General features: G+C 36.9%; 2 protein-coding genes across 2 annotated transcripts; both read right to left on the bottom strand.

Annotated features, from left to right (window-relative positions):
• Positions 1-12,499: 12,499 nt before the first annotated feature.
• Positions 12,500-42,983, bottom strand: LOC128943787 (uncharacterized). The gene is made up of 11 exons (XM_054286699.1): positions 40,942-42,983; positions 38,380-38,562; positions 35,006-35,173; positions 33,411-33,512; positions 30,514-30,624; positions 28,747-28,925; positions 20,487-20,644; positions 19,488-19,530; positions 15,723-15,909; positions 13,473-13,608; positions 12,500-12,714 (listed from the first exon to the last, which is right to left on the bottom strand). The coding sequence occupies exons 1-11, from the start codon at positions 42,821-42,823 to the stop codon at positions 12,615-12,617; spliced, it is 3,249 nt and encodes a 1,082-aa protein (XP_054142674.1). The 5' UTR covers positions 42,824-42,983; the 3' UTR covers positions 12,500-12,614.
• A 10,957-nt stretch (positions 42,984-53,940) lies between these two features.
• On the bottom strand, positions 53,941-64,585 carry NUDT12 (nudix hydrolase 12). The gene is made up of 7 exons (XM_054284857.1): positions 64,521-64,585; positions 63,815-64,028; positions 60,700-61,292; positions 59,571-59,738; positions 58,440-58,553; positions 56,855-57,054; positions 53,941-55,258 (listed from the first exon to the last, which is right to left on the bottom strand). Exons 2-7 carry the CDS (start codon positions 64,018-64,020, stop codon positions 55,148-55,150), a joined length of 1,392 nt encoding a protein of 463 aa, XP_054140832.1. The 5' UTR covers positions 64,021-64,028; positions 64,521-64,585; the 3' UTR covers positions 53,941-55,147.
• Between the last annotated feature and the right edge of the window lie 7,504 nt (positions 64,586-72,089).

The following is a 72,089-nucleotide window of genomic DNA, read 5'->3' as shown; positions in this document are numbered from 1 at the left end:
ATGTGAAGATCTTTTTTGAAGTTTAGTAATTTCCTGTTTCAGTTTTGTTTTTGTATATGCTGTTTGCCTTACACATTAAAAAAAATGTTAAGAAAACTTATTTAAATTATGTGTAAATGGGTAGTAAAGCAAGGTTGTAAAGGAAATACTGCCTGAAAGTTTTAATCAGGATGTATTGAAAGTATGTCAGTTTAAGTATACATTGTGTCTGATTTGAAAACCAAAAAGTCTATTATATATTTCTGGGCTATGTATACAAGATATACTGCCTTATCTTACCCCTTGCTTCAGTGAAAAGGAAATTTTAGATTTGCTATCACAATATTGATATTGGAAAACCTCTGGTGTCTTGTATCTCTACAAATGGCTACAAAACCAAATCTAAGTTGAAACACCAGAACTCATTACATTTGCAGGTAAAGAGGGTGACTTTGTAAAGGACATGTAACAGAGGCCTGATTTCAGTATACTGCGGAAGAGGCTCACTGTTTGGGTTATGATTACAGAGATTTTTTTCTTATCTGTGTTTCCAATAATTATGTATATAGTTTCCAGAATTGTAAGTGAAATCTGCACTCAAACTTTACTATGGGAAGTGTACAGGAATATCGTAGCTCTATAGTATGAGGTCAGAGGCATGGATCATGAATCTTAAGAAATATTCAGTAGCTAGAGAATGCTGGTGTGCATTGTGAACTACACACAAAGGATAGGTGCTTTTGGCCTGGTTTCACTTACACCTTCTTGTGACACTGACATTTCTCCTACATGACACCAACTCTGTGCTTTGACATTTGGGATTTTAGATCTGATTTATTTTGCAGAAGGCCAACTAGGGAGTGTTCCCTGATTGCAGTCTAGTTTTTCTGGTTGCAAGATGGAAAGTAACATGTTGCCTATCACCAAAGTGATGGCTTTTGTGAGGTTCACTAACTTGGTTTTGTCTTCAAGGTGAAGTTCAGATCTACTGTTTTCTGCCACTTTTAAGAAAATGTATCCATCTACAAAAATACCTATAAAGGTATATAAATAGCTGAATAGCTGCAGCAACTGCATTTGCTCTTTGGTGAAATGCAATTGGTATAAAATTTTAGAGAGGGCAAGAAAAACTTTCTGGTCACATGACAGATGTAGAAACCATTTTCAATTCTCTTTCTGTTTACTTCTATAAAGGAAGTTATTCTTGTGTTTAACCTTTAAAGAGAGAGAGACAGACAAACAAAACCACAAAAGACAGACCACAAAAAACACAATACAGTTTGTTATGAGAGAGACCTCAGACCATTGAGGTAGCACTACAGATAATCTGTCGATCTGAGGTATCACAGTTAAGAATTTGTTGATGATTGCTGTGGGTAAATTGAGTACACACAGACATGATTTAAAGATAAGAATGACTGGGAATAATACTTCTCTGCAGAGCAGGCCAGATGCTTTTACCAGGCTTGTTGACAATAGCTTTATGCAACAAAAGGCTTGTTCTGTAACATGCAACCTGCTGTCATCTTCATAAATTCACAATGTCACTCCAAGGGCATATGGAAGATGAAAGAAGAACTGAGATATTTGTTGACTGAGGTACTATTTAAGTAAGCTAACCTCTTTAGGTTAAACAGGTTAGAGTTTTAATGGCTATTTTTCCAGACTTGCTTTACGGAGGAAGGTTTGAAGAGACTTTCTATGTTACCAATTTTTCAGGTTTTAATGAGACTCACTATTAGACAAACATGACAGTTGGCTCAAGCAAGGACAATCTGTCAAAACTCAATGTTCCTCTGCTCTGTCACTGCTGAAACTTTTAAAGATGTCTGTGCTGTGCATACACTTATAATAAGTTGTAAAGTTATTTGTTTACTTCGCATTTCTGCCAGCCTTGCTCCCTCAGTCCTATGAAGTAGCGACTTCGTTGAGAGACATTAGAGACTGTAGTTTAGCTACACCACCAATTGGCATCATACTTCACTGTCTTGCTGTGCTAAAAAAAAATCCCCATTATTTACTACTGTTTTCGTTCTCTTCCCTGGTTTGTTTCTGCTTGTCATGCTCCTTCCTTTTTATACCCTTTCTTTGTCTCTCTGCAGTCTCTGGCTGGTGCTTTTTCTTGTGCAGTTCCTTTGGCCTGGACAGCTGCCTGTATCTGTCAAATCTTTCAAATCATCACTGAAACCCTTAAAATTAATTTTCTTCAAGGAACTATTTTGGTTTATTTGCTTTCCCTGTAATCTCTGTTCTTAGTCTGTTTGGGTTTCCTCCCTCTCCCTTTTCTATTGTGTATGTGCAGGGGCAACAGGAGGCACAGAAAATACCTTAATCTGGGCTTGTGAATCTGTTGTGGATTACTGAAGGCAGTGTCTAGTGCCTTTTCTACTTTTGGTATACCAAAGATAAAAAGCTGTTAAAACTCCAGTTCTTATTTCATGCTTTTGGTTCTGGCAGTTCCATCAGCTGGACAGCAAAGCAGCTGCACAACATGTATTTGCAGCCCTCCCTTCAATGTCACCACTGTCTGTTTGTTTAGAAGGAGATCAGGGAGGAAGGTACTGTTTTAAGCCTGGCTCCAATGAAGTTGATACTGAAGTCCTCGTCACTCTTTCTTGCTTGCTCTTACTGCTCACAGGGAGATGCTGCTGGGGTCAGAAGACTGAAAAGTTGAAGCTGACTTGCTGAAAGACATCTTACTGCATCTGAAAGATACCTTTGCTTCTTTGCATAACTGCTAGGAAATCCATTGTTTTCTTTGAAGCTGACAGACTGTTGTTTGCTTTAATACATAAGCTTTTTCTATGCTTGCTCTCTGGCATACATTGTATAGGCACCATAATTGATTTAAAAGGTTTTTCATCTCTGAGGTGAATCCTTTTCCTGAATGCTTAAGAGAAGAATGTTAGAGGCTGCTGGTTAGAATTTCTGGGGGGAAAAAAGTCCCATAGATGTGTTGTATTTGTTTAGGAATAAATGATTTTACAGCATGATTTAGTGCTTAATGCATTCTAGTTTTCCCTCGCAGGAGAAACAGTGATAAGAAGAAAGGTTATGTGGAGGGAAAAGCAAAAGTAGTGTGTTTCTTTGCACAGTTAAAACAACAACAATAACAACAAACTATCTCAGAGGGTAGAGCAGCAAAAATGTGTGATTTTAATGAATATCATGGGGTCAGAAACTGTATTTCTCTTTGTGTGATCTTGATTAATTGCAGTGCATCCCTTGTCACCATTGAATACTCCTTCAGTGACCAACCCCAGTGCCTCCCTTATTTTACCTCCTACCATGCAAGAACTTTCCTTTTCATCACAGTGCCACTTGAGATGTTAAAGTCAAGCAGCTACACACTGTGGATATGTATAGATATTTCTGCTGAGTTGTTGTTCTTCCACTGATCCAGAAACTAGACTGAAGCTGCAAAGGAACAAGAGAAGAAAAACTTCCCAAAAGCACTTCCATCTACCGATTTTCCCCTCTCTGAACCAAAATTTCTAGGGTTCAATGCTTTTGTAAGAATGCCAGTTTGGCACTCTAAGCAAATAAATGAGGGGAGAAAAACTTGAAACCAAAAAAATGTCATGCTTTTAATTAGGAGAGGCCTGGCTTTGTAATCGAAATTTTTATCCTCAGCAGTATGGATATCTTAAAACTGTTCCCTTAAGGGTTTCTTGGTAGAGACTTTCCAAAAGGCTCTTGCTAGTCAGTAGTCTCCAGAGAAAGTCATGCCTAGCTTCTAGACAGTAAACAACAGTTCAGTCCCACAGGGTCTAGGGTGATCTGGATAAAGTTAAAATAAAAGCAGTAACAGGAAGGACAATCCTTCCAGAGTGTCTGTGTACATGTTCATGTATAATGGTGGCTACGAATACTTTATTTAACCTTAGTGCAACCTCAAGCAAAACAATTTATGGGATAAATTGGGCTACAGATGCATCAGACTATGTCTTTATCAGTCCTTCCAAGATTTTAAATAATTTACTCTTTTATCCTGTTCTCTCTTTGTCTTTTAGTGCTCCATATGTTGTCACAGTGATAAGATAACTTTGTTTATCCAGAAATAAATTTTAAATGTATTTATAATTGTATTGCTCTTCATCTCTTCTTCTTCCTGAGGATCCAAACAATAGGACAGTAATGCACATCCTGTACATACCCTAATGCATGTCGACTGCTGAAGAAATTGTTTTTGCTAACAAGTTTTCTTTTTACTTTCTGTTGGCACTGCAATTCTCCAGTAGCAGGTTTACTAACTGTGCTGTGCTCAATTTTTCTTCTGAAAGAATTTTCGTTTTTACTCTCTTTTATTATTTCTAGATGCAGAAACTCAAACTTTTAAGGGAAACCACCATTCTTTCTGTTAATTGGCAGTATATTTTGCACATATAGTGGCTATAAGTCACAGGGGAGCTAGCAAACTTTCATTTTATATCAACAGAGGCTTAGATGTCCCAGACTGTTAAGCCTCAGCCAACTTAGTGAAAAGCCTGCATGTGCAACACACCACAACTGCGACATACCTGAATGAACTTGTCACCTCATAGCCCAACCACAGCACTGCACACCCCAGTGAAGCTGCCCTGGGGCTTAGCCAGCTTGTCTAGAGCAGCCTGAGGGTCAGGAAGCATGCTCTGTGTCCACACATGGCAGTGTGGACCCATAGGCTCATTTGCATATTTAGCAGTTTTTGTATATTTATTTTTACCTCTAACATTGAGAAATCACTACTTCTTTGGAGCTGTTACTTGGCTATTCTTAATGGATCACAGTTTATCTCTTTAGAGGTAGCTCTGAGTAGTAGTTACAGGCTATTATACTGCTGGGTAAGAACTTACATTTTGTGATTACTAGTACAATACACATAACAATATATAAGAAAAAAACTTCACAGCTCAAGACTGTGGCAGATGAAAATAGAAAAATATTTTATGTCATTGTTACCCGGACCTGAAAATAGTATTGTTCTGTAACAGAAGTCTTACAATACAATATCTGCTTCATTCTAACAACTAAAACTCAAGAAATTAGGAGAAAAGCTAATGACATGGAAACATGACTTTTTAAATTCTGTTCTTTATCCTTTGCCTGTGATCTGAAGTCTCTGAAGCTGGAGCTGGGCTCCTGAGATATCTCAGTAGCTGATAACAAATATTGAAATTTCATCTCCAAACCTGATGTCAAATAAATTCCCTATAAAAGCTGCATAGCACCCTGGAACAAAGGATATATAGCTGCTATTAATCTAGACACTGCTCTAATCTGAATGATGGAATATGCTTTTAAAAGTCTTCAAGAGTAGCCTTTTCTTCTCATTCACTTTAGCAACCAATTGTTATTTCAGCAAATCAGCACTTAGAGCTCTCTGTAAGAGTTCTTCATACACTACCTCTTCTGTCATTCCTGCATATTTGTTTGTGTGTCTGTGAGGATGAGGGGGTCTTGCTGATCCCACTCTGTCCACTTGTTGAAAATTCTTGATTAAAATTGAGATCCTTGATCCATCTTCCTGCTTGATAGAGGGAAATGACTGTTCTTACTCTTTTTTCAGCATTGAATATGTGGTGTGGGATTACCTTGTTTTCACTGCCATGATGTGGGTGGAACTCCTTCAAATCCACACTTGCAATCAGCTCAAAGCAACAGTCCTGTCCTATTTGCAGCCTACATTTCTTCCCACAGATTGTCCTTGAAATGATTTTTAAAAGCATCTGGCCATATTCTCTTCTCTGTTGTTACAACTTGTTGATAATGTTGGGATTATGCTGTAGTTGTTTTGCAATCATAATGGAATTGGCAATGACCTAGTGATGGAACAGAGTAACGGCAGATGAAAAGCTTTGCAGCAGTGAACATACCCTGAATGCATGGCATAGAATGACTGTTGCAGACATAGGTAAACTTTGTTTTGTGCTACCTTGCCAGCACAGGTATTTACCATCATGAAGGAATTGCAGACTCAAACTCAATTTCATTGGGATTATGTGTATTTCTTCTTATTTCCAATCAGCGCCAGCTTGTATTGTGTCTAAGATACAAAGCTAGGATTAGATTTCCGTGCCCCTACTATATCTACCATGATTTACTCTGAGAATCCCCTTTTCCCATGGAATTGTCAGTCACTGTGTATACTGCTGCTCTTCATTTAGTTACTGGTGACCATTTATGTTAATTTTTTTCGTCTACCTTTGCACAATAGCTGTTACTAATATTATTTTAGCTTTCATGTTGTCTCCTTGACAGTGGATTATAATGAGTGTATTGTTGTCTAGGGCTGCATCTTGAGTTCTTGCAGATTGAGGTTGAAAATTTACTTCCTGGTGGTTCTCACTACTTCAATCCTTCATGAGATTACTTTGCTAATTATGTAGAGAGAAGTCTATTTCATTGGTAAATTTTCACACTTGTCTGTGAATCATAACTTGAAGTCTCTCTATCTCACATAGGAACACAGAGGACAGGCTGGCGTGCTGGCTCTTTTCTGTGGTGCTGCACAAGGACACCCTGGATGATGCTTCCAGCACTCAAGCAAACTATACTGGGCCACCAGCAAATGGTCTTTTCACTCTGAGTGATTTGACCAACACATGCATGATGCCAAATTTCCTTACAGGAAAAAAATTCAAATAAATAATTTTAAAGAACAATATTTAGCTAAAGAGTTCATAGTGTTCCTAAATAATATTGCATGTTGTCTTATTTCAGAATGAGGAACAATGGTGTTATTTACATAAAAATCCAAGCCAAAATCCAACAGAAGATTTAAAGGGAAAAAAAAACCCCCTGCCATTTATTGCATGTTGTATATCCTTTAGTATTGACTCAATATTAAGAAGTTTACTTCTCAGTAATCACATTTTGAATTTTGTTTTTCATTCCTAACTGGGGCAAGTGAAAGTACATTTTCAATTTCTTGCAGGATGTCTTTGTTCCTTCCAAGTATTTTCATTGAGAAATGTAGAAGTTAATTTATATTTGAATATTTTATTATTTTTAATGTAAAAACCTCCTACCATTTATTTTTTATTGAAATATATAATCTCCTATTTAATTTTTTCAAATATTTTTCCTAATCACAGTAACTGCAGCTTGCTGTAATAAAAACAATTCTTTTCAGATGGTGCTAGACAGCTGATGTTCTCAGCAATGTAAAATTAGGAAAATACTGTTACAAATTCTAAATATAAATATGATATTATACATTACTACAGCTAATCTAATCTAACATGCAAATGAAACCCCCATTAAATATAATCTTCAAAACCTTTAGCTGTCCTACAGTATTGAGAAATTACTTTAGGTCTTTTTGCTTATGTATTTTCATTAACAGGACACTTTCTCCAAAATGATGAAGCCTTTAGATGAAAGCAGCACCTTTTCCTCAGAAAAATGAACATCTTTCCTGACTCTGTCAGCATGTTTTCTGTTAGTAAATATCTGGCTTGGTTGGCATAAATTGCCCTTGAGAAGATCATCTTGAACAAGAGTTGTCACATTCTACATATTGCTGAAGTCATTCCCCTTCATTTAGATAAAATTAGTGTATCGTCTTCTGAGGGGTTGTGGTGCTGACAGAGGAAATGGTCATGTGTTCACAAATCAGCAAAGTCTGGGTATTAGTCAGATTTCTGTCCCAGAGTGCTGCAGTGTTTCAGCTTTTGCTAATACGTATCTCATAATTGCTGTGTTTGAAAAGTGGATTAACTGTGAAAAATTAAAAATAATTTCCCACTAAAATGACTTTCAGCTGCTAGTGGTTCTGGTTCCAGAGTCTGGGAGAAAGAAGGTAAAAAACTAACCCTACTGCCTTTATCCTTCAAAAACCTGCTACAAAAGGGAGTTAGGTACTTCCCAAAAATATTTTTGTGGATCCAAACCTTTTCTAGCTAAATAACTAATCCCTTTGAAGAATGCCTTGGTGACCCTCTGTGGCTTTCCTACTGCAGAACCTTGTACTTATTTTCTGATGAACAGAGCAGAAAAATAGCTCAATTCAGAGGATAGAAAACCGTCTAAATAAACCATGCTTCAAGAGCATGACCCCATTTCTTCTCAGTACAACATCATACTCTCTTAGTGGAAGCATTCTGGTTTCAACACAGTTGTGTTCATTCTTGTTCCTGGTAGTGGAAAGAAAACCTTGAAAGCAGATATACCTCATAATAATTATAAAGCCTTCTTTGCAAACCAATGAGCCATAAGCAGGATACTGACCATACAGTGACTGCGCATCTTTCCTGACCCCTGAGACAGCAGTGAAGTAACTCACCTCAGTTTCACTTATTTTGAAAGAATTGCAACAAAAGCTCAGAAGGGAACTTAAACTTAAATTCCAAAGGAGAACTTAACTAAAGTTTTAAATCCAAACTTCCATGGCCTTTGGAGAAATCTGGATTTGGATTGATTATTATTTCTTTGGCGGCAAACTTAGAATTCTGTTCTTCCTCATAGAAAAATATATACCACTGGTGGGGTTTTATTATGGTTTTTTATTTCTTTTTTTTCTGGTTGGTTGGTTTGGATTTTTTTTGGTCTTTTGTTTTGTTTCTTCAATTGTATTATCTAAGATGTGTCTAATTTTCATGGGCTTTCTCTTCCTGGTTCTTCAAAAAGATTTCCAATCTACTTTCTTGAGTTTCCATTTAAAGCATTGTAAGTATTAAGACAATAGAAATCTGTTGACATTACTGAAATAACTTGAAGACTGGAAAAATTAGTGTTCATGTTCTTTCATACAAGGAGTGTGTTTCTTTCTCAGTTCAGTGGGAAGGCCTAAAACTACTTCATTTTCCCAGGATGGAGGCAGGGTTTTTGCTGCAATCAGATTTTTCTCACTGTTCTCCAACATTTTTTCATATATAGGTAAAGCTGCCAGTAGTAATCTAAACACTTCCATTTTCATTACAGAAAATAAGGAATTATTGTACAATTCTTATGGCTCAAATAATGTATCATTTTAATGTGGATCTGTCCCTCAGGTGGGCATGGTAACAGACATGTAGGGGTAAAAACAGCTCAGCGGTTTTTGCCATTTATTGCTGCAACTGGAGATAGAATGTATAAATAACAAACTGTGACTTGCAGAGCAAAACCAGTATATGGACATTTTTTATTAACAAAACACTGATGCTCTTTAAGTTCACAAGTTCACACGTGTTCTGTTTGTGCTATAGGTATTACTGAAAGTGTTTCGGATTTTTGGTTTTTTAAAACAACCAAGCACTTTTGTTTATGATTTTAGTGTAATTAAGGTGATAAAATATTTATTACAAGATAATTGCTATATATATAAGAAAATTGAGAGCTTTGATGCTGAAAAATTACTAAACATGAAAATTTCTTAAAATATCTTTTATGAACTACAGATCAAATAATGAGGAGATTATTTTATTTTTTTGCACCTAGGATAATTTCTAACCCATTTTAAACCCAAACATTTTTATTATTTGTTTTAACTCCAAATAAACTGTGCTCTAGTCTAGTGTGGAATAAAGTCACAGATGTAATCAACAGGATGTAAACTGCGGCCGCAGATATGGGACTTTTAAGTGCTAAGCACCACAGACATGCCCCTAACTTGTAATCACATGTTTAATTTTTAACAGAGAGAGGAATGAAACCATCGATTTGACTGTCAGGATTGGATTTGGAGTATTTTGCAGATTTCATATTTCAGGCCTCAGATTGCACGCATTATGTTGTAAAAACTAGAGGAAAAGTATGTTTTCTGGTAAAATGTGCTTTGCAGTGTTGCTTTATGCTGCGGTGCAGTTACCTAGGAAGGGAATGGATGTGACAGTTCTACTTATAGCTTTACCCTACTTTGTCAAGGCGCGTTGTTTATTTATTTGGTCTTAAAACTTTCCGTTATAAAGATCTCAAATAACTAAACACAGACTGCATAGTACTGAAATCATGAATGTTGAAGGTTACTTATGTAATAAACATCAAAGCTGTTAGAATTAGAAATTAATTGTGCATTCCACCACACATGCCTTTAGTTCTGGCTATAGGTACCATGTTTGCCCTTGAATAAGTGGAAAGGTCTTTTTTGCTATTGAACTACTGTAATTTCTCCATCAAACCACCTCATCCAATCCCTCAGCTTTTCCCTGCCTAAGAGATTCAGGTTTTAGTGTTTTTTCACTTTAACTTACCCATAACTTCTTCATTTCTATTTGTACTTGGAGCATGGTAATAACATATCTTCTGGTATGAAATGTATTTGGATTAAATGTTTAGGCTAGTGAAAGGTAATGTGAGCACACTGCATACTCTTTTGCTATTCTCTCTCCTACCTTAAAGAGACCTTCTTGGGAAGGGCTATTCACTAGCAACATGAGATGCATGCATTACTGTCTCATTATAATAAATCAAAACTGGTTGTGTTATGGAAAGGATGCAGAAATAACCTCCCACTTTAGTTTTTTTTAAAATGCATGGCTGACTTGATGACCAAGACTAACATTTATCCTGTAGTTCATGTGTAAGCCAAGCTAAGTGAGCTATAATTCATGCCAGAAATATTGCCCAAAAAGTGGTGTGAATACCTGGTGAAAATCACAGTAAAATTGGGTATGGTCACTAAGCTTGAGAATTTCCAAATTTCCCTGGTGATAATTTTCATGTTATTGATACATGTTGAGAAAAACTTCAGTGTACTTTTCAGAATGCCTTTGGTTCTTCTAACAAGAAAAGGAGATTAATTGGTACAAGAAGGAGTGGATGGCAGCCCAAGTCCTTGGGGTCTGTAGCTACTTCCCAGGAAAAAAACAACAGCCATGGGCTAATCTGATCTCTTGTCAAGCAGAGAGAAAGGAACAAGCTTTGACTCAAAGAAATGTAGAAAGTGTGCATTGGCTCCTCCTCAAGTTCCCTGGGTTAAAAACTAAATGTTCTAAAGCTTGATAGTTTTGGTTTTCTCTTTCAATAATTTTTCAAACTTTATGGTCATTTGAGAAATCCTAAGTTCACTCACTACACTGAATTTTTTAAGACATAGACTCATTAAGGTCCCCCTAACCATCCTTTTCTCCAGGCTAAACACCCCCAACTCCCTCAGTTGCTTCTTACAGGATTTGTACTCCACACCCTTCTACAGTAACATTGCTCTTCTCAGGACTTGCTACCGTTTAAAACAGAAAATACATTTCTTGTGTTTAATTTTGTTTGCATTTGTTTTATATATTTTTTTTGTTTGTTTGCTTTTCTGCTTCCTAGCTCTGAACTGTAATTCTGAATTGGATAGCTATTCCCCAGGGAAAGTAATTAGTCTCAAGTTAACAGCATTTGACTTGACCCATAAGTGTTATTTTCTTATTGTGAAAATAAGTAAGAAAAAGAAGTCATTCATAGCTATTTCATGATTTATTCTTGGAGTTGTGGCAGAAATGCAAATTGTATTTCTGAACACAATTTTAAAAAAATACTGTAGAATGTAGAATATAGCTGTGATGACTGCTTTTTTTCCAATATAGTTGTGCATTTTACCTCAGAATGCAGATTTATACAAAGCAAACATGGTAACATATCTAGGGTTGGGTGCCTGTTTTCAAAAAATTTCTTACACTGTTTAATTAACCATTCTTATTTCTGAAATAAATCACTCAAGTCACTGTAGCAAATAACTGGAACAGTTTATCAGCATTCTTTGAAGTACTATTGCTTCAAGCATGTAAAGCTAATGAATCTGTCTCCTAAAAAATACATTTCTAGTGGCTGGGGGAGCACCACTTGCTTTTTTAAACTTTTTTCTGCATTGCAATTGATATTTTCCAGGCTAATAGTACCAGCAAGTGAGAAGCTGAGTTTCTAGTGTGTTAAACAATCTTAAGGTCTAAAGATCATATGAAAAGCAAATTTCGCAGCTTTTATAATTTCAGTTTTACAGATGGGCAATTTTTTTTTGTTTATATTGGGTGCATTTTTGAAATAACCTTTGTAATTTTACTTGAATTAGTGTTTTGATGAGCTTGGAAATTGAATATCCAGATTTATTCATAGGAAGAGTTATGCTGCTGTCTTTTACTGCTAGCTTTGGAGGAAAAAAAATTTTGATTCTTGAATTGATTTCTGTTCACAAATGTGCTGTGATATGATGTCAGATGACCAAATCAAAATCATCATAAAATTAAGACAGAATGTATAATAGTACAACAAAAATGTACAGATTTATTCCATGTAATAGTATGTAGCTGCTAACTCTTCAGTAAACCCAGCTGGTCTCAAGCATCACTACACCTAGAAACTTATAGGTAAGCCTATGTATGAATTATCTGGATGAAAAACCAGAACACTTTGCCAAGACTGCATTTGCAAAAAATCCACCAAAACCCCAAAAAACCAACAAACCACAAAAAAAAAACCCCAGCAGGGAATACAAAATGTATGTGGAATGTGTGTCACATCACAGTTGTAAAGTAGACTCTATGTGTGGTCTGAGTTGAAGTAGAAACACAAAATAAGTGACAAAGGAGGCAACATTTCTTTGCATGTATTTTTTAATGCTTCCAAAAGTTCTGAATGTATAGCAATGCTAAAGATTAACTGCTGCTAGAATATCTCTTGAGATGACTCAAAAGATATAGTATGGACTCTTAAATGCAGAATAGAAACAGGGGAAAACCTGAGCTTTCTTCTCACATCCTGGTCTCCTCCAGTGGTCTGTTCATGAAATCTTGGATTGCCTGGTGTAGGGGTAACCATTTATTAATTGAAGCTTTCAAAGCTGTAATCCACCTAGAAGAAATTAAAGACCAACAATTGTCCTTGATCAAGTGTTATGTATGCATTTCTCTGCCCTTTGAGACACACCTTTAGTAAGTGGAATTCAATTCTATTACTATTACTATGTCTACTCATAATCAGTGGATTGGAGAGATGCAGAAGGTGGAGGAGTTGGCTGCAAAAACAATATAGCTTAACAGCAATTTTCCAACACACTGAAAAGCTTTGTCTTCTATTCATTAAATTAAAGCCTAGGTAGTGTAATTAATAGGCTTTAGGTAAAAACTCCTACAGATGTTGGAATTTGACTAGATTATGGTGAGGGAATTTACCTTCAGAATGTGTTTCCATTGCCCAATTTGCTTAAATTAATTAAATTACAATGGTCATTGATCAAAGTCAATAATTCTTGGGAATGAGAAGGATATACACTCTACTTTCACTAATGAGAAGTGCCATAGCTTTTGTGTTCAGTACAATCACCCACACATAATTGTGAAAAACAGCTTATCCAGGTTTATTTCCAAACCTCTGCAAGCCAGCCTTGCTGTTGTTCCAACATTGAAAAGAACAGAACTGATGACTCACATGTTACAGGATATGTTTTACTGCAGTTTGACTAAGGCTACTGCTAAAGGGAAATATAGAGGGAAAAGTAAAAACAGACTGCAAAGTTGTCACTAGATCTTCCCAAGCTACAGAGTTCCTGGTTTCCTAAAGTCTGGTAAATAAACTGGGAAAAAAAGACAAATTAAAAATATTTGGTTTACCTTTTGTTTTCATTTACATTCTCTGCACATAAGTAAAAAGTTTTAAATTCTTCGGATGGAGGTTTGAGTTCAATGACAGATCTCTTGGAGCCCAGGGACTGCTCACTCACAATGTAGCCCTGCAGGTAAAGGCCACCTGGATAGAATAAAATAGTATGCATTATGGATATTGCAGATACCATTGATAGAATTACTGCCAATTACAAGCATACCAACAAATCTGGCAAATTGGATTTTCAGATTGGTGTCTTCACAGAGTTTTATATACTTTATATTTAAAAATCTGAAAGTACTGTTTCTTTTATGAAAATTGATCTCAACAATGTTAAACAGGCTTCTTATCTATCAAATGATGAACAATAAAGATTTATTTAGCTTTTCATTAAAGAGAAGATGGTGAAATATTTTTCCTAGTTTTTGAGTGCCATCAATGAAGATGCCTCTAGCTACTGTAAAGTTCTTTGGAAGAGGGGCTCTTGTCACTGATACTTTCTTTCTTATTCCTTTAAAAACTAAAGGGATAAGAATTTCAACATGAAAAATAACGTGCCTAAAATCAGTTTTGGTTACTGCTGCTGCTGTTAGTAACTGAGGTGTCATTGCAGGCCACATTACCTGGCTGTGAAGGAGACGCATTAGACAGAACTTGATTTTCTGGTCATTTTAATTTTAACTGGTTTTGCTTTGTTCTTTTTATTTATTTTTTTGCTTCAGACTTTACTGCAGTGCAACTTAAGGTGTAAGTTCACTGTATACATATATGGCAAATAGTCAGAAACATCTGGAGAAAATGGTCTTTATTTTTAGGGAGTCTCATATTTAGGCACAACAGCACCAAATTAATGTTCTAGCATTGAGAATGATGTAAGAGAATATGTGGTGAAAATGGAAAAGAAATGCACTAACAAGAAAAAAATACTCTCATATAGAAGAATTTTTATGTGGTAGGATATTTAAGCACCAAAAGAAAATATTTGGCAGTAGGAACATAAGCTTCAGGGTTATAAATGCATAAAACCTAATTTCTGGATTCCTGATAATTCATTGTTTTTCTCTGTGAAAACCCTAGCTTTGGTTTAATGTAAAAAGGAAATCCCTAGTCATTTTGTAAGTATGGCCTTGGGCAGATGAAGAGTGTAGCAGTCTGAATTGCTGCTAGCATAGTCCAGGGTAAGGAAGGAGAAAGGCATTTTTATAATATCCACAGATGTTTTATTCAGCCACGTGGTGAGATGTTCAGGTTCCGGCAACCACACTACAAGGGCCTGGGGGCTGAGCCTGGTCTTGGGGAAGTACAAAGATGAGGGCCAATCAGGGAATAGGGAGTAAGTGTGGCTCAGGATGGTAGGAATAGGGGAAGGAGCCAATGGGGTCTAACAGAGCTTTTTGATGGAAGGTTCTTGTGTCTCTCTAGACCAGAGAATGCCCCCCAGGGTCTCCACAGAAGAGTGTTATGCAAATGACAGAAAGTGGAGTACCTTCTGCCTGATCATAATAGCATAAGCGCTAAGAAAATTTTTTCCCTTTTGGTCTGAAGACTGCCTAGCGAGTAAAAAGAAAAGTATTTTCTTTCTGGTTCTGAATGCCAGCTACCTTAGCACAGGGAGGAAGCACTTACAGGTCCTCAGCCATCCCCTCTCTGTGTGTGAAGTAAGCTCTGCTTGCAATTGACCCCTGTAGCATCATTTTCTGCTTTGAAAGCAGGCAGCCACCCTCTCCTGCTGTGGCAGGAGAGATGGCAGCTTTAGCTGCAAATGGCTGTGGCCGCATCCCAGACCACAAGCTCTCCAGCAGTAGGAAACTTCTGCAAATTGAGGGATGGAATAGCTTTAACAAGGTCATGTGAAAGCCTGGTAGTTTCAGGGCAACCAGTCAGAGTTCATGATATCTGTGGATACTTCCTAACATGCAGGATTTGACAGCTTTCAGGAGACTACCATCCTGAGGCACTGCCTCAACCCATCATAAAGTACTTTAGAAGGTTGAATCTTGTTTCTGATAACTGCTCCTAAGGTAATGTGTGCAGAATAACTCCATTTCAGAAAGAAAAAAATAAAAATGTGGGAGGAAAAAATACTAGGGTCAGGAATTAGGTGGCTAGTGAATAAATAGAGACTGAGTCATTCACCTTCATGGAACAGTATGAATTTCCTGATAAGAAACTCCCATTAATGGTAAAAATTCTACTTGGAAACTGCAGTGAAACATTTCTACTACAATAATAAATTAAAATCTAGCAGTCATCCCTACCTTGAGCAGATGTAGACCGGAGAGTGGCATAAAAGTACAAACAACCATCTTTCAGAATGCAGTAGTGCTGAATCCAGACATCTTTGCTCCTGTCCAGCTGGTGGAGAAGCCCCAGGCACTCGGGGTTCTTGATAGCCAATGGTGGGAGTGTAGTGTTATGCAGTGTGACATCTACCCACACATGGTTCTGTAAAGTAAGTACGTAATGAAATGTTCTGGTAAAAAATTAAGGAGGACATGCCAGTATGAAAAGACCCGAGCTCTAGTCTTCTGCTAAGAAATTACCTTTTGCTTTGAAAATCTTTTGAAAAGTATTGCTGGCTCTGGCTGGAATGGAGTTAATTTTCTTCACCATAGATAGTATGGTGCTGTGTTTGGGTTTTGTGCTGAAGACAGTGTTGACAACACAGGGATGTTTTATTTATCGCTGAGGAGGGCTGAACTGATCCAAGGGCTTTCTGCCCTTCACCCCACTAGTAAGGAGGATAGGGATGCACAAGGAGTTGGGAGGGAACTCAATCAGGACAGGTGACCTTAAGCAACCACAAGGATATCCCAGAACACACAACATGCTCAGCATATGAAACTTGGGGAAGAAGATGGAAGTGGGGGGAAGTTTAGAGTGGTGGTGTTTCTCTTCCTGAGTACCCATTGTGGGAATCCATAAAATTAGAGGGTTTTTGGAAAGTTGCAAAAGGCAAGCCTTAGAGACAGCAGAACTGTGATTAGAGCTAAGCAGCAGCCATGAGATAGGTCAGCAGAAAAGTTATTTAAACTGTAGAAAAGCAAGGACAAATAGAACAATGGTCTGTGTATTAACACTTGTCTAGAATAACTCTCTAAGCTACAGAAATGTTTATCTAGCAAGATATTAGGAAGGTTAAAGCTTAATAATGGAGCTCTGTGCGTTGTGTTTTAAGGCTTACAAGCAGGTATTGTATTCAAAATAAGCAAGCATTGTTTTAACCAGAAGTACATGTGCTCATGGTGATTGGATAGAACTACTGTCAATATGCTTTTGCTTTGTGTGATTGGTCAAGAAACTCATAAAGTAAGTTGTAACACTAAGTTCTTGGTCTGCTGCCTGAGATGTGAGCTGCTGGCATCTTCCCGTTGTCATAATCATGTAATGAGACTGATGCTGAAAAATAAAACAGCTCAAGGCACATTCCACAGCAGTCCCATCCTGTTCATGATCTGTAAATAGCCCCCGGCCGGTGATACCCATTACATGTGATGAGGCCTTACTCTTCTGGGCATGGCTGAATACCTGTCCAGCCATGGGAAGGGGTGAATCAATCCCTTGGTTTGCTCTACCTCTGTGTGTGTGTTTTGCTTCACCTATTAAAACACCCTTATCTCAACCCACTAGTCTTCTCACTTTCAGTCTTCTCATTCTTTCCCCCCCTCACACTAGGAGCTAGTGAGTGGGCAGCTGTGTGGGGCTGAGCTGCTACTGGGGTTAAGTAACAACAAAATTCAATGCTGAAAATGAAATTACTGTGTATGTGATAGAAAATATCCAAATGTCTAGTCTCTTCTTAAAATAATGATTTGCCTTTTCTGCACCTATTTTATTTTTCGGTACATGTTTTTTAGGTACAAATAGGTCTACTTCACAGCTGTATGAAGTTTTTTTTTTAAAAATTGTCGTGTTGATTGCTTGATCTCAGTGGTCTTTACTCTATAAAATCTGGCAAGAGAAAACTCACCATCTGCTCTTTGGGTTTCAAAGAAAATGTCATGGTGTCTGTCAGTGGGATACTGCATTCACACTTGGATGGAAGGACTATCACACATTAAATGTTTCATTTCCCTTCCCTTCCCTTCCCTTCCCTTCCCGAACCTTCCCTTCTCTTCCCTTCCCTTCCCTTCCCTTCTCTTCCCTTCCCTTCCCTTCCCTTCCCTTCCCTTCCCTTCCCTTCCCTTCCCTTCCCTTCCCTTCCCGGAACCTTCCCTTCCCGGAACCTTCCCGGAACCTTCCCTTCCCTTCCCGGAACCTTCCCTTCCCTTCCCTTCCCGGAACCTTCCCTTCCCGGAACCTTCCCTTCCCTTCCCTTCCCTTCCCTTCCCTTCCCTTCCCTTCCCTTCCCTTCCCTTCCCAGAACCTTCCCTTCCCTTCCCTTCCCTTCCCTTCCCTTCCCTTCCCTTCCCTTCCCTTCCCTTCCCTTCCCTTCCCTTCCCGGAACCTTCCCTTCCCGGAACCTTCCCTTCCCGGAACCTTCCCTTCCCTTCCCGGAACCTTCCCTTCCCGGAACCTTCCCTTCCCTTCCCTTCCCTTCCCCTCCCTTCCCTTCCCGGAACCTTCCCTTCCCTTCCCTTCCCTTCCCTTCCCTTCCCTTCCCTTCCCTTCCCTTCCCTTCCCTTCCCTTCCCTTCCCTTCCCTTCCCTTCCTGAACCTTCCCGAACCTTCCCGAACCTTCCCGAACCTTCCCGAACCTTCCCAAACCTTCCCTTCCCGAACCTTCCCAAACCTTCCCTTCCCTTCCCGAACCTTCCTTCCCTTTTTTTACCGTGTTGTTAATGGATGAATGCATGAGTAATCTTTCTGTATGTCCAATGCTGGAAATTTTATCTGTTTTATGCATTCTACAATAAAGATTGACTCTTTTGATGTGTTTTGTCTGTGTAAGCCTTTATTATTCTTTTTGGCTCAGGCTGTTTTAATGTTTCTTTAGGTTAGGATACACACTTTCAATTGTTTGATCTATTTTTGCTGTTTTCAAGTGTGTGGATTCCTTCATATTGAGAAGTGCTCAGGAAGAATATACTTGGAAACTAGTTTGGTTTCGCACTTATAACCTCATGTGAAAGCTAAAGCCACAAGAAATATATGTTCAATCAATTTTACATCAAAAGGTACTAAAGCATCAAGAAACACCGTTCACTGTTTTTAAACCTATCATGAAATACTGCTGAAGGAATCACTCATATAATTTTTTTTTTCACTCATTAATGCAGCTTTTAATTTGTACCTTGCAATTTTCATATTTTTATAAAGGTGGTTTGTCTATAGCAGGAGAGTAGGACTCACAGGGCCAGGAAAGGGCAGACTAAAATGTCTTTGACCTCTCTGGTTCAAAGTTTGAAAATACTAAAGTTAGCTTTTCAATTCCCATTTCAGGGGCCAGCCAGAGACCATTGATACTGAATTATGCTGGGCTGAGTAACATCTCCAAGTAGCAGCTCAAGATCAATTATGACTGTATTTTTCCCAGCCACAGGGGCCAGCAAAGAACATAACAGTGTAAAAAGATGGTTAAGTCAATTTTTATCAACATACTTATCTTTCTTTATCTCTGAAAACACAGAAAATAAGAACTCAGCAATCATGTCTCATTGTCACTCAATATTCTGTTGGAAAAAGTGGGTTGCCCTCAAATCAAGGCAGAAATGTGGGGAATACTTAGGAAGATATGGCCCTTCTCTTCTTTTACACTGAACAGTATTACCTAAGGCTTAACACAAGGCCTTGCTTTCTGCCTGCTACAATAATTTCGTGTTATGTTTCGAAACCAGCCTAAAGCTGGTCATATCTGGAGAGGAAGTATTTTGATTAATTCCACCATATCGCAGCAAAGCATATAAGCTGAGTCATAATTCTGTATATGGCTCTTAGATTGGGAGTAGTTCACAGCCCAACAGAACAAAAGTATGCAGCTTCCATGTTGTCTGCATCTGACCATGTACAAAGACAGCTACTCTCTCTCTCAGTCTTCTGCACAATCTGCTGTACACACACTTCTCACCTAAATACAACATTACCTGATGGATGGGATGCACTGCTTTATCCATAGCCTCCAGCCACCTGTAATACGACAAAAAGTGAGAATAGATTAGTCTGGTAGATCAGAACAAATGTGCTTCACTGCCTCTTCTAATTCTTGCTGACATATGCAGTATCTAAAGGGATGCACAATTTTCAGGACATATTTAAGGCTTTAATTCAGAAAACAAATGGATTAAATCTAAATAAACATTACTGGCTCTCCAAAATTTAAGTCACAAAGCTTGCTGTGTAACACATTGTAATAAATAAAGGCAATATTGCAGACAGGAGAATCTATATATCAAAATGTATAGTTCAAATATAGTTCAACTTGTCAGGCTAAATGATTACTCTCCTTCATGGGAATTCGTGGGAAATGTAAAAACCCTTTAAAATATTATGGGTGATTTTAATCTCTTTGTTTTGTCACCTGTTATCTTTGGGAAATGAAAAACATTATTTTTAAATTCTAACTCTGTGTCAAACCTAAAGACATGGCCTCTTATCAGAACCAACATGTTTTTGTGGCACATTTGCATTTTAAAATACTTAAATGAAAATGTGACAGAAAAGGAGATGAAGATGGGATTGTATTTATTACCAGCGCTATCCTTGTTGGGCAGAAGAGAGACTGATAAGCAAGTTTACATCCACAGGAAAACTTACATTTCCATTTGATATAAAAGTGGGAGAGAAGGCATGAGAATAGGGGTGAAGTTTTTGTTCTCAGTATAAATGAAGAAATCAGGGGGGTAACACAATGTGAATATTAAAGATTTTATTTAAAGAAAAAAAGCTATGAAACTGAAAAATAATTTTTGAAGCTTCTGAAACTGAGAAATAGAAACATTATCTTCCCTTAAATTGCTGATAGATGTTTAATTTTTTTCCCTAAGGATCAAGGTAGGTATTGTGAACATCCTCCAAAGATGCAACCTCCTTCTTCCCACACTGGAGTAACAAAACAGAAGCCATTAAAATGAAAGATTTCTTACCTCTTCATTTCTTGATTGGAAGTTGCACAGAAGTAGAAAATCCTGTTTCCAGCTTGAGGTATACATTTAAAAACAAATGGTTTACCCAGACTTGTGTCGACACCAATTTCTGCTCCTTCCAGCTTTGTTACTTCCAGGGGTCTGCACTTCCCTTCATCCTGCAATTAGAAAGAGAGAATGCCCAAAGTTCAGAGCTAATATGAAACTAATCAAACACCCTCTAAACTTATGTGTCTGTTTTTGCTCTCTTACCTGCTTTTGGTTCATCAGAAGCCATATCTGCATGCAAAAAAACTTTCTAGGTATGTGTATATATTCCAAACATTGAGGGTGCAGCTGAGTGATACCAGGATTTTCAAAGTGCACTGAAGAATTTAGGATCCTAGGTCTCTCTGATAAACAATGCAGTGGTTGCAGTTTGGTTTATGGAGAAACACTCACCTTACATTCATAGATACAGGCAAAAAATACTTATACTTGAAAATAGTGAGCATAATTTCAGTTCCTTTGCGAAGCTGCTGTAAATATCATTATGTTCATAAACCTTCCCACACAATTCAGACAACCTTCAATGCAGAGCACTTCAAAACCTTTTTGCTTGCTTCTGATTTTATCAAAGCTCTTTGAGACTGAAAGGCACTGCAAATGTCTTTCCAAGTGGTTGGCAATAAAGAGCCATTAAGCTCCTTTATGCGCATGGGTAGGTGAAGCAGTTTATTCCCACAATTTCCCAGCCCAGCTTTCCTTAAATACGTGTCATAACTCAAAACAAAGGTGCACACATCTGGACAATGAACTCTGGCTGTGTTTTAAAAAATATTCTCAGCCCCTTCTCCTTGATGATCTGTGACCGGAGTTCTAACAATTGCATCAAATTTGGTGGGAATAAAATTAAAAAAGAAAGTTAATGCTGGGGGCTCTGAAGATCATGAGTGCAATCTGCAAAATACACAGATGGTGGAGTCTCATAGAATAAAACTGGTTGATTCCTGGGAATTAATTAAATTTAGTCAGAAGGAGCTGAACTGTAACTGCCTGATGTAATTTTTTCTTAACCTAAAAATAAACATAAAGAGCTTTCCATGAAAAAAAAAAATGCTCTTGTGGGAATTAAATAGTTAAATAATTGATTTCATTCTCACTGGCACATGGAAATATCACTTTGTTACACATAATTCTTCTGTAGAAACAAAATAGTCCCTAATAATGACAACAGCATAAACAAATATTCATGAATACATTTCTTTGATTTCTACACTTCCTTGTCTTCCTATTTTTTAATGCCAAACTAATTTTTTTTGATGTAAAACTGAAGAAGATGAAGGCAATCCTGCAAATTGTCAGTGCTGTGTGACTACTTTACTTATAATGCCTTCAGACACAAAATAACATTGCAAAGACAGCATAACCAAAATGTGTATTCAGGTCCAAATCCCGTTCCTACAGCGAAGCACAGCCTGTGCTCTGCCAAAGAGGCATTCTTCAGTGGGATCCTGTCCATGGTCCTGAAGGCAATGGTCACTTTTGATACTGAAATGACTGATCACTATTACTGCATATCCCTACAAATCTATTTTGTAAACACTTTCTGTGGTGTCTAGAATGAATATAAATAGAAGTTCTGTGGCACCAAGAATTATTTATGCCCACTGTTTTTCAAATACATTGAGGAATGGAATAAAATGGATTGGACACATTTAAAGGGAGACCAACTGCCTTTCACTGAATGATAGAGAGCCGTGTTCCTTCTGATAATCTAGACCAGAGAATCATAGAATTGTTAAACTTGGAAAAGACCTTCATAATGATCATGTCAAACCATTAGCCTAGCACCACCTTGTTCACTGTTAACACCATGGCCTATGTGTCACATCCACACATTTGTAAGGGCTGTTTTTTCACTCATGTGGCTTTCATGAATAAGAGATCATTCCTTTGGAAAATATCCCTTTGTTACAAGAATTGCCACAGGTATATTGCTAAAAAAAATAACAAAATTATAGAAGCATTTTCTTATGCCTGAGACTAAAGTTCAACCCATTGATGATACTGCCATTATGGGACCTAATATACCTATGTGATGCTGCCTGAGATGATCATGTTTTGTACAGATTTTAACTGCACTAACTCAGATTTTAGCTACTACTGTTCCATTCTGCACTAATCTAATTTTTTTTTTCTTTCCTCAAGGTTGTGATCATCTAGTTTATGAATTCTAGGCAGTCTTCAGTATCAAACATGGATGAAGTTTTCTAGGTAGAAGGCAGGAAGCAGGTGCTTCTCTGGTACATGCTATTCTATGAACAGGAGAAACATCTGCAGTAACTATTCCTATACTGCTGTTTTCCTAAGATGATCTGAGTTTTAGGTTAAATGTTTCTGCAAAAGAAATTTAAAGTATTAAACAATGTATAATGATGAGAAACAGAAATCAGAAAAAAATAAAAATAGAAAATTAGATGTCTCCTTTCTATATTGTATCAAATACTCATTAAGGTAGTGCATATAGTCCTATTTAATTTGGTACAATTCCAGAATTCCAGTTAATGCCATTCATAGTATTTCCTGAGTGATTCATTGCACTTAAGTTTTGTTCAAGCACAGTTATATATGCTATACAAATTAAGCTTCTTCATGTATCATTAAGAAGCAGCTGAGAAAATCTATGCACATTTCATGCTATTAGTAGCAAAAAAATACAAAAAGTAATGACACGAGTAACTATGAAATGAACTTGAAAGTAATACACAAAATAGTCTACAACTACTAATAAGAGGGAATGAAAGCAACTTTACAGAAAACAATATCAAATCCCAGAAGGAATCTAAAAGACAATGAAAACTGAGCAGGGCTAGAAAGCAGAAAAGGAAGCCTTGGCTAACTTGGGAGACCAGCAGTAGGAAGTGTGAGGCAGTTGCCCTGAAGTCACTGGTTTAGATTGGTTTCAGGTCACTAGTGGCATGACCAAATTTTGACTGTCTTTAAAAAATATCTTCCTGGATGTCCCTCAGTGTTCTTAAAATAGACATCTCTTAATTGAGACAGGAAACAGAAGGTTTTTTTTCTTTTTGCTTATTTCTTATTTGCCTAGCTTTCTCCATCATAGCAGATGTGTCCACAACTCTCGCTGGAATTTTCACCATCTATTATTTCTGGTTTTCTCCGAGCAGTTTCTCCTTGAGGTCTGCTGCTTCTTGCTTAGTATATCACTGAAAATTTCTTCTCCCTGTGTCTGTCTGTTTTTCTAATCACTGTATTTGTGGCAGGCTCATTTTTTGTTTCTTTAAGGAAATTACAGCTGAAGTCTGTTCACTTCTTCTTTGAGCTGGGCAGAGATCAATGCAGAGAAAAAATGAATGCTTTTTATGTCTTTTTTCCTTACATCTATTTCCTTTGCCCTCGAGGAAAGGCCTTGTGTATGTCAGTGAACAGGGAGCTCTAGACTCCAGAACTGTTTGTATGGCATTTTTTGCCAGTAGAGATGAATTTACTTAGTTTTTAATTTTGTTTTTCTTTAAATAATTTACATATAAACTAGAGAGAATATAAATACACCAAAGAACAAAACAATATGGAAAAACATTTAAAAGCTTCTTTGATTTGAAGAACCTAATTATCACACACCAAATAGTACTAGCTGTCAGATGAAATACAATCAAACAGTCTTATGGAATGGTTAATCTTCACATTCCAGTTGGTCTAATTGGTTCTTTCTAATTTGTTGCAATTAATTCCACAAAAGGTAATGAAAGTTTGCAAGACCAAGTCTCACAGAAAGAAATATTCAGTTAAAATTTTGAACAACTTGAATCAGATCAAATAATGTATCTGTGTATGACTTTCTCTGGGTCGGGGTATGCAATCTTTTAAGCCAAAATTAACACATATATCATCAGCTAGCATTATTTCTCACTTCTCAACAGAAATAATACAGAGGATGTATTGAAGACAATGGATTCAGCAGGTTTTTAAATGTCAACTGAAAAATACATTCTAGAGCCATGGGAGTCATGGTAAACATTAAGAAATCTGATTATACACTCTATATATAGTGGCAGCTTCCAGACTATGGTGATACAGCTCCAAGCAAAAATGAAAAACAAATAGCAGTGATACCTCTACAAGCAATGGCTTAGACCTAAATCTATGTCTAGCTAAGCCATTTATATAAAGTGATTAGGCTTAGCAATGAACACACAGGCTTGTTCAAGAGAACAAAGGACTGAATATTTGCCATAGATTGAAATGCTCTCAAGGCTCTGCATATGGCATGCAGGGGATTTCTTACTTGGTGTAAAAATTGGACTCCATATACCACAGAAATGAAAATAATTTAAAAGCATTTATTTCCTTCTCTGTTCTATTCTAATGGAAACAGGGATATGACCTAATATCTAATGATTTAAGTGATGTAATAGCTTTTTACCAGGTTGGGGTGTAATTGTTTTGGATTATAAAAAATGCATGTCTGTTCTCACTGATCTGCCCTCAACTTTGAGATACTTTGTCTTAATCACTCACACTATGCCTAAGGGCTTCCTAGAGGCATTAAACTTGGGAGCTTAAGAAATGCAAATCATAATTCTCTTTTTAAAATTGACATTATTATATATGATTACAAAAAAGCACATGCCTGTCCTTCAATGCTGCCACAGGAGGAGTGCTTTTCAAGACTGTATGTTGTAGTTTTCTTATAACATGTTTCAGAGCATTACCAGCATGAACTGTCATGAAGGCCATTTCTCTGAGACTTGGGGCTTCACAGGAAAGTCAATTTTCTCTTTATTCACAGTTCAGTCTCTCACTACAGCTGAATCTGTAAAGTATGCTGTTTTCTATTGTCAGGGCAATAGTTTCCAAATTGACTATTCCTTCCAATGTAACTGCTCCTACTTCCTTGCTATCACAGCTTCTTCTTTTGACTTTCCTACTTGGAGTCCATACAAAATGCTGGCAACAAACCCATACTCTTTAGATCTTTATTTCTAACTACTATAGTTCTACATCATTCTTAGCTGAGGGAATTGGACAGTGAAATGGAATAAATTACAAAAGTAATACAAGGACCTGATAGAACTGGTTTGACTAGAATTAATCAGTCTCTGACATCTGGAAAGGAAGTCAGGATCTGTAATGAATCTCTGGAAAGGAGATACATTAATAACTCTTTCCTGTTGGAGACAGGCCTCTTTACAGTTTCTCCTAGACGATAACCACAATGATATTTATTTCTTCATTACCTTTCAGGGGCTATATTAGTTATCTGTCTTGCTATCCTCTTTACCAGGATCTACTTATGTCCAAAGGGCTGAAAACAATTCCTAGAAACACTGCAAGATAAAAACCAGATAGGAGCTTGTTATAAATATTTTTTAGGAAATTCTGGCTTTCACTGGCACCCTCACTTAGTGGTTTTGTAAAAGCCAGTATTAAATTTGTTGAACACCTTACATGGTGGATATTTGTAATGAGGAATTTTAGGAAACTAATTTTTGACTAGAATGCCTTCTTAATCCTTGTGTTTCCCCATTAAGCCTCAAACACTGTTAGCACTCTAGCAGGTATTTCCCCATGATAAATGAATGCATGCTCCACAGTCTTTAAACCCCTTAATGGCCCATTTGTTCCTGGGTCCTGGAAATTATATTCCTTTTCTTTAATGAAGTCACAAGACCAGTATTTTTTTTAATCCTGAAGACTGCAACCAATTTTAAGGTTTTCAAGTTAGCTGTCATGTTCTAAAAGTGACTTGCTGATGACAGTTTAGAGATTTAACAGGTTGAAGTGATGCTCTGCTGCTGTGAGGTAGATTGTTTTTTCTATCTTATTGGTCTCATGTAAAGCTGATTAAGACTTATTTGTTCTATGCTTCCCTACAAACATTTTGTGGTTACTTTGCAGCCCCTTTACTGTGATGAGCAGCAAATGGTACTTTTAGAGTAAATGTTGCTCCTTTAAAAGTACCATTTTAATTTATCTGTAAAGAAAGGATCAGTGTGTGACTATGTTGAGGTGTTTTCAGCTTTCCCTGAAAAAATGTGTAAAGTTCAAGCACAAGAAACTTGTCTGCTTATACTTGCCTTAGGGAAGGATTTAAGTGTACGTTCATATCTGTCTCCTCATAATTTCCAGACATCCTTCCTTTTAGAGAAAAACTGGGCATGTTGAAAAATAAGGATTTAGCATGTTTGAGAAGATCCAGTGTTCTGGACAAAAGGGGATCAGACCTGTAGAATATATAGTGGAACTCCATGGCTGCCAAGTATAGGCAAAAGTACTATAAATAATTTATTTCTGCTGATCTCAGTAATTTACCAAAACCAAGGTTCTAACACAAAAATATCTCTGCTCTGAGGTGGCAAACACAGCTACAACCACTGAAGTGAAAAAAATGTTTTAGCTACTGATATGGGTTGTAGAGTCAAGGATTTCTGTTGGCAGCATCTTTATGAGGGAAAAGAAAGTAACTTTGCATGGGAAATGACTGAATATTTTCCAACAGCTATCACTTCACCACTGTGTGATTGGCTAGAGATGACTCAAAAAGAGCAGCAATTACATGGGAGAGTCAAATGTAAAAAACTCTAGGAATCTTCTTTTTAAGGTAGGTGGGAAGAGAAAAATTCAAGATGGATAATATCTGCTTGTAAATTACAATGATGAGGAAATCTAGCTCCCCGTGTTTTTTGATATGGACTGAAGCAGAGATGAATCGCCCTCTCCTTTCTCGACTACAGAACATTATATGCTGCATTTCAGGCTAAAATAAAAGTTGTCTTCTTACACAACTGGAAACCAGGCATGGCCTTGCTGGAGTCACTGGAAATACACCAATGTAAGCTGATGTTCTTAACAACAGAATGGAGATGAGTAAATTGATTATCCTGGCCATTTGGATGGATAGTGACAGCTTTTCCTGAAGTTTTTTTAAAATTCTTGAATTATTCTTGCCTTTAATGACCTATCTCAAAAAACTTCCTAGATACAGTAAGTGAAATTTTTTTCCTCCAGAATGAGGCAAGATCAGGAACATAATATTGCCAATTTAATCATGCAGCTGGCATAAAAAATAAAAAGTTGTGTTAAAAGAAAAATATTATTTGTAATTCCTGTAGAAAAAAAAGTGGGATGAGCATTCCTCTTTTAACATCCTGAGAGAAATCATACCAAAAGAAAAAAGTGCCAATGAGTACACTTGAGATCCCTCTTATTTCATTTGAGCATTAGGTTCTCTCAGTAGTGAAGAACTGTATTTGTTTTAAGTATCTTGCTCCCTCTCTCTCTTACTAAATGATTCTTCAGAGTACTCTGTAAACACATGAGGCAGTAAAGAAAATCCTTGTGTTTTCATCTGCTAAAGTAATACCTCAATATTTCAGTATTCTGAAATGTATTCTTTGGAGTCCAGGGACAGAGAGCAAAAAACCAGCATGAAATAATTTAAAAAGTAATTGAAGGGCACTAGTCTTGGATAATGCAAGAAAATAAGCAGTATTTACTTGTATTTACTCTTTTTAAGAAAAAGCAAATGCACATAGTTTGCATGATTGAAATATTTATTTTCTTAGTGCAATAAATAAGGTAGTTGAGGAACAAATGAATTAAAAGAAGCCTACTAGTTGAAAGGAAGAAGTGAAAATGTAATTAAATCTTAGAGAATGTAAGATTATGAGGCACCTTCTAATCCTCACTCCAATTTATCTAACACTCTGTGATATTTAATTGATCAAAAACTGGAAAGTGTTTAAAAGTATAACTAGATGTGCAATTTTTACATTTCAAGAGTTTGATGATGGATGTGGTTATGATAAAAAATCTCTTCAAAAAAATCTCTTATGAAATCTCTTCAAAAGAATGTTTCCTACATGTTTGCATCTTTTTAGTGTGAAGTTTTTTACTTGGTTTTGTTTTGACACCAGAATAGCTAGCGCTGAAATAAAGCACTCGCCAGACTGTTTTGTTGCTTACCCAGTGGTTCTGCAGCACATTCCTGATTTTATGGCTCATATGTCTACCATGACAGGTGCAGAGAAACAAGACTACCAGCTATTCTGCTGGAAATGTAAGGTGCATAGAGAACTATAGAAGAACATTCAACACGCCTCCTTTGCACACTTCATGCAAAACCCTGTAGCATTGATGTTATGCTGCAAATACCATAAGTCAATATAATGATCTGCAAATTTGAGTACAGAACTGCTACACTCCATAATTCAGGACACACTCCTGAATTCCACTTCTCACCAGCCACTCTCCTTACCTTCTTGTGTTTGTAATAGTGTAGGTAACCATTATGTTTCAGCACAAACCACCTCTTTCTCCAGCCCTTCAGTATTGCTGATTGTGTTCGTTTGTGCAGATATCCTCGGCAAGTAGGTTTGGGCGTGTTGGGGTAACGGCTGATGTCTGATCCCACTATCATCGTCAGGATATCAGGACCTAAAATATTACATGTGAAAACATAAGTCAAAACTATAGATGTGTCACTATTTCTGAATACCCATATAGGTTAGGGAGAAGGAATGCGGTGTTCTATACCACGCCCATGTCTTCCCAGTGTAGCTTCTAGAAGTAAAAAGAAGCAGAGCAGCTGACGAAGCATATTAAATCAAGTGATATTTGACCTTCTTTTAAGACAAATTCAGCAATGGAACTAATTTTGTGTTGAGAACTGGTAATGGAGCCAGCTATCTGAAGACACGTCTAAAATAATTTTTGTGACCTATTTTTGCCAGCAGCATCTTCGGTACTTGTCTATTTTATCAGTTAGGAGAAGTAATTTGAGTAATTTCATTGCTCAAATGGGTGTACATAAATTGAGGTTTAATGAAAAATTGCTAAAAATGCTCTTAGGGGCACCTTCAGTCTCTCTCATTTTACATATGCTCTTGAGAATTCTTCATTTTCCATGTCTTGGACTATGGTAACTTTTTCTGTGCCCCTCACTGAGGAAGATGGCTGCTGGAAGCAAACCTGTGCTAAAGCATCTAGTTATCATTTGCAAAATGTAAGGACTCAGAAGAGATTATGGCTTGCAAGATTAAAGAAAAAATGTTATCTTCATCATCAATGAGATGCAACATCACAATATTTGCTGACAGTATCAATATATCTATGATTTTGACCCTAAAGGCCAGAAATTCTGATTGTTTCAACACTAAAGAGCAAGTCGTAATGCCTGAAGGAAGATTGAAAAATGTGACTGGGACACAATTTCATCTGCAAAACATTTGCTGGGTTTCTTTTTGGGGGACACTTGACTTTGGGAATGTTGTTGGTATGCCAAGATTCAATCCAGGGGGTGTTCTCTGAGGACTTGAAAATACCAGTAATCACAGATTTATCTGCTAAGACACTCAACATTCTCTGAAATAGTGTGAATGGCAGTTCTGTAATTAAATTATACAGTATGTGTCAAGTCAAATTTGTCATTGCCTTGTAAAAGTATTTTAATTTATTTAATTTCCCATGATCCTTTGTCAAAAATTTATCTGGGATAAATATGGGAATAGCAGTAAACTAATTGTCCCCATGTAAACATGCTATCTCTGGGTTTTAGTCATCACAATTCTGGGAAGGACATACTGGACTAATATCCCCGACTGTCTCTGTGGTGGTACAAAAGAATGCCTCATGAAATGAACTCTCTTATCTCCTGACTAGACTTCAGATCTTGGCAACAGAGAAACAGAAGAAAGATGTGAAGTCTGTCCCTGAGGAAGTATAAGGCATAAATAAGGCATTTGTGTCTCTCTAGTCACTTTAAGGGCTTTCTGAGTAACTTTCTTTGTAAAAGAGCCAAAACCATTACAGTTACATGCTCTTTGGGGATTAATTTTCTAAAGTGTCTAAAAAACAAGGTCTAGATAAAAAAGCTACCTCAGCAATACCACTGTATGAAATAGTAAGGGATTAAACTATTAATTGAGATTTCTGTTGCATACATCACCCCATTTCTCTGGATGCACTTGAAGCATTCAACAGAAAACCTGACCCATTCATTTAATTTATTGTGATTCAGAATTACCTTTCCTTGCCAGATTTGCAGCTTCTGAATGTGGCATGCTGGTGACATCAGTTCCATTTACTGCTATCAGAATATCCCCAACTTGAAGCCCTGCTTCTTCAGCTGCACTATCTGGAAGAAAAAGAAAAACAAAAGAGAAAAGAGAAAAAGAAAAAGAGAATAAGAAAAAGAGAAAAAGAGAAAAGAAAGAGAAAAATAAAAAAAAAAAAAAAAAAAAAGAGAAAAAGAGAGAGGAAGAGAAAGAAACAAAACCAAAAACAAACAAAAGAAAACCACCAAAACAAAAAACCCACAAAAATTTATTTAGTGCAAAGATATCAAGCATGACTATATGATCACACTTTTTTAGCAAAACAAGTATCTGTTCAACCAATCAAGGATTATGTTTTAGGGCCTCCATGATGTCAACTTGAAGGTGAAACAAGTTTTACTGACCAACCTGTTACTCATCTGTTAATGAAGCTTCAGGATTTGGATATGGATGCAACCCTAGATAATGACTGGCAATGGAGAAATTCCATTTAAAATGCCATTAGGATTTAAATGCTTTAGGATTCAAATAGACATTTCAGTATCTGAGAGTTTTTTGGCCTGAAGTGTAAAGAAAGATGTGATGCAAAGCTCAGTAGAGTCACTAGAAAAAAATTATCTATTATTCTGATAAACTTTGAATTTAACCCCAAAAGAGTACCTTCTGTGTTGATATTTATCTTTGCTGGTTAATAGAATTTGGATATAGCATTTTGAGAATTTTTGGCTTTAGGAACAAATTACATGGTAAGTTAAAAAGGTCCCAGTGAAGGAAGAACTGAATCAGATTTTTAATGCATCACCTTTTGTTTATTTGTTAACCATTGCAAAGCACATGCATTCCTAATGAAACACTGCTCAGAAACATGCTAGCCAGGAATGGAAACAAACTAGGGAGGTGATAAATATACTCTATTCATGGGCACCAACACAGTTACTTAAATCCCAATTACAAATTTCTCAAATACAGTATTTATCTTCTCATTTATAAATAGCTATTCTGAATGTACTGTAAAATAATAGTTTTGGAAAATATTATTTCATGTCCTTAACATTTACTGTATACTTTTTAAGATTTTGCTCCCTATGATGCAGTAAATGTGATCCTTCAGTGTATTTCTGAGAATGTTTAGAAATTTTAGGGAAAAAGCCTAATAATAAACAGGCACAATAAAGCCCCAGTTCACCCTCATGTGTATTAAAAATAATTTGTTAACGTCAGAACATTTTGGGTTGTGCTGGCCTTGAGCATGCCATACCAGAATTTATGACCATAAGTGGGTTATAAAAATATTATTAAAATATTCATTATAGAATCATAGAATGATTTCAGCTGAAAGAGGCCATCTAGTTCCAATCCCCTTCCACTAGACCAGGTTGCTCAAAGTTCCATTTAACACTACATGAACTTTTGAAGGGATGGGGCATCCACAGCCTCTCTGGACAAGATGTGCGAGTGCCTCACCACTCTCACAGGGAAGAATTTCTTCCTAATGAAATGAGTTATATTTTGAGAAAACATAATTTTACTACAAGCTTGTCTGAAAAACCTTATTTTTTAATGTTGTCACTGTTTTAAAGCAACTGTGTTTGAAAACAACATACAAATCAAAGAGTGATATAAAATGTGAGTTGCTATACTTAATTTTAACTAGTAGGGATAAATTGGTAAGTGTCAGAGCTATTGTATGCATGATGTATGATTTTATTTGTACTTAGGTAAAGAATTTATGAATTCACATGCTCCTGAATTCACAGGCTTTCTCAGTGTTTTCAGGATGATGGACAATCTAATACGTAAGACTGGTAATAGTGACAGAGCTATTCTCAGATGCCAGGCCTGAAGGCATGCACTAGCTTTCTCTGGACGGTATGACATTTTGCATAGTATCTGCTATTTTTAGTAAGAATCTATCTCTAGTAAGAATCTATCATAGTCTCCTGTACCTTCTGCTCTTTTCCTAATTCTACTGTGCCTGTCCTGAGATGCAGAGCAGTAGAGCAAGGAGTACTCTCAATTTGGATGAGCCAAGGTCTTAGGCAGCAGTAAAATGACAGACTGCCTGTGTCTCATTCTCTCTGCTGTTACTGACTGAGTCAGCTTTTAGCCAGATTTCTAAGTTGACAGTATGCACAGAGCCAATGATTTAAGACACTTTTCAGTGGTGACTCCCAAGATCTCATTCCTGAGCAAAAGTGCCAACACCATTATTAAGGCATGGTACAGCTAGCTCATTCTTCTCTAGAAGCAGTATCCTTGCATTTCATCTTCGCTGAAAATCATCTGCCATTCTTTGCTCACTCACTTGGGTTTTGGAGCTTCTTTTGGGGTTTCTTACAATCATCATAATTACCAGAAGAAGTTAACAGTCCACCTGTCAAGACTGACAGATGGCTTGATTGATCCAAGCAGAAGTGTCCCTAGCCAATAAGATTTTTGGAAATATTAGAAGGATCACTGCATCCTCATTTTAATTTTTAATGGCCTATTGTCATTCATTGATGTCAGCCCAAAAAAGTTTTAGACTTTACATCTTGAGAGAAGCAAAATGCAGGCACTTGCACAAGGTATGAACTGACATGGAAGAAGACAGGGCAGTGGAGTCTGATTTACTGCTAGGGACAGAGGGGCTCTAAGACAGTTGCTCATGAGCAGTTTTGCTCTCAAACACCTTGCACCCACTAATTAAGGAAATTATTGTGTATATCAATATTATAAATTAATATAACACAGATGTTCTATACTATGTAGATCATATAGATATATATCATATCATATCATATCATAATATCAGTGTATATAATATTATGTATTTACTTTTTATATATTTCCACAGGCGAAATTAACCAGTACAAACACAACTTACTTGTGTCAACTTCAGTCACAAGGATAGGCTTTGAGAACTGGATCCTGAAACCCCAAGGGTAATTGCCAGTTCCTTTTGCAATCTTCACTGTTCTTTCTCGAACTGGAAATAGGAAGAAAGATACCTTTTTTCTTTAAGCATTCAATTTAATAAGCAGCAGTCTGTTTTTAAAAGTTTTTGTAGGTACTGAGCATTACTGATTTTACAAATAGTTGGGGTGCTTTCACTATCACTCCTGGCTGTTTAGTGCTGGTCCTCAGGTTGGTGACACCCCTCAGACTGCAACAAATCAAGTATCATTCATGTTAGGGTACAGGCAGACAGCAATTTAAATTAAATTTTGGATAGTTGTTTCTTCTCCTTTTGTTTATCCATCCACTCCACACTCTCAGAATGCTTTCCAGTCCTGTAGTTCAACCTCCCCAGCCACAGTGTCATCTGCTGCCAAGGGGAGCTGAAATATCTTTCAACTCATCAGAATTTAACACTTAAAGGTATCAACTTCCGTAAAAAGGAAGATCAGGGTCTAATTGCTTACTTCCATCTTTTTCTCAGGGTCTATTAGTATTATTATTCTGATTTAAATGGCCTGGTTCTTTAGCAAATATACTTAAGAATGATTTCAGTGTAAATTTGATTTCTTGGAGTGTCTGGTTTTGATCATTTGACTACCTTACTATGTATTTTTTCTTAATGGAGGTCAATTCAATAGTAATTTATGACAGCTGTTTTGTCTTCAAATTGTGTACTATTCAGAAGACAGAAATTGCTTTCAAGATTACTTTAATATCAGGCCAATTGATATGCATGACATCAATGTTATCTGTCCAAAATAGATACTTCAATACTGACTTTAACAATCATGCTGAAGTTCTGAGCTCTCTCCTGGGAGAAGAAGCAACCAAAATGGTTTTCCAGAATATTCCCATCTGTGTTAAGGGAAATTTTTCATGTCAGAAGATTTATAGTGGACATTTGTTTTCCCTCATATTCTGAATTATTTATGGGCTCCAACAAAGGACAAATTTCTGGAAAGCTATAGGGGTGTTTCAGCTTGTGATAGTTCTTTGAACTGTTGTTACTTTTGAGTAACTTAACATCTGAGAAGTGAAGGAAAACCTCCCCTCCCAAAGAAACAGTTGTTCACTATATCTGTTTGCACAGATTTAAACTAGAAATAGAAAAATCCTCCATACTCCTAGCAAATGATTATTTTCTTTCTAGATCAACTATGCCTGAAAGTTTGATGTAAATCAGATTTTATGTCCATTGTAATACTTTATGACCATAAATATCTCTAAGATTTTGGCAAGCTTGAGGAAGTAATGGAATTACATTGCCTCTAGCCTTACCTCATAAAGATTAGTTATGCACTTTAACCAGTTTATCAAGTAATGATGATATTTTGCAAGATAATAGCTAAACAAGAATTATTTCTTTTTTAAATAAGCTTTTAGATTCTTGGGTTGCTCCCTTTCCTTTCTTTAGCATAAGACCAGCACCTACTCCAAAATGTCATTCCCCTGAAATCCTCAGAGTGCCCAAAATGAATAAATTTTTATGACATTTATTACCGGTTGCTCTAGCCAACTTACTTGCCACTGGTCTAGGTCTTTTGCTGAGACATCTAGGACTGTTATCTGGAGAGACATCATCTCCTCTGAAAACCCAGGAAGCAGAATGAAAATTTTCTGTATAAAAACCTCTGTCCTCATTTTCAGAATATAGTCCCAGATCTACTGATCGAGCATCCTCTGAATTTACTGTCATGGTGATAAAAAAAGTAAAAGTTATGTCAGGAGGGAAAATGTATGAAGAATAAGAGACCTCAGCCACTCAGCACGCAAGAAGTGCCACAAACTTCTTAATTAACTGTTTGTAATGTTTGTACTGAATTCCTCAATTCTGTCGCTGTTAAAGGAGAAGTCTGCAAGGATTTCCAAATCTAAGATCACAATACTGGAGGCTAATGCAGTTGGACTTGAGTAAGAAGTGAAGTCTTAATGCAAGTGGTCAAAACAGGAGCTGCAACTATTTAAGATAAATCTGGCTTTAACTAGTTCTTAAGCTATCTAACGTGACCCATTTGATTAGGAAATCAAAAAAATCTTCTAGAAATTTAGCATGAGTTCAATTCATATCAGAAGACAAAAGAGAAGCTGAAAAGTATCTTCCATGACAGGGGCATTGATGACCATATTTTTTGTTTTCTTAATCTTAGCTCTTCCAGGCATGAAATTTTTTTAAAAAGGAGGTGAGGAAACAATAGTTTGGTGGGTTTTTTTTTTCTTTTGTCTTTTACCATAGAACTCCTGGCTAGTTCCTTCATTGGCTGTTGAATATGTGTATGATGTGTTATCCTGAGGATTTTCAGATTCCTACTTCATAACAATTTACATTCCCAATATCTTGCAATGAGTTCACATGGAAATGGAGGAGAGCTCTAATTCTCTGCTAAAGTTGAGACTCTCAAGGCAACAGGATGTCAGGCAGCTGGTTGTGACAGGTTATCAACAGCAAGCTGAATGTAAATAAATAGTCCAACAACATCCCAAGCAGGCCAGGAGCTGGAACTTCAAAGTTAAAACTGGATGGTGAAAGTCATATATAAGTATACATAATCAGATGCTGTGCTAACAGATAGACTGAAAATATAAATTTTCTGAGAGGAAAAAAACATCACATACATTTCAGTATGAAATGCCTGGTATAATGCAGCTAGATTTAATGCAGCTGGAGGAAGGATCTGTTTGTTTTGTTTATCCTGTGTTTGATGTAAAATGATTACCAGTATAAAAACAGGGAAGATAAAAATATACCTTTATTTAAAGTTATATTTGTTCAGGAAGTCACTCCCTGAATACATCTAAGTGGCAGTCCTTTCTTCTCTTAGAAAATGTGCTCAGTTGTGTCTATCTAGACAAATACTCCAGGTCCACTGGCTCCTCCCTTATGCAGAAAGTATGAGATTACATGCTTAACTGTTTAAGAAGCTACTAGCAAATAGACAAATAAATAAATATTACTATGCTGATATGTTTAAAGCTCATTTTTCCTCGAATGCATAAGTTAAAACCTAGACTAGCACCTAACAACCCAGTACAGCACAGTATTTTGCCAGTTTAATGCTGAATTTTTGTAATTTGAGTAGAGTTAGAGTAGATTAAAATGTGACAAATAGGCAAAACTATATACACTGCCATGCTGACACTGCCATGGAATTATGCCAAAACATTTCCTTTCTCTTCTCCTTGAGTTTTTGGAACAGATGTCAAACTGGAGAGTCACAAACAAGCACATTTAAATTATTCCCAGATGCTGGAAGTAAGAATGTAAGGAGCTGATGCTTCCATACGTCAATCAGAGTTGTCTGCCAACAGAGGGTAAGTCAAGCTACCAAACCAAAAGGGACAGAAGTCTCAGGCCTGTGCATACTATCCAAAAAGATTAGATGTGAGAATCTGTGACAAAATGGTCTGCCCAGTCACCTGTTCTGGAGACCACTCTGTGTATATGCCATGTGCTACTCAAAACTTTGTCTCAAGGAAAGAAATTCTAGCTCTTTCTACTTGCTCTTTTTAACTTGTTTGATATGTTAAAAAAGATATATATATGCTTCCTCTATGAAACCAACACATGCCTAACTTAGTAAAATTTATGGTCCAACTTTATATTTAAGAGACATCACTGTTGAAATCAAGGAATAGTTTAGCCCAGTGTGTATAGCTTCTGGCAAGTTTTTTTGAGCACAGGTGGTTTGACATGGTAACTTTCTAGTCTTAATATGATGGCATAGAACCTGTTTTAGGGGCAAGCAATGAAAATTGCCACCAATAAAGAGCCTCTTTATTCCCATGTGAATAATGTTAGAATGAATAATGTTAGACGCACCATCTTTGTTAACAGGCCTTAAAATCGTAGGGAGTGGCTCAGTTACCTGAACAGAGGTGACTGTACCTCAGGGTATCCTGCTTGCTTTTCAATTACTACTTCAAAAAGGCTTGGGTTCCCTGCTGGTTCACATATCTCAGGTCCCTATTGGCAACCCAGCTGCCAACTGAAATCTATGTATAAGTAGGGAATTAATGTAGGATTTACCTCTTTGGTACAGGCATGGAACATATTTATACCTTATCATCTATTGGACTTGCACTGAAGACTCAGAGTTCAGAGTCTTCTATACGTCCATATTTTCCCTTCTTCAAAGAGGAGGCTATACACCTACAAATAAAATTTCCTGCACCAAAAGAACTCATAACACAAAATATTTCCACAGGGAAGTGCACATTTCTTCATCCCCACAAAGTATTTTTTATATTACTAAAATAGCAAAACAGGAGGCAGTGTTAAGTGAGAAGTACCACATATCCACATATGTTCTCCCTAGACTGTGCAATCCCTGTTTGGTGGCTGCATCTGCATGCAATTTAAATTCACTAAGCAGTTAATCTTAGAAGTTCCTTCCCATGAAGTTTAAGCTGATGAATTTGCATGTGGCAAGGTGACAGATCTCTTAAAGAGACAGTTATGAGTCACAGTGAATAACAATCTAGGCAACAAGAGTAGATTAAAGTTGGAGCAGGTGGTTACCCTTGTGAGGAGGAAAGACTCCCAGCTCAACATGCTTTGATATAAGTAGATATCAGGATTATGATTTTTGTTATAACCTCAAACCTGCTGCCACATAATTACATGTTTGTGCCTAAAGTTTGTCTTAATATTATTTGAGCATATAATTTGAGCATGTCCTACCATGAACATTCATGGTAGAATCAACATTTTTTTAGTCAGATTATTTGCTTAACCAAAGAGAAAGGATGTTTTGTGTTAGTCATGATAATGACTAACACAGATATTTGGATCTGGACTAACACAGTTATCCGGAGATAAATTTCCTTAGTTGAAAAGCCTGTCATATTACCAATTACACATACAGGAAAGATACCAAGTGTAATACTAAAGTACTCACTTGATCCCTCAGTGATTGTGCTGTTTATGGAGCTTCCTCCAGTTGAACTGCACTTTTTGCTGTCTTTGAACTGTTTCCGTCTTCTGGCCCACTGATCTATTGCATCTTCCTGGGAACTGTCACTTGCTCTGGCGTCTTTCTTCAATGGCAATTTTCTTGTTTTATTCATTTCTGATTTCAAGTCTAAGTTATAACCAGATGTTGTTCATGAGAAATATGTGACACAACTTGTATAAGTAATTTTACTGTGTAATAACTCCACATTCTAAATCCAAGAATAATCTAACAAATATATAAATGAAAATACCAAATAATACTGAAAATATTCTGAAAATATGCATTTGATACTAATTGAGTAGAAGTGTCTCTAGTTAAATATCTACACAGCATAGTACATCACTATTTTAATGCAGAAACTTGTAAATTGCTCATGGTCTTGTTTAATATCATACATTTCTGAAGCGGTCAATAGGTAGATAGATATATAAACTCCTATTTGAATACTAATAATCTTTTGAGAAATGCATGAAGATTTTTCTGGTTTAGACTTCTTTCTAGTTAAGGCAGAATAACCTTAATTGTTGCATTATTATTTCAGATAAAACAACAATGATAAAACAAATCTTGTATTATATTCTGTATTAAAAATGTGACTGTAACCACTGGCAAGGACAGATAGAGAGAAAGTCCAACCTCCACAGGCTCCCTGGAGGACTCTGTAGATACACTCATGGCTGCACAGCCTTTTTCTGGCTTCAGCCAGATGTTCATCACATGTAACTCAGCAAGGCCATTCCAGGGCACTATTCCAGACCATTGCTGAGACTCAGGAAACCTATCTCTTTCAATGCCCTTCTAGTGCCCTTTGCAGAAGTCTTTTCCTCTTTGATACACTCATGAAGTACCCAGAACGCTATAGGCTTCTGGACTGCCTTTCCCCCATCCTGTTTACCATAGTAGCATCTCTTCTCCTCTGTTGTAGAAGTTCTCATTCTTTGCAGAAAAATGACACATTTGTTTTCCAGTGTCACTGGATTAATATACTCCATAAGTCCCACACTGCCCAATGTCTTGGTAAAGTAGGCTGTAAAATTTATTCTGGATGTACACATTTATTCATTTAAAGGAGGACCTCCACAGCATTGCTGGGAATGAAGATAAATCAAAATATGACCCTGGACCAAAAGAGGGCCAAAGCAAGACGACAGGTATGAGAAAGAACACACGTAGATAATTCTTAGCAAAGGGCAAAAGTGAAGAGAGAATAAAAGAAGAGAAAAGAAAAAAAAAAGAAAAACATAGCTATATTTCACTTCTGTGATGTGTCCTTAACCATTTAGGACTAACATCTGAGAAGTCAAGGATTTTGGCGTACTGTTTCCTTTAGTATCCTAATTCTATACCTTGTTCTATAGAGATTTCCATTTCATCAATTCTCTAGTTTACATATTGATACCAAGATATTGGTATTGATATACTTATGTTGAGATACTGGTCTATATAGCAATATGAATCGATGTAGTATATATCTAAATAGTGTATAAAATACTTCAGGTATTTTTTTAAATTTCCATTACCAATGCCAAACAAGACAGCCACGGAGGTCATGCCAGTCTTTCTGCAGGTATGGTGAACTAAAAGATTTTTTAAAATTTCAGCTTCTTTGAACTAGGATTATATTAGACATTTTCCATAAGAAAATTTATATTTTTCAATTATATAAACCTCTTAACCTCCAAATCTGCTGGAAACATTGCCTTCTGGAGAGATGCATTTGAGATGTATTTGCATATAACCTGATTAATAATAAAATATAAAATTAAAGTGTTTGGAGTGATATTTTAACAACACATACACACATATGTGTGTACATATTCATAATGTAAAAGGCTCACATTGTAGTGTGCAATATCCCAGGATGGCTTAAAACTTTTATACTTCAAAGCACTCATTTTAAAAGACAAGTTATGGATATGGATAGATGGATAAAAAAAATTAAATATAAATTTTGTAAAATTAGCTATTAAAAATAAGCTTTTTTCATACACAGTTTCTCCAAACATGTAAAAGAGAGGAGAAAAGCAGGTTAAAGGAACCCCTATGGTCATCCAATGAAAATGTTCAGCCAGTATATATATTCAGTATTCATGTTGATCACATGGATTTGAAAGCTAGATTTCTGTGGTTTTAAACACAGACTTGCGCTCTGAGTTCATATCACACAGCAAATGCTTTTACTATTACTTCCAGCAATGGTGATTTCTTCTCTCACTAGATGTACAGGATAGGAGGGACATTTAATGTAGGAAAACTGCTTCTTGAGCAAAGCTGCATTAATTTTTTTTGTTTTTTTAAAATTTCGATTTTTTGGCTCTGCAAGATGGATCCTAGAATCCTCAGCAGAATAACTGCATATTATAACCCCATGGCTAAACATATACCATAACAATATCATTGAAAACTTTTAATATATATTTATTTACCAAGTAAACAGATGTCACAAAAGCTCCTATGCAAAAGGTGTGTAAGCGATATTAACTTGAAAAGTGTTGTAACACCTACCTTTCTGACTAATATGTCTTACTGATGATGACATATCTGCAGTCTCATAATAATCTTCTTTCATTTCAAAATTTAATTCAATTTCTTCAAAGTTGGACTTGACTAACAGAGGCAGTTGATTTACTCCAGGCTCACTCCTTAAACTATTGTCAGTTGACTGTTTACTGCAAAAGTCCTCCAATCTTTGCTTAATGTTTAAATGTTCTGTAAAATTCTCTTTATTTTCTGTGCATACTGAAGAGGTAGATAATACGAAGATCTGTGCTGAATTTTTACGGCAATCAGATTCAACAAGGACATCTCCAGATACGTACTGTACCTCAGAAAGGCTTTCCAATCCTTTATTCATGTCATTCTCTTTGTGATCTAATAAGGATGACAGCAAGGATTTTTCTTGTATACTGTAGGTAAGGTTAGGTTCTTTCCTCACTGCAGAGCAAAAACATTCGGGTTTCAATGTAGTGTTGCCTTGGACAGGTCTTCCTTCTACTTCTCCGGTTATCACTGGAGGGTCAGTCAGTACTGAGTCTCTCCTTTTATTTGTTACCTCAGACTGTGCATAAGGTGGGTGAACATTTAACTGTAAAACTGAACATTGTATTGGGATGCTTTCTGTAGATGCATAATTAGTACTTCCTTTATCATTAATGAACTCACCCGAAGGGCTTGTAGAAAGTGGAGAGGCTTGTATCAGGTGAGCTTTGTTTTGCCATTCAACATGCTTTTCTACAGAGCTGTACTCTGATTTCTCTTTATCTAAAGCTTCAGTAGACTCTGAGTCTTCTTCCCACATGGATAGGTTTCCCAGAGGCTCTTCATGGTCATTTTCTCTTTTGTCAGGTGTAGTACCTCTGGAATGAAGACTCTCCATTAATGTTTCTTCTGTTTCTTCATCTTGCCCCACACAGTCTGCACAGTCTTTCAGTAAACAAGTGCCATCTAGACAGACACCTTCTTCAGGCTCAGATGGATAAATGGTAATATTACGATCAAATGATGTCAAAGCATACTGATATGAAGACTTAAGACTTCTCAAATTTCTCAGTGAGGAGGTCAAGTCAGGATACTTGCAAAGCTCTGTCAGAGAGGAGGTCAAGTCAGGACACTTAAAAAGTTCCTTATATTTCGTAGGAATATGTGAGTTCCTGTTATGGACATCTGCTTTGGTCTCCTTAAGCAATACATTTAAGGACGGCAGTGAGTAAAAGCCAGAATCCCTTCTAGGGTGAACTGGTGATGGTACCTCCAGGGTAGTATCTGGGAAAGACTTTCTTCTTGCTGTTTTGGGTCCTCTATCTCTGTGTTTGTCACAGTTAGTTCTTTCTTGACGTAATACATTGCTCTTATTAACGCATTCTTTCCCATTGTTTGGATTATGCAAGGTATTAATAGCTACGAGACAATTAGTATTATTTATTTTTGAGAAAAGTATTTTATCCTTAGAAAAATCTTCCTTTTCATTGGTATGGTCTTCATAGTCCTCTGTGTTAAGTTTACAGGAATAATTTTCTTCCCCCCAAATACTCAAGGCTGTAGTGAGACTGTCAGATTCCTTTCTGCTATTAACAGGGTATGAAGATATGCCTTCTGCAATTGTATCCAGGTGCATTTTGTCACAGTCAGCAAATTCTTTAGGTGGAGGAAGAAGTGTATATCCATCTGGAAATGTATAATCTGCTTTTTCATGAAAGCTAAGCAATGACTCACAGTCTGTGTTACCCAGTGCCTCTGTAACAGAATAATCTGTTTCACTCCAGTATGTATCTTCATGTTCCCTGTTGAGTGGTTTGCTCTGCGCCTGCTCACCAGCTTTGATGTTAACCTTCAGATTTTTATTTCTGCTGGTATATTCCACCTGAATGTGTTTAGTTTCAATGTTCATTTCCAGGGAGGGACTTTCATTGACGGCACTTTGAATTTTATGCAGAGAGGATCCCTTATATTTACCCCTGTGTCCTGCTGAATGTTCAGTTAAAGGGCATTTGTACTTTGAACATTTTGAACACTGACTTTTCTGGCATTGTTTTTCATGACGTTTCTTTTTCTTTGAACTCTTCCTTTGTTGATCTCCAACTTTTGTTTCAGAATCAAACAAAGAAATATTCTTAATTTCTATTTCAATATTAAAAGAGCCATATTTTACTTCTGCAGAAATTTTTCCAGTGGCCAAGCTAACTGAGTCCGAAGAATCTGGCTTGCCCCACAGTGTAATTTTTCCTTTGGAGGACCCCTCTGACTCACGAAAAGTTACTGTAGCTAGGATTTCATCTTGCTGAGGTGAGATCATTTTAGGAGTGCAGTTCTTTTCCTTCTTCCCTTCTTTTTCAATGTCTGATACATTATCAAGGTCTCTATCTTCAGAAGCATCTGAGCTACTCTGATTCTTGTTTTCATGATCTTTTCCATCTTCTTCAGCACCCTGTACATCCAGTGGCTCTGTGAAGTGAGACAGAGCCTCATGTGCTTTATTTTCAAGGCTTCCTACGCTTTGCTGGCATTTACAAATGGGCGACAACTGTGCATCTAATTCAAGGTTAAAAAAAAAAGAAAAAACATTTTCCCATGATTTGGTAAGCAGTATTATAAATATGTGATTAGCTTTGAGACAGTTTTCATAGAAAATGCCTACACTATCTTTAAGATCTAGTGTATTTTCCACATTATTACTTTTCAATTTCATTAACTAGTTTTGTCATAGTTAACTGATAAGGAATGCGAAATGAGATAAACAGGATGGGCCACATTAATTCACTCTGATCTGAGAAATTCAATATATTTGCAATTTTTTAAAATAAATTTTTACTTTTGTTAGGGTATAAGATATTCTATTTGCTTATAATAAGAGCTACATTAGAAATTTTATTACTCCTCCTAATATTTACTTTGTTCCTATGAACACACTGACTTCCCACTGCCTGCTTGCAGTCTGGGTAAATTCTATGGAAGTTGGCTTTTATAATCCTTTTACAGATGAGCAAACAAAGGGATTAATAAATACAATCACACAGCAGGTCAGTGGCACATTGACAGAAGATGTGAGTCACAGCTACCTGATTTAAGTAGAATAAAATAGTGTTTCCTGCCTGTACTAGGCAAGATTTCATGGCATTCACATAATGACATAAAATTCTGTCTTGCTGACATAAAATTCTGTCTTGCTTTGGGTTTTGTAATAAAAGGTCATGTGCATTACAAGGTAACAGTTTAATAGTGACATCTACTTAAACAGGATTAGAACAAGCTATTAAACTAAGACAACACTGAGATTTATACCAAGAATGGTGACATTTTGAGGCAATTGAACAACAATATATTTGGAAAGCTTTTGCCAGAAATAAATAGGATAGCAGCTTAACTAAAGTAAAAGAACTAGCTTCATTATGTAATACATTACCTGTATGTATCCACCACACTTAAGTGTAAATATTTCCAATGTGACAAACACTGGGCACAAAAGAGAATTTCTGTCTTGATGAGTAAATTAAGAATAGCCACATATGTTTCTGTTGATTTTATTTTATATTAAACATTTCTGTAAACTTACATTCTCTGGAATCTGAGCTCTTTCTGCTCTTGCAGCTTTTTCTTTTCTTTCTACTCATTTCTAAGAACCAAGGGCATCTGTGTTCTAGTTTTCTGTGTGGGAGGGAAAACAATGGATAATGAGAAAGATTCTCTGGAATAGTTTTGCCCTCTAACTCTCAGGTTTACTAACTTGTTTTATTATAATTTGTTATAATAAAAAATAGAAAAGTTCTAGAGCAGGTACTAATGCATTTATTTCTTCTTTTATTTATTTAGGAACAACTTTTGAAGATTTAAAAAGTAATATCTTAAAATCAAGATCTCATGATCTCAGTTTAGGGCCTGGATCAATACCCTTTAAAGTCTGTGGAAGCTTTGAGCAGTGGGTGGTATTTTACAGTCTATGATTTTATCTGATTCAGATTTTTAGAGATTAATACTTTGTTTTAAGCATTCATTTTAAATTCAATCTTATTTATATGTGCAACAAAATACTTCATAATAATTGTTTTTTTCTCTTGAGAAGGGATTCTTTGAGGTGAGAAGTATTTGAACACCTAATACATCATATGTGTGGTCTTGGAAATCAATAGAGTTATTGTTGGGAAAAATCAACTAATTACAAGTGTTATTAGTCATAATAGTCTTTGGATGCTTGTTTATCAGAACATGCAATACATCATTGTGGAAGAGCGTGAGTGAATTTTTAAGGCCACAAACTTACTGGAATAATGAGGATATATGAATCTTGTTACAAGGATAAAGCTTTTAAAATAATTAGACTGAAATTTTAAGACTCATGTTACAGGTACTGTATGCCATGATACATAGCTAGCCTAACAAGTGGATTGAAATTTTTTCAAGACACAGTCATTTCTACTTCTGAAAAATTTTAAGTTAGTGTGAGGCTTGAATGACTGAATATGGCAGTATACATTCTTTAGCTGGCTGCAAAATGAAGGCAATTCTCCTCTGTCTTTTTGGAAGACACTACCGGCAGACTGTGAAAATGGTTTACTCATTTTACAGCAGGCACTTTGCAATGTTTACACTCTCAGTTTCAGTTTGAAGATATATTTGTACTTTTTACAGGAGTTTTTAGTCTATCAGCTCTTGGATATTAATTATAGTATTTACATATTACTTTTACTGTACTTGCAGTATGTTAAATTGTTGATACCTTAAATTTCAAAAAACATTGGAAACAACTTCACGATGCAAATAGTTTTGCTGCCCATACTACATTTCCATATGTTAATTTATCCTTTCTACTCTTAGGCCTACCATATCAGAAGAGGCAGCCATTCTTTGCTTTTCATTTATTCTACCCACGCATAGTCTTGGTCTATTCTTGTCTCGTTGATCCTAGGGCTGAGATGTGATAAGAGAATTAGGAATCTCATCAACTTGAATCCTACTCATGAGTAGACCTATCGACTTGAGCAAGGATTAGTTGTATGCATGAGGACTGCAGGGTAAGACTTTGCCTCAGGAACTATTTTGTTCACTGCTGGACACTAGATGTACAAGAGACAAATTAGCTTAACTGGGAATAGAAGCATTCAGCATTTGCCTGGATGGAAGTCAAAGTCCATTGACATAGTTTCTTACATAATAGGTAACTCTTACTACATAGATTACAGCTTGGGTTAGCTCAGAATAACAACATCCTAATTTTGAGTAAACGATCAATCTAGAAATGTTTGTATTTATATTTATATCCCACTATAAATACAGGTAAATCTCTGTTTAGAACGTATTTATTTTCATTGTTGACATCTATAATGCTGTTTCCTTCAGGTTAATGCAGATGATGACAAGCTCTGAGAAAATGAAAGCTAAAACAAAAAACCCCAAAACCAATGTAACGAATGGCTTTGAGTTCATCTTGTTATGCAGGAAAAATTGCCTTAAAAACACTGATTGGAAGTAAATTTGAAAACATAGGAGCTATTTTAATTTATGTTTATATGTTTATATAGTGGAGATTTTACGTGAAACTACATGTGTTCTTTTGTTTTCTAAACAACCATGTTCAGTGAACCTATAAGGATGAGACTGTCAGAAAAGACAAAGGTAAAAAAAGAAAGGAAAATACAGAGAATATATTTGCTAATGCTGAATCAGAAAGGAAAATACAGAGAATATATTTGCTAATGCTGAATCAGAATGGTGCAATGACACAATAAATTTGAAAAATATTTTAAGTTTTTTCAGGACAATATAAACTATCCTTTGAGGCTGTAAGACTCTTATAATTCAGAATCCTATGCTTTATTCATAGCCAAAACCTATGAATATTTTGGCTATGATTATATTCAGAGGTACCTCACTGTATACCTCCCTACTGAATTCTACAGTGCTCACAGACTTTAGAACAATCATGTCACAGCCTACCAAAACAGGCCTTTCTCAAAGAATATTTTACTTCTCTTTCCTTCTGCATTTCAACATTTCCTCCCTTTTGATACAGAATCATTTTTGTCCCTGTTTCCTTAGATGAATTTAGTAACACTGAATTTAATTCTCATTTATTTCCATTGTGTCTCTTTGTATTTCACAATATTCTAGTGTTCCATACTAATCATTGCTTTGACTTTGCTTCGCAAGTTACTAGCTATGTGTGGTCCAGTCTCTAACTGCTTAGTTCCTCTCCTCTAATTACTAAAGTTTGAATTTTCCAGTGTGAATTAGACAATCACAGAATGGCTCATGCTGGAAGGAGACTTAAAGATCATCTCATCCCAACACTGCTGCCATGGACAGGGATACCTTCCACTAGATCAGGCTGCTCAAAGCTCCATCCAGTTTGGCCTTGAACACCTCCAGAGATGGGGCATCCCCAGCCTCTCTGAGTGACCTGTTTCGGTGCCTCACAGTGAAGTAACTGACACAGTTATAACCATAGAAACTCTAAACAGAATTATCCAAAGCCATCTGAGACTCTCAAATATGTCTAGGCAAATGCTAAAGTTTACTACTTGATTTATTCTTTTTATTTTCTGCACTGATTGTGGTCTGTGGCATTTTCCCTACTTTATATTTTATACACTGGGGTAGATGCCCCACATCCAATTTACAATGTCATTAGAATGAGTAGTATAGGACAGTCTTGAGTTCCACAGAGAGTAGGCAAAAAGGGTTCATCACTGATTTACCTTTTACTTATCTCATTGAAATACACCTTATTGAAATACCTTCTAGTTTTGCCTTTTTCTCTTTACCAAGCTTCCACTAGAATTTTATTTGAATAATTTCCGAACACACATTTCTGAAGTACTGTAGAATACATTTAGTGTCAAAGAATGTTTATGTCAAACATATATAAAATGTGTCAAAAATGCCTGTCTTAGCAGTGTTTCTCACTCTCTGCCTCAGCTGGAATGGATCCTGTCTTCACTTGCTTAGTTTCACCTATGTATTTTCCTGAAAAAACTGGCCTTCTCAAAAATGTCTGCAAAATGTCTAGAAAAAAGGAAGAAGGCAGCCATTTACAGAGACTGTAACAGTACCATATAGCCCTTTGTAAAATTATTAAAATCATGAACTCTATGTCTGAAAAGAATCAGATTCCAATCAAATGGACTCAGTGGATATATGACAGTATCCACTTAGTTCTGAGAATAGAGCACCCAAAGGAAACACACAATAAAACGTGGATTAGTGAACTCAATTTACAACAGGTGCTCTGCTAGGACCCACTGATCAACCATTTTATGTCATGAACTGTACTATTGTTGAGTGTACCCATAAAAATCTTAAAATCCTTGCTTGAAAAACAAAGAGGTGGGGAGTTGGGGTGACCTCATGAGCTAAAGCCTTGTAGGTTCTCAATTTTTTAGATTTCTATGAGACAAACTGCATGTGAAAGGCAGTATTCTTTCGACATGAAGGCCCATCTAAAACCTCCTGTGATGGTAAAGGGATCTACTGACTGCAGAATGGAAGGACCACTGGCCTTGGTGACATGGGGAAAAGGATATGCCTGCCTCTCCACGGGCCATCATGTGCAGTGGATTCCATCATGGTGTGTATGGCCTTCTGTCACAGCATCCTGAATTAATGTATATATACAGTTACTATGTTATAAGCCTATGTTACAGTTTTTGAAAAGTTGTAATAGTTATTATTGTTGTCCCTGTTATTAATGTCTTAGGAGTTGTTTAGGTTTTTCCTAGTAGGTTTTCGTTGCTTAATAAAAAAGAAAATCATTTATGGGGTTATATATTATTATGGGGTTATAATTATTAAAGCTGATAAGGCTTATGCTCATCAGAAGGCCCCAAAGGAAAGGCACAGCTGCAGGATGGACAGCTGGAAGTCGGTTGAGAGGTGAGAGGCAGTTATGAGAGAGGAAAGAGTCTGCTAGAAGTGAGAGGGTGATTGGCTGGAGGAATGCACGGGCCGTGTATGGGCAGGAAGCTGATGAGATGATAGGATGCATGGACAGCAGCACTGCAGCTGAGGCAGACAGTGGGTGCCTTCTTTCTGTTAAGTCTCAATTTGGTTTCAGTTATGTCAGGTAGAGATTAAAGGCATAAAAAGGGTGTGATTTTTTTACAATAAAGGGATCTCCTTCTGATGCATAAGGAGGTCCATGTCACTTGTTCCTCACTGCTACAGTGGCACTTTTTTTTTTTCAGACCACAAAAAGATTGCAAATACCAGTCAGTATCTCTTCGGTTCTGATTCAGATGGAAGGTTACTGTCTAAACAACAAAACTATCACATATGCCATAAATCCACATATTTAGGAAACCCAAACCCCATGTAATGAGATTTTGCATTATTTTTGACTTTTCTACAAGCAGAAATGGACACAATATGAATTGTTGAATAGATTTTGACCAATCTTTTGAAAAGGAATAATATATTATTCTCTACAATATACTGAAGTTGCCTCCCTGCAGGCACTTCACTTTGGATTCACAAAATGCTACTACAATTGCAGTCAGTCAAACGTTTTCAAGATTATTTTAACTCAGCACTAAGAATGCAGGTACCAGCAAAGTTGCAGTGAAATATAGATTAGCAATCATGGGCTGTACATACACAGCTATTTCTGCCTTTTTAGAGAGAAGTGAAGTCGTTTGGTTTTTTTTTAATTCTGCTAAATCATATGTAAAACTCATGTCCTGTAAAGTTCCTGTCTACTTATTAAGTAATTCTGCTTTTTGGTTAATTATTTCAAGCTTTTGCAACAGAAAACAAAATAATGTATTAACAAAGATAAGCATTTATTTTAGATGTTGGAGATACTTAATTTCTGCAGCAGCATTGTGCACTGCCATACACTACAACAGACTAGTAGGTAGCCTCTGTGCTGTAAATGGTCTATAAAACATTCCATCATGATTTTAACACAATTACTAAATAATTATTATTCTACCCTTCACTACAATGGATGTTCATGTATTTATTATCATATAAGTAAAAACATATTTATAAACAGAGAACAGAATTTGCTGTGCAAGATCTCTCTTTTCTACTGCATAAAATAATTTTCCTTCATCAAAAGCTCTGAAAATGTGTTTTAAAAATCATATAAACTTCCATTTCTGTTTACATTGTTGGATATCCGCTATTTCTGTTTTAGAGCTGGATTAGCCTGTTCATGTCAGTGAGTTTGTCATTCTGACATTCAGAGCGCTATCTATGGAATTCATGCTTTGTCAGTACCAAAAATGAGGTATCAGAAATACCCTACAGATGTGATGCAACAATTGACAATGAAACTAGTAGAAATCTCACTATAACATACATTAACAATGACATCTATAACAACCATAACAACCATTTCCAAAAATGAAACGGAGTTTCTATACTGAAAGGAGTTACTGTCATGTAATACTATAATTCTCTCTCAATCATTCTCAAATAAATTTCTTTCTCAATTCTTTCTCAAATAAATTAATCCAATTTATTTGAGCTTCAGAATTCCTTGTCTCTCTTAACTGAAACCAGGTAAATTCAAAGTATTTGCTTATACTCAGCCCCCCAAAAAAACCCTGCTGAGTAATTGCACACTATAAAAATTTTATCTGAAAATGAGGTAGTTTTTTTATTTTCAAAATGTCTGGGAGTATAAAATTTAAACTACCGTCATATTTGAAAAATACTCCATTGTTCATAGAATGCAATATGGGCAAAATCTTTCACCCTATCCTAACTTCTAGGATTTGATATCTGGTGTCTGAAATGGGAATCATATTTCCTGACCATGTAGTTTCTAGGGTCACTTTCTCCAGACGAGCAATTCATATGAAGTAAGTAAGGAGCAATTTAGACTTAGAGTGACAAAAGAATTTGAGGCACTTATTTCATACACTCTTTTTTAGCTTTGGCAGAGGTCTTGAGAAAATACCAGCATTTCTGAGCTGAACATTAGAATGCTTCTCTCCTTGGAAAGAAATAGGGATGTAGTTTACCAAAGCTAGACTAGTTTGCAGGATGATGAAATGGTAGAAGGAAAAAAATTACTATCCAGGCTTACTTAAGTGCTGAAAAATTAAAATGTAAGCTTTTCTACTCAACAGCATCCTCTTCTCTCAACTCAACTCCCAATATTCCTTCTTGACTACTAATTCTGTAGTCTTATCATAGCACTCCTCATATTCCAGTGTGAAATGCTGGTTGCAGAAAGCCAATACTTCTAACAAATGCAAGTTCATACAAGTAGGCTTTAATTTCCAAAATTATATACCACTAAACTTATAGTACTTAGATGCTAAAATAAGATAACCAATACAGATTTAAGAATCAAGTATCTGTCTTAAAAATCTTATCATTTAGGAAAACAGTCATATTTCCTTACTGTGAAAAAAATCTGCAGAATTTCTATTTAACAAAATTTATGATGAATTGTAACAATTAGTAGCTACAGAATACTAATTAAATAGTCTAATTTACCAGAAAAAGGTTTATAGTTACCATTGCTATAATCCAATATTCATTTTCCTCAGATGCTTGCTGTTACGGACTGTGAACAGTCTGCTTTTCTAAGCTCATGAAGGATGGGCTGGCTGTCTTACTAAGGCTTAATAGGATAACAAGTTCAATTTTTTTTCTCTGGACTTACCCCCGTAAGTACCATCAAACCCAGTCAGCAATGATATACAGTATATACATATCCTTCAAATCAATGAAGCAATAAAGGACTATCACTTATTTAACTCTTTACACATAAAGCAAATAATAAAATAACAACTAAATTATCCAGCAGCTACAAAACGCCAGCTCCATCTGAAAAGCCTTAATCAATCAGATTACCTAATTAAAATTAAAGATAAAAGAGGGAGCAATGTTCACAGCCTTGTTCCACTTCTTTTTCTATTTCTGTCTGCTAAGCTCAGAATCTGATTAGTATATTTAATTCCATGAAGCATCATGACTGCTCTACCTATAATCAGCCTGTTAACATCCACCCATTTTCCCCTCACATCTTGCAGATTTCAACGTAATCAGACTTCAATCAGTAATCAGTTAATTGGCAAGTACTGACTTGCCAATGCTCCTATAGAAAACATAATGTTCAAATTATAGAATCAACACTGGAATGATTCTACTTTTCATGTGTTTACATATATCCAGAATGAAAAATGAGTTAAAAGTAGTATGTTTATTAGGAAAAATGCAAAGTTTGTAAAAATGTCATAACCAGTATTATACTTACATAGAATGTCATTACATTGCATGAGATTACAGTTTCATTTGAAGTATCAATTTTGGTTTGTGTTCAAAGACCTAATTATCTTTTCCTGCTTTATTAAGCTACTATTTCTATTATCTGTAAATTATTATAAAAACAGATAAAATACATATTATTTTCAAATTATACATTGAACAGAAGGTAGTTCTCTTTAGTACACAGGCAAACCGGGATAAAAGGCATCTCCAGAATTTTCTGCCTTGTACATTTGATATCATGAGTACTATTTTTGGTCTGACACCATTGTACAAGGAGGGGAGAAAAGTGACTGATCATTACTCACAGCATAGAAAAAACCACTCTTTTTAGTAAGTAACACTATTCTCTTAATCTACTGCATTAACTTCATGGCAAGAATTAGCCTGCTTTCGAAGCTGCTGCTGTCTTTCGAGTAAGGTGAACTACTGAGATCTTCTGGAGATGTTGCCCATGCAATACTCCAGTCAGAACCACTACACTCTCTTCAACTGTTTCTAAATTAAACTTTCCTGAATTGCCGTAGTTGCCAGAAAACCACAGAATTTGGCTCTTCAATTTGACATTTCCTGTGTAAACCGCAAACAGTAACTGTCCTTACAATGTATAGGTAATTTTGAAATAAATTCAAACCCTGACATACAAATAGGGAAAATTAAGCGATAAAAAGCCAGGAAGAGTCTTTTCTTAAATGGATTAAATTTATTTAACTAGCTTTCTTAGGTTTGTCTTCTTCCCTGCAAATGGAATTCTTCTCTTGGTAAGGGAAAACAGAAAAGAAACCTTCAAAACCATTTTCAGAAGCTTGGCTTAGATTTTGAATATCTATAAAGACTAAAAATCGTTGACACTTAAATTATTAAACTTGAAAGATCATTAAAAGATTACTCTCAAAATCAGAGATTAAGTGTTGTTCCTTTTGTCATATTTTTCTGGTTTTCTTCATACATAAAAGTGTACATTTTTAATTTACTTATTAGCATTGTAACTGCACATATATACTGGTACACAGATTCTCAAAAAAAAAAAAAATTAAGCAGATTATTAACATCAGTTTTAATTAGGGATACTGTGTCTGGAGTTTCACTTTTAGAAGCACATCTCCATAGCCACTCACCATAATTTTCTACACAAAAACTGTTCCAATAGTTCTAGAAGTATTCCCATGGGTCTTAGTCATGTACATTTAGCTACCTCAAAGCCACAAACTACTTATTTTTATGCTACCTATATTTGCTCTACACTTTATCCTCCTTCTTCCATCTGGCTCCTCATTCCTTTGTTCATCTCTCTGAATGTAATCACCACAGCACTAGTTGAAACTTCCTTTCACTGCTTAGCTTTCACCACTTTTTGTATACTTTCCAATATTCTCATTTACTCTATGAGCAACCTGCAACTGATAATTGCCATTGTTACCATGCAGTCTTGCTGGTACGTGCGCCCTACAACAGCTTTCCATAATTCACTTTCTCTGTAAAAGCAATTTTTAAGGGAAGCACTGTATTGCTTCCTTCTCCTTGCCAGACAAGAAATAACCTGTATTTATTTTTATGTATGGCTAAAACAAGGAAGAGAATGAAGCAACATAGTATGTCAAATACTCCAAATCTGTCAGGAAGGCTTTTTGCTTTAAAGTTTCTTAGGTACTGCCTTAAAAAAAAACCATGAAAACTGCTGAGAATAGTGCGACATGGATGGGGAAAACAAAGTACAATCAGGATTTGTACAACAGTTTTACTGATTCCAGGTTGCTGACAATTTTGGAAAAAAATGTGACACCATTCACTGTTAAAAACAAATTCCTCCAAATAAACAAATCACAAAATAATAAGTTTACATTTGTCACTACAACTTCCTCAGGTCATTTGCATTCCTTTTGACATCACTGCAATGACTGCAGAATGACAGACTACGAACTATTACATAATGAAATTTATATTAAACCAGTTTACTTCTCTTTTTAGAACATCAACACTATCCTACATAACTTAATAAATTAAGGCACAAATCTGAACTGTAGCATTAAAAACACATAAATTCATATTTTATTTAACATATCCCTGCAGTCTTATAGCTGCAGTTAATATATTTCTTTCAAATATAAGATTCTTAATAGCAGTAACAATCTTGGCATCTCTATTTCCATAAAGAACTTTGTGCATATTTTGAGATACATCTTGTTCCTCCTTCTCCATTATTCTGTAATTTCATTTCTAATTATCAGAGAATCAAATTACTAACTGCCTAGCATCAATAAGTACATTATTATCTTATGAAAACACTAATATTTAGGCATTCAGAGATGGTTCTCCAACACCTTTTTCAAAAACAAAGTATTGTGTTACACCTTTAAATTCAGGCTGACATACAATTGGGTAAGTGCAAGCCAAGTCAGAATGTACGAGCAAATGCTCTGCTTTGAGCATTAACATAAATTAGGTTATTAATGCAAAAAATACGAAGTACCACATATTCACTAGTTACATATGCTACTGACTTTAAAATAACCATACTTGGTAAGGCTTTCAGCACCGAATGTAGGTTTTTGTGACAGGTCAAATTTAAAAAATGGACATATGCAAAAATGAGAGAGAAACAGTTAAGGCCAAAGAGGAGGATGTAAGTAGAGAATTCAAACACCAGGCAAGGTCAGATAGCCCTCTTTGTAATGCTATGAATCCTTCCAGTGGGGGAAGACCAAATTAAACATAAAAAGTGTAAAGAAAAAGGCATAATAATTTCATTCTAGAACAAGAAAGACAGTCTGTACTCAACAAGGTACCAATTCTACTTATTTGGTGCTTGCTTGCTTGGGATAATTATTGGGTTTTGTCCAAATCTAATTCAGGTCTGAAAATACCTACAAAGATTGCATGGCTTAGCTCTGGAACCAAAGGCTCAGAAAATCACTTGGTTACACATTCACTAGGTTCTAATTTGTTCCTAATTAAGCATTCAATAGAAGAAGTAACTTAAAGAAATCAATTATTTGAACTAAAGATTAGCATTCATTCCAATCCAATGTTTCATCAACTGGTGTGCAATAGCTCGACTTGGTGGTACAAAGAAAGAACGCTGGTTTCCTTTAATGAGAACTTCCACGACCTGCAATAAAAGCAGATTTTTTTACCTTTAGAAGATAGCATTATAAACTATATAGAATCTAACATTGTTCATATTCAGAAATGATCTTCCCATAATGATCCATCAATCTGCCACTGCTATACCTATTAAAGCGCTACTAAGAGATTCTCCAAGGTAAATGCAGAGAAAGTCCAACATTGTGTGAATTATGACATTTTTGAGGCTAATGTGCTCCAAAGGATACCTTCTTCCTAACAGGACTGTGGAGACCGCTAGTATTTAATTTAAGGTTTCTGTGAAGCTTTTTTATGGCAAGGACCACCAGGTGGTGCTCTATACAAAATGTGACAAAAATATTTTTTTTAATATTTACATGTAGTGTCACGGAGATGTGTTTTCTTGGTCTTCTGAAGAAGTTGCAAGTAATGTGAATTCAGTTTCAGCGCATTTTTGAAGCTTATTTCCAGCTGTACGACAATCTGCGTGCTACTAGTTGCATTCAGAACTGATATTCCTTTAAAATAATGCTCCCAGTGTTAACAGAAACACACTGAGATTGTAGGTGATTAACTTTGCCTTCAAGGAGACTTACAGTCAAAATGCTTTGAACAGCTAGGCAGATGTCCAGTGTTATTAAAAGCTTAGCTTCTAAGTTGCCCATAGGAAAACCTGTGAAAACTAAGTTGTGCAAGCAACCTTTCCTTCTACTCATGAACTGAAGTATCTCTGTGAAAGTCTTTTCAGCCTCACTTTTATTTGACTGTATTTTAACTACTGATGGAAGCTAAGGGTAGGATTTCTTATTAATGCACAGTAAGCAGCATTTAATAACAGAGTATTAAAATAGTACTGCATGGAAAAAAAGATATTCAATCTAATTAATTCCCAGAGTCCTTACTTTAACTTCCACCCTCACAGCATATCTGGTAGCATGCCTGTTTGGAGAAACTGTAATGAATAATGCTATTAAATATTACTACTGCATGAAAAGCACAGGCTTGCTAAGGACACGGGTTAAAATAACTTGACTATCTCACAGAAGGCAAAGGTGAAGAGCAAACTGGCAAAAACATCATAAAATGAGCATGCAAGTAACTCAGACATTACTGTGAATACCTATCTTTTTCTGGTTGTGTCTAACCTACACCGACAATCTACTGCCTCTCAAACCTCCAACTGTGATTTATCAACCCAGTCACAAAACAACTAATAATACCCCTAGACAAAATAGGACACAAATGAGCCCTATTTTAACATCCCTCATAATCTTCCTCCTACTCATTAATCTTCTAGGCCTACTAACTTACACATTTACCCCAACCACCCAATTATCTATAAACTTAGCCCTAGCTTTCCCCATATGACTAGCCACCCTCCTAGCAGGACTGCAAAACCAACCCTCCGCTTCACTAGGCCACCTCCTGCCAGAAGGCACCCCTACTCCACTAATCCCAGCCCTAAGGCACCCCTACTCCACTGATCCCAGCTCTGCTGTATGATAAAATGAAGAGTACACATGCTTATTTGGCTTGCTGAAAAAGCAAGTGTCTGTTGTATGCCAGAACCAATACAGTCACAGACTAATCAATAGAAGAAGAAAATGAAATTGAACTTTACCTGTTCTCTAGTGAACCAGCGTGCATCCTCTATTTCATTCTTGTCAACTTTAATTTCTGTGGACACTGCAACAGCTAAGCAGCCAATCATTAGGGAGGAGGGCATTGGCCACGGCTGACAAGAGATGTACTGAACATGGGCAACTTTGACTCCAGCCTCCTCCTCTACTTCTCTTCGAACAGCATTTTCTATGGTTTCACCTAATCAAAAAGTGCAAAGAACAAGCAGCTCATGAAAATACTCCAAGCAATGATCACATGCTGTGCTTTGAATTGACTCAAAAGATTTGAAACTGCCCAAGGCAATTATCTGTAAAGATCTAGTTCACAGATCAGGGCAAAGACCTCAGCACAAGACAGAAAAGTCTAATAAGGTAAAACAGCCACAAAAGCAAAATGGAACTTTGAAAATAAAGTGTAGTCATTTCTCCACTGTAATATTTATTTTCTGAATTGGTAATTCCTTATACACACAAACCATTATCACTATATCTAAAATGTCAAAAATTAAGTAGAAAATACATAATTCCTCTAATTATTCTTGAAACATTCATTTGTAGCTAGCAGTGTTAATTCCTGGATTTTCAGTATGATTGCAACAGCATGTACTACAACTTGAAAAATCAGTATTTAGAATTACAATAGTAAGAAAACAGAGATTTAGAATACTTGCTCACATTTCTGCGTTGTATTATTCCCTTTGCCTGACTCATTCTTCATTGTCTTAACACATGGAGACAATACTGTAAATTGAAACTGCAATGGAAAGCTCTGCTTCCATATCCATAGAAAACTGTAGGTGCATGTGTGCGGAATGCTGATGGTCGCCAGCCTATATAGGCGCACACGCACTGTGCTGTAACCGCTGTAACCTTTTATTAAAGGACAGAGTCCATCCATCAGAAATAAATATCTTGACTTTTTTCAAATGATACCTGAATAAACTTGTTCATACTGTCACTGTATGTCAACCTGCACATGTTTACTGAATATACTTATTCACTATAATTTCACTGGTGAGAAAGATCTGTTCACAATATAGAATATTTTGCAAGTTGATTAGCAGGTACTTATAACTGTAACTAATTTCAACTATTGTTGCTTGACATAGCTATTGAAAAATCTCTTTATCTTTCTTTCAGAATTATGGAGTTTCTACTATCTACTTATTATCTATTTCCATAGAATCAATCAGGCCCTAAACACCTAAGTATATGCTTAACTTAATGATAGCTTTAACTCAGACTTTAACACTTACTTTTCCTATGCTAAAATCCTTCGCCTAAAGTATCACCGGCCAAGGTGACGTGTTTTAAAATATTTTTTTTTTCTTTTAGGTAGTGATTTAAGACTACATGATTTGAAAACTGTTCAGTATTTTTATTTACTCAAGTTGCTCTTCGCTTTTTTTTTAATAAATCTACAGCTGCAAAGTACAGAATGGGTATATTTATTGTAACAACTCATCTATTAGAAGCAAAAAAACTTCAGTTTGAGATAACACAAATTATATTTCTCTGTAATTGTAACAGTACAATACTTTCATTGAGAAAATACACTTGATAAAGGAAAACAAAATTACTCACCAGGTTCTACAAATCCAGCAAGGCAGGTAAACATGCCTGGGGGAAATCTCCTCTGCCTACCTAAAAGGCAATGGTTGCCATCTGGATGGATGACTTGCATTATCACAACAGGATCTGCAAAGGACATGAAATGAATATATTTCAACATTTGAGAGACTTAATGCAGTAAAAACTTCTAGGCTATTCCATACCAATGCATATAAGGGCAAAAATTATATTGAAATCATAACTGTGTCTGTACCCAAAGCAAGCTGATATTTCATTTCATTTGGGGTTACCCTCCATGCAAGATACATCTTTATTTTGTTGCGCAACATACGTGCTTAGTAGAAGCAGCTTACTAACCAAGGCTTGAAATGCAGGATAGAAATTACCCGTAACCAAAGGACACAATCTGCTAAGAGTCAGTACTAATCAGCAACACTAACATATGCATCCAGCATATACCAATAGTTTCTGCAACAAACTCGTTTATTATCATCTTCTTTTCACCACAGAGGTCTGAAGAATGTCTTTTTGACTAAACACCAAATAACTAGACACTTTGCTGACAACGTAAATACTGACTAAACACTGACTACTTTCCACCTTTGACTTCATTTACTCTTTGCTATCAGTTTTTGATATGATGTTGCATTTGACAAATTTTCTCACTTCTGGTCATTGTATCTTTTTCTTTGTAACTAGTAAAACTTTAAAATATTACTAATGTAATATTTTCTCCTACTGGTCTGAGCAGCCCTATCAACTTGTGATCTTTTCCCCTTTTTACTGTCATCTAGTTTTAAGTAAAAAAGTAGAATGTGACCCTTTATACTGCCAATTCTCATTTATACTCTTGGAACTTCTAACTGATATTAGTTGTTGAAATAAGGTTTGCATTATCACAGCAATTCTGTATCACAGACTAGTGAAACAAAGAGAAGCCCGAACTACTTAATCCTAAACAGAGATGAGACACACACAGCTGTGGAGAACACACACAACACTCCACAGTTGTGGAGAAACAAGTATGGAAGACCTAGAACAGAAGTAAGCAGCTGAAATAACTAGAAATAAATTGACATACATGCATAGCAATTTACAAGCAACTAATTTAAAAGCAAGCCACTTTTGAGTGAATATTCTTACCAACTCTTGGATATGATGTGTTGTGAACTCCTTGGAGACTGGGACAACCCTCTTTTAAGCAAGTTTTCTTGTAACCCCCTTCTTCAGTCTTGGTAGCACTCCCACATGTTGGACAGAATCGGTAACGCTGGTGCCACGCTAGAACAGATCTCGCCTGGGCTATTACTCCTTTAAAAGAATACATTGAGAGTGCACAAAATCAAATACTAATTCATGTTAAGGTTTTAACAGCATAGAAAAATCAAGTACTGAGTTTTAACACAAAAAATTAGAGTGTGGTTTGAATCATAATTATGGCTACAAGAGAAGTTGAGCAAAAGGAGTTATGCAGACCCTTTTCTTTGTAGCACAGCAAACACAATAGAACACAGTATTAAAGAGCTACAGGGCAATTTACACATACTCAGAAACAAATTCATCCAGATCAATATACCATTTCTCACAGAAGTCATTTTGTGTAGGCAAACTGCCAAAATTACATGTATCAAGTCTTCTTCAGACGACCATTTTAGGGCTACTACAGGTATTGACATAATAATGCATTGTTCCATTTAAACTTAAGGCTCAAGTTGAGCTTTCCTTTTATCCTTATGTAAAAACACAACTGTTACAATAGCAGTCATTAACAACACTTATTGCTAATGTCCTTACTAACACAAATTCACTTTGGTATCCTAAATTTTCAACACTGTCTTGTCAAATGAGTATCCAACACACTATTGTGAAGGACTTAGGTTCTCATTTCTTGTAAGCAATAATTTTATAATTATTAATTTTAATTAACAATTTAATTACTGAAAACTCAGTAATGACAGTTTTTTTCCTTTATGTTTAAAATGTTCGCACATTAATATTTAAATAGTACTGTTTAAAACCCATGATGATCAATAGGTTTTACAGTCTAATACTGTCATTGCAAAAATTAGTCCTTTGCAAATGCAAATGTTCTTACATACAAAATTCTTCACAAGACCATTACCAGGCTTTTAAAACCAAAATATTTCTAAAACCACTGAAAACACAATTTCTTTGCAGTGTTTTGTCTTTTCTTTGAATTATACCTCAGGGAATACCAAAGTGTATCTTTCTGATTATGCATTTTGCACTTGCTGCATTTTATGCACCTTACCAGCTTCTCTTTCAGGTAACTGCAGTAGCGCTGGCATCGGTGGGTGAAGAAAGTAACAGTCCTCGTGCTTCTGTTTAAATTTTTCAGCAGAACCAGAATCTATGCTAAGAGCAAACCAAGCAACTAACCCATCTTCATCTTCTTGCTGAACTCTTCCATTGCAAGCAGCCATCAGGTTCATATCAAACTGAAGGTCCACTCCAAGAAAAATCAAGGTACATTCTTCAGTTTGGTTCATGAACTGTTCCACATCCTTGTGGCACAACCTGCAAAGCTTTACTTCTGGTTGCTGCGAGCTCTCTCTTCCCCCACCCAAAGTAACCAAGGGACTCAGATTTGAGAAGAGGATGTACACTGTAGCTGGATGGCTTTTTTTTTTACTGAGCCACTTAGAATCTGTTCTTTTATCACTCCTTCTGTCCAGAAGTGTCATGCCAAAATAATTTTCATATTCTTTCACATAATTTGACAAAAAACTAGGTTTCTGATCACCTTTCACATTAGCCAACAAATTAGCTATGTGTTTGTACCCCCAAAATTTAGCAATGTCCAGAGCTGTCTGCCTTGATTTATTAACGATGGATCTGTCACACCTGAATAAACAGAAAAGAGCTGAGGTTACCAGAATAAATATGTTTAGGAAGGGTCCTGTTGCTGTATTATTCTTACAGCATATGTATCTGACACTATTAAGGTACAAGAACTTCTAGACACTCTGTCAATGCTGGGATAGTCTTTAGGCAAAATGTTTAGCATCATGATAATAAAACATAATTTACTACTTCTTCTTTTGCCAAGGCTGTATTTCACATTTTTGTTGATCCTTTCTTGTTGATCCTTTCCAGATTATCATTCACCAAAATTCATGAAGTAGTACAAAGGCAATGAATTTATTAAAATTCCATATACTGTATCATTTAAAAAAAGGCTCAAAACCAGAGCTTCAAAAGTCAGGCTATAGGTCGGCTCCTCATAATCAGTAATCAAAATGGGAAAAAAACAAAGAAAAAAAAAGAAGCCTAACAAGCATTACTTTCTAGAAGCTACTGGAAGGAGCAACAAAACATTTACAATAAAACATTTTATTGAGGTTAATTGGCTTGTTCAGCCTGGAGAAAAGAAGACTGAGGACAGACCTCACTGGGGTGTCCAACATCCTCACAAGGGCAAGCAGAGGTGCAGATTCTAATCTTTTCACTCTGATGACCAGTGACAGGACAAAAAGCCGGACTTCAAGGAATGTTTAGACAACGCTCTCAAACATGGGCACATGGTGGGATTCTTGGGATGACCTGCACAGCTGCAGGAGTTGATCCTTGTGGTCCCTTCTAACTCAGGATATTGGATAATTTACCATAAAATTAGAAACAAGAATATAGCGTCTCCTTAGTGACAGAAGCTGGATCCTGTAGGGATCTTTTAGTTACCCAGATGTCTGTAAAGTGAAACAGGTAAGGGATGTTGCCTCATCACATACATTTAAATACTAAAACCAAAAAGAAACCCAAACTTCCAATAGGTTGAGGCTGACTGGGAGATTAAAACAATACAATTTAATTACTTGCTTATCTTAAATTGGTAAGTAAAACAGAAATGTCACTGTAAACGACAAATTATGTAATAAATACTAGACTCATGAGTTTTTAAAACCAGAAGATACCAGTAATATTAATGTTGCTGATACACAGTTAACTGTACCACAGACAAAACCATTTTGAGATTTTATATTAAACTCAGTAGTTTTTGAGGGAATTTGAGTATACTGTTTAGAAAACTATTCAAAACTTAAGTTACAAGTTTTTGCTACTAAAGCAACTCTTCGCATGACCAGTAACAGGACTCATGGGAATGAAATTAATCTCTCTCAGGAGAGGATTAAGTTGGCTATCAGGAAAATGTTCCTTATCCAGAGGGTGGCTAGGCGCTACAACAAGCTTCCCAGGGCAGTGCTCACAGTACTATGGCTGACAGAGTTCAAGAAATGCTTCAACAATGCTCTCAGGCACATGGTGTGATCCTTGGAGACAGTGCTGTGCAGGACTATGAGTTGGACTTAATCCTTGTGGGTGACAAAAATGCAACTGACTAGATTTGTAGAATTATTGTATGTAATGTTACAAAATATTATCTTCATAGACATTAAGGTTTGTATAACCAGCAACTATAATTGTCAAAATAATTATTCTAAGCATTAACTAAAAAAGACCAATGAGGGTGCAGCATCATTTCATGAACTATATTCAATTGCCTAAAGAGCAATTAAGAAAAGCTTAAGTTAAAAAAACTCTTAATCCTATTTAAGAACTGATAAATTTCCCAGCATCACATAAGATTCCTCAATACACAAAATCTTGCACTATGATACCCTCTACGTACTGGAATGTACTGATTATAGTAGAAACCAGTGGTTCATCTAATGCCCCACTCTGAGCCCCAGCAAAGGCCACAGGTCTTGGCTGTGACTGAAAAAAAAATCAAGAGTGGGTGGGACAATTACTGGAGGATGAGGAATGCTATGCCTGAAGTTAGTCATTAACTACAGAATGAACTAAACTTTCTTTTTTCTGTAACTAGGAGTTCAGAACAGAACAGCCTGGGCTTGATTAATGTTAAACTCAGTTAAATGCATTTGATTCTAACTTAGTTTTAAAGCATTTTCCATTTGGAGTAATTTCAGAAAAGGTGAGTGTGATGTCCTACTGAAGAGTCAGCAAACATTCTACACTAACAAAGATTCAAGTGGATTACAAATCGAGTTTAGAGAAAAAATTTAAGTGGAACAATCAAATACACCAAATTTATCATACAGTAGTTGGAATTAGGGTGCAAACTGTCCTATTCTGTTGGCCTCTGTGAAAAGTGACAACATATCCTTGAATATCAAAGGAGTAACTTTAGAGATGCTTATAAGTTTTAGACTTTCTTAGCAAAAATGAAAAGCATGATGCAATAGCAGAACCCAGTTATAAAATGACACAGAATAAATTTTCCTGAACTTTATCCCTTAAAATTCTGCCATTATCTGTCTGGTAAATTTACTTCTGAGACAAAACTGATAGGGGCAAAAAGGGGGTGCAAAACAGAGCTCTTGAATAGGTTCTACTAAACAGCTTACCCCTCTTGAAGAAGAACCTGCACAACCTCGAGGTGTCCATTTCTAGCACCGTACATGAGGGCTGTCCAGCCATTCCCTGCGGCTGCATTGACCAGTGATGGCAAGCGCCTGAGTAGCATCTTCAGCCCGGCTGTGTCACCAGCAGCAGCAAAGTTATGCAGCTGAGAAACCATGTCCTGATGCAGGTTCTTTTCAAAGTCAGTCATTGTGCCTTCTGAGATTTAAAAAAAAGAAAATAAAAGTGCCAGAGAGTATACCTCCCACTACTAAGACGATTTAAGCAAAAGATTGAACTTTAATGCTGTACAGAAAATCAGTATTATTACCAAAAATATAGATTCAAGAAATTCTTGTGATTGGTGTGATATTATTATTCCAAATCTTCGTCCCACCCGCCTCCAAACATTGTGAAACTTTACCTTAACAATCAAAACCAGTTTTAAAGAGGCTTTCACTGTGGAAATGAAGATTCTGAGTGTGAAAACAATACATCAAGGTTTCTAAACCAAAAGCACACAGGCACATAGACACAGAGAGATAGACACACAGACACAGACACAGACACAGACACACACACACGCGCACGCATATGCAGACGCAGACACCGCTGCCGTGACCGCTGCGCAGCACAGCGACAGCTTCTGCTTCCTCTGGTCCCGCTCCACTCGCTTCCCCAGGGCCGAGTGGGGGAGCGGGGCCACGTTACCGTGCGCAGCCTCCGCTGGCGGCCAGGCCCCGTGCCCCTCCCACCGCGCCCGGCCGCGCTGCAGAGGAAGGCCCGCTCCAGCGCGGGCCCGAGAGAGACGGAGCAGGTCCGAGCGGGGCCGAGCGCGATTGCCACGCTCGGCCCTTCAGGCGGGCGCCCGGCTTGAGACGCTGCCTGTTCCCGCAGGGAATTGCCAGTCGTTCCCCGAGCGCCGCTGCTGGATGGGTTGGGTCGATGCACAGGGTTAAAGGGCGAGCAGCCATTTTGTCCGCCGGGCAGGAGTGGTTATAGGGAAATGATCAGATTGATTTTTGGCATTGCTTTACCGCGCTAGCAGAAGGCAAAGGACGGTGGCAACAGAATGCGGAAGTAGTTGTGAAAAAGGTGCAGCTACTGACATGGCAGCGGAGAAGAGTTAGCGGGGAAATCGGAATGATGTAATCAGCCAGCTGTGTGTCCTGACTAGTCAGGAATATTCCACCAACACCAGAGTGTATGTCCAAAACAGGAGTCCTTCAACTTTTTTTTTCGAATAAAGGGAGAGACTCCACAGAGGCACATGCAGCCTCATTCCAAATTCTCAGCTATATGTCGCCCTCTTCCCATTGCTGAGGTACTAGGAAGGCACAGCCTTCCCGAACCACCTACCACATATCCCTCCTTGAATCTACTGTCATTTTACCCCAAAGATCATAAGTTCAGGCTTGTGCAGACCCTTGTCTGTCTCAGGAGTGTGAAAAATGGGTATTTTATGATTGCCTTTTTGCAAATATTAAAATGAATATTATATGTGTTGCATAAGAAAGTAATGCTGTATTAATTCTCTTAAGTACTGTGTTAAATACAGTTTGAGGTTATAAGAAATGTTAAAATAGAAACTATGTTATGTAGGATACTTTTTTTAAAAAGACTCTCAGCAAGGTAGCAGCCACAGGACATCTAAATCTTTCAGAGAAAAAGAATTTCTTACCCTCTTATCAGAAGAAACGAACTTCTTCCCGCCTCGAAGGCGCTGTTATGATTCAGAGGAAGAAGCTGACGATGACCAGACAGAATCCTGTGTTTGAATGGCATTTATTCATCATGTATGAAGTGTATGAATATGCAACAGGCTATTGTTTTTAAGGGTTAAGAGGTGTCCTTTTTCATGCTGCCCAGAAAAAGATACCCAGACGTCCATAACTCTTTGTTTCTATTGTTTCTTATTGCCCTAATTCAAATTGTCCAAATTATTATTACTCTATTTGTATTTTTATAACCCTTTTATTACTATTAAACTTTTTAAAAAAATTAAAAACAAGTGATTGACATTTTTCACAGGAGCCTGGGTTCTGCAAGCAGTCTGGGTTCTGCAACAAACCTGCTGCCCAAAGTTAGTAGAGGCATTGTGACCCATTTCAAAGATGCTAACACCCACACTTCACCCATCAAATTGTTTGTAAAAACATTAGCTTTCCTCTCACTAAGAAAAACCTTGGAAAATTGAGGCTATATTAGTCCTATAGAAATGAACATGGAACTGTTGTCCTAATGCATTTGCACCTGGAGAGTGCAGGGGGAAAAAAAAGGTGTAGCTTTTGAAAGGTCAAAATAAAAGTTTTGTACTGTACACGGTAATCCTGCAAAACAGATTGTGGTTATTCCTATTGCCTAAAGTTGGAATGCAGAGGTCAATCTAAAACCAGTTGTGACATGCAGAGAAAAGACTCCACAACCAGCAAGTTAGTTCTTCATTTGGGCTTCATTCTTAACCTCTCAGTTCCACCCATGTTTCATGAAGGCTCTGTTCAGAGTTGATGTGCTAGGTAAAGTTTGAAAGAAGCTCTGATTTTAAGTTGTTCATTTTAAGTGAAAAACGTGAGACACTGACTGTGTGAAAGGAACGTGTTGTCAAATGTTTTAGTTTATGTACATTGTGATTAGTGCATTTTAATAGACTATGCTTTTCACACCTCTTAGTATCAAAATAAAATTTTGATTTGTCTTAACGAGTCAAAGTTGTTATGAGGGAAGCAGAAATAAGTATTAGCGGGCACTTAAGCATTCTGTGATAGTATGCTTTGAAGTTGTAAATAAGGACTTTGGGACAATACAGCTAGTGCCTTTCCTAAGCATCTCCCTGATTAGTTTCCAAGCAGTCCTCCCTGGAAAACATTTGGGGAAATACTAAAGGGCCTGATCCAAAGCATCCATTGGTCTAAATATTAGTTTGTTGGTATTGAAGAGATGGAATCCTTTTGGTGGGAGTTTTTACTTTCTTGTAGGAAAGAGCTGTAATAAAGCTGTAGGACAGTATTTATTATGAGAAAAATCCATTTACATATATCAGATAATTTCAAAATGCTGTTTTTAGTACTAACTCTGGACCTCAGCAGTCTAGAGAATAGGGAGAATAGGAATTCTTTCAACTCAAAATGCTTTCAGTCAGCTGAGCAGGAAGTTTCTTACAGCTGTGGAAGGTACTGCAATACATGCTGTGTCTGACCGTCTGACAAGATAAAAGGCGTGTAGAATCTGCCCAGAACATGTTCCTGAAAAGTCAGTGGTTTGTCATATGATGGTTATGAAACAAATTTTCCTTAAGCAACTGATGTGAGGATGAGAGATGAGGAGTGCTGAAGCTTAATGTTCCTGAATTAAATTTGTGGGGACAGTATGCACAACATGGAGAGCTGGAAGGCAGAAGCACAAACAGCTTACTTTTTCAGAAGGGACCACTGCTATGAAAGGTCCCAGCTGCTATGAAAGGTCCCAGCTGCTTCCTCTGTGAGACTGAATGCCTGACCACTGCCCCATTTTCCCCTTCGGCACCTTGCTTAATCTTGATTCATTGGGGAAAGATGAAGCAGCTGTTCAATGACCTAGCCCCAGGTGCAATCCAAGTGGGGAATGTTTCTGGTGTGGTAATCTGCTGGAGTCTCCAGAACCTGAAAAACTGTGAAGGCTTATAGGAAGAGAAGTAGTGTGTCTAGAGCGGGCATGAGACAAGATAATTATAGTATGGGTAAGATTATTATATGTGCTTTGTGACTGATTAGGATTTTCTAGTTCTTCTCCAAATTATTCTTGGATTTTCAGTTTTTTCCATATTCTAATTTGTCGGATTCTCGGCTGTTTAGTTGGCCTGGAAAGGCCCGGGGTGGCCTTGGACAGCCCGCCCTTCAAAGGACGAGAAGGGACTTCAGATCTTTTCTCGGTCTCGGTGTTTATTAATTGTTTATCTAAAAGATTTTCTCTTGGCCCGACAGAGGTCTGCTCAGCAGTCAGCCATGAGCACACTGAGAGCCCCTGGGGCGGTCACCTATCTTTATACTTGAAGTTACGTATACAATATTTATCATTTTTCCCCAATACCTTTTACCTTTATTAACCAGTGCACTTTTAGTAATAACCAATCCCAAAGTGCCAACATCACCACAGAAGATGGAGGCCAAGAAGAAGAAGAAGAAGAACAGGACACGCCCCAATTCCTCCATCTTACTTCTTTAGAACCCCCCTGTACAGAAATCTTAAACCCTGTGTTTCACTCTAACTAACTTATCCCTTCACCATTCACCCCAGTGAAATCCTCCCATCCTCATACAGATGTCGTCTCCTGTGTAGGATCAAAGTCCAGCCACCAGACACTTCTGGCAACATTCCAGGACTCCCGAGCCCCCCAAGGGTGGTCTCAGTCACTCTGCACCTCAGTCCTGAGGGGCTGAGATCCCACACTAATTTGGTTGCATTTGTTAAGCACTTGTGTTTAACTGATGACTTTAAAATTTGGAAGCATGGCTCCCTGAGTTCTAGACTGGTTAATTTAGTTTCTCAAATTTCTCAGGTGATGCTTGAACTGGTATTTGAATTGTTTAATAAGGGTTTATTAATAAAAGTGGCTTTAATAATTTATCAGTGTCTGGCTTGCAAGTACTTGCTCATGATCAGTGAAGTCATATTTGCTGCAAATTTGAGTTGAAATGGCTGTTACTCTTCCTGTTCTGTAGACTCTCTGAGGCCCGGAGTTGGTATTAAAAATATCTGATAACATTATTTTTCAAACTGATATGATACCTGCAAATTATTTTTTGCTTTAATCATAATTATCTTCATGCCGCTTGTTTCAAATTCAAAGGATGACTTCCTTTGAAGTCAAATGAAAGTGTATTTTAAAACTAAGAAACTAGTTTTGCTTGTTTTGGGGAAAAAAAAGAGACTTTCAATATATCTGAGGGAAATAGTGGAACTGATTCAGGGATTTAGGTCTTCAAAGCAGGTTTCGTAAAACTGTTTCTTCTCTGAGTTAATTCTTTGTTTTTATCACATTAGCCTTCTATCTCCTGTGATCTGTGATCTTGCTTATGCTCACTATCACCACCCACTATATATTTTGGAAACAAGCACTATTCCTGCCTATGACGGGAGAGGCCCCTTCTTGCTCTCTGTAGCTTGTGCTGGGATCCCCCTCCTCACTCTAGTCTCTGATGCCACGAGCCAGGAACACCCACATTCCCAGGTTTACTCCAATGGCTGGCACCGCATTCCATTCACACACAGGCATGTGCAGGTCCGTGCAGGACCCCTCAGGTACCTGGCACTGAGTTCTTACAGCATGCATATACATGGGACAGCGCAATCAATTATGCAGAGAGGAAGATAAGAGAATTTTTAATAAGAAGATGCAAGAAGACAAGACATACTGTGGCCATCAAGTGCAGGACTAAGCCAGATTAATGTACTGAGTGGCACTTCTTTACAGACAACTGTACCCCTTTTGGTCCTTTTTATCTATCTGTTCTTCTTTGCTCTCCCTTTCCCTGCTTGTTGCTCCACAGCTCTATTGATTCCCTCACTCCACATGGTTTAGGGCCCCTGGATTTGCAGAATAACCAGAGGACCCCTGAGTTTGCAGACTGCCTAGCTGAAAACTCCAGGTGAGTTTTCATCAAAGTAGTGGCCATAGTTGCATGATAGCTCAGCAGCTGTTGGACTGGCAAGGTTAGTTTACTGTCACTGTTGACCTGTTTGCTTAGTCAGGTGTCAGTATATTTTCCTTCCTGTCTTACCACTGTTCCTTTGGTTTGGCAACTGATCAAGTTCCCAATTAAGATAACCTTGCTGGAATAAATATTCCTTTGCCTTCACATGTCTCCTCATCAATTTGTGTGGCTGGCCCGACCTGGCTGTCATTGCCGGGGGATGGGTAGATATAAGTCCAATTGTGTCAGGAACCCACGTCTTAAAAAAGGAACCCACTAGGCCGCGGCAAAATATCCAAATATGGATAACATTGTAAACAGACCAGTGAAGAGATTTTTTGATTTTATTTCCAGCACATCAGTCTCATAATACAAGAAGGAGACATGACAGCTCACTGATCCACCCCAAAAAGTCTCCTCCAGGAGGGCTCATACAGCAATACATAAAATCATCTCAATCTAGAGTTCAGCCAATCACACACAGAAAACACATATTGACAAGCATTCTATCCAATCCCACAAAGTATACGTAATCGTAGTTAAAACAAAGACTGGTTCATAAGAGACAATGAACAGAGCTCTATTCATGCTAACCTTCTAAAGATATACATTAAATAACCTTGTTGCCATCCTAAAACCAATTCTACAGAGATCTATTGTTATTTGTCACGTCTACTGCTTGGGAAACTTTTCTGCTTGCATGGGAAACTTTTCTGCTTGCATTTGCAATGCTAACAGAACTTCAGTCTGAGGCCTATACTTTTTTAACCATTTCCTAAAAACCCTCTAACCTTATGGATTCCAACAGTCATCACCACCTTCCTTATCATTTTGTGGTCAGGTTTGTGTCCCTGTATGTTCCTGTGTATGGATTCCTCCTTTTATCATTGGCTGCACTGAAAAAGGTCCTTTACCAGATAATCTTGAAAATACTGACACTCATTTCCATATACCCTCGCTGCAGCCATGGTGGAACATCTTGTATCTGCCAGCTTAAACTGTTTGCCCATCTCCTGGATCTGCTCATGTCTGCAGTCTTGATTCCTATGACAGATTTCAAGCTCATTACACTGCTTTCTCACTATTCATCATCTTAACATCTTCCATAATTTTGTCCCACACAATCACAATTATGTCTTCAATATAGCTACTCCAGTTGCTACATCCAGGCTGCTGTTACTCAATTGTCATTTCCTATTCTTCTACTTTTCTCAAGATAGAAAAGTAGAAAAGCATGCTTTTAGGCTGGTGTTCGCTCAATTATTAAAATCCGAGGTATCTATGAATTCTTTGGCAGTGATTAAAAACATATCTCATGGTGTTAAAGATTGCAAGAGTTCTTTCTTAGACCCTCTTTCAATAATTTGCAGAATACTTTGGAGGATTCATGGTTATTAACAGTCAATGATCTTTCCTAGAAAGGGTTTTAAAAAAATAGGGTTTTTTTCCAAATAATTAATTTTTAGAATCTGCAGTATTCAATTGTAGGGAGCCCCTTAATTGCACGTTGTTTGGAAAAAACAAGGTTTTTTCGTTGGTATTGTTTTTGCTTTGAACCTGCCATCTAGTAGCTCTTTTGATTCTTACGCTATTGGAAGAGAGTAAGCAGTCATTTCTCACCTATTTTATGTCACTCATAGTACAACTCTTTCATATTCTCCTCTGTCTTTTCTTCAAATGAAGCAGTTGAACCTAATTGTTGCTATCACCACATGACTGACTGCTTATTGTACTCTTAACATGTAATTTATATTCCCATACTGTCTTAATGTTGCAAATGTCCTTGTTCTGTCAGCCCAGTCCCTCTGCTGTCCCTGTTATGTATCTACACTTCCTTGTCAGAATAGGGGCAGTCATTTAGCTAAGGGATTCTTTATAGTCAGCATAGTGGAAAGAAGAAAGAATTCCCATAAAAAGTATGTGGTGGGTTGACTGCCTGAATGCCAGATGCCCACCAAATTCACTTTGTCACTCTCCACATCAGCTGGACAGCGGAGACAATATACAAAGAAAGGCTTCATGGTGAGATAAAGATAGGTACAGATCACTCACTGGTTACTGTCATGGGTAAAACAGACTTGGGGAAATTAATTTATTACCATTCTAACTAGAGTAGGACAATGAGAAATAAACCCAAATCTTAAAAATAGCTTTCTCCCATCCCTCCCTGCCTAATTTCTTAACTTTATTCTGACTCTCTACTCGTGTCCCTAGCAGTGAAAGTGAGACAGTAATGGGAGTTATGGTCTCTGCTACTGCGTCTTCCTTAGGAGAAGAAATCTTTCCTCTCCTCCATGCACTTCTCCAGTATGAGTCCTTCCTACAGGCTGCAGTTATTCATGCACGGCTTGAACATGGGTCCCTTCTGTAGTCGTTTAGGAATGCAGTGCTCCAACCTGGGTGCCCTCTGGGGTCACAAGTCTTGCCCAAAAACCTGCTCCAACCTGGGCACCTCTCTCCGTGGAAGTCCTCTCTCCAGCAGGACTTCTAGAGAGAGAAGGTGCTCCATCCTGAGCACCTCTTTCTCTGTAGAAGTCCTGCTAGGTCCTTCCAGTCTTCTACAAGGTCTTCCTACAGCTTCATTCAGACATCTACCTGCTCTGGCACAGGG

Source organism: Melozone crissalis, unplaced genomic scaffold (assembly GCF_028551555.1).
Source record: "Melozone crissalis strain CALT ecotype California unplaced genomic scaffold, PUWL_Pcris_2 ptg000005l_1, whole genome shotgun sequence".
NCBI classification, from domain to species: Eukaryota; Metazoa; Chordata; class Aves; order Passeriformes; family Passerellidae; genus Melozone; species Melozone crissalis.
The sequence above is the reverse complement of the archived record's forward strand: the minus strand, read 5'-3'. Positions and strand labels throughout refer to the sequence as shown.

Coding starts and splice junctions, on each gene's coding strand:
- LOC128943787 (XM_054286699.1), bottom strand. CDS start 42,823: ATGAACATTGAAACTAAACACATTCAGGTGGAATATACCAGCAGAAAT. Junction 38,563..40,941: donor AAGACATATTAGTCAGAAAG/GTAGGTGTTACA, acceptor GTTATAACTTAG/ACTTGAAATCAGAAATGAAT. Junction 33,513..35,005: donor AAGACCTAGACCAGTGGCAA/GTAAGTTGGCTA, acceptor TCCTATTTCCAG/TTCGAGAAAGAACAGTGAAG.
- NUDT12 (XM_054284857.1), bottom strand. CDS start 64,020: ATGACTGACTTTGAAAAGAACCTGCATCAGGACATGGTTTCTCAGCTG. Junction 59,739..60,699: donor GTTACCTGAAAGAGAAGCTG/GTAAGGTGCATA, acceptor ATTCTTTTAAAG/GAGTAATAGCCCAGGCGAGA. Junction 57,055..58,439: donor TGCTGGATTTGTAGAACCTG/GTGAGTAATTTT, acceptor CTTTTTGATTAG/GTGAAACCATAGAAAATGCT.